Raw genomic sequence first — 72,089 nt, 5'->3', positions numbered from 1 at the left:
TATTACTCACAATAGTATAATGAAAATAAATAAATGGGAAATAGACTATCTTAGACAACATCTTACTCCAGAATTGTAGCTATTGAAGCACACGAGAACGCATAAATCGCATATAAGTCACATGAAATTGTAAATATCATGGAATGCATGTAGAGCGATTGGAATAAAAAAAAAATATTACCACCACGATGTAGAACAGACAATTTTTTTCATTCATTTTCAACATAACACCTTCCTACAGATCCCAGAAAGCTAATTAATATTAAAATAATCTTCTCCCAAACAGACTATTGAATGTAAAATTTTATTTCTTATTGCACATGTTCTATTCACACTACTGTTGAAGACTCCAATCTTGGAACTTGTGGTGTGAAGAAGCGAGGGTAAGAGGGGAATCAAAAACAACAGATAACGTACTGAAGCTTGTGTATCATCATTGAACGTGTTCAATATTACCTGCCGTTCTGAAAATAATTTCAGTCATCGTAGACTGGAGATCAGTATATCTGGTTCAAATAAATCAATTCTGTAGCAAGAGACATTCAGTTTTTTTATACGAGACCTGGGTAAATAGCAATATGACATATCGAAAATGTTGACAAAATGAGTGTATAAATGTCCACACGAATGTAAACTCTGATCAAAGATTGATCGTGGTGCATGTAATAAGAATTGATTACTTCCTTCCTAATGCAGAACTTATATATAAAGGCGGAAGTGCTGCAGGAGATTACCACGGTCAGATGAATGCCGAAAATTTTCAATGATGGTTAATACAAAAGTTGATATCCAATCTTGCTTCTCAGTCATTGTTCTCAACAACGCTCCGTATCACTGTCTCCAGATCGACAAACCGCCATGATCTCTTGGCTTCGCAAGAAAGAAATGAACTGTGATGAAAGTATGAGAAAGAACGACCTCTATAACATTATTCTATGTCTGAAGCCAAAGCAAAAATATTACAGAATTGACAACATTTTGGAACAACGTAACCACAAAGTTCTTAGATTGCCGCCTTACATGTGCGAGTCGATTCCATTTGAATTGGCTTAAACTAAAGTGAAACGTATTGTCAGCGGCAATAATTTCATGGGCGATTTAAATTTAAAGAAATTAATGCAAGTGACAAAAACTGCACTTTTTCTTGTGACAAATGAAGACTGAGTAGGATTCTGTAGATACATTGAAAATACAGAAAAACAATACTGGGAAAAAGATGGACTATGATATGTGATTAAAGAAATTATTATTAGGCTTTGTAAAATTGGCTAGGGGAGAAAATGTCCCTACTCTACCTCAAGAACTGAGGCGGCAGGTCCGGATGCCAGATGGCAGCCCCTTCACCGGAATCGTAAGCTATAGGCCGATAACCCGCACTTTCTAAACCTCTTCTATCAAAGAAACCAAGTTGAAAGAACGCCGGAATGCTCTATAGCAGCGTTTCTCAAACTTTTTTGAAGTGGGGACCACTTTCTTAAGTCAGAACAGTTCCGCGGACCACCTTACTCTTGTTCCCTTCGAAAGCAAATTTATCATTTTTGTAGCATATTTTAATACCAGTATACTTATATTTTAAAATATAATTAACTAATTAAATTTGTTTACTGCAATTAATTTTATATTAGTATTAACTAATTAAGTTAAAGTTAATAGAAGAAAATTCATTTTCGTTTTTTTTTTAATATTCAAGGCTATAAGAGTTTGGATACTCTTTAACTTATTAATGACCTAAAAAAAATAAATAAATGTTGGTAGTCAAATTAATAATTCGACAGGTTTACTTTTTACACTTGCGTTTCTTCTCCAAGTGCCGTTTCAATTTCGCGGGTTTCTTACACTCGTTTCAAAATACTCCGTAACAAACAATGCACCGAGGTTTTGGTTCACCCTCATTGCCACACAGAGTAAATCCAAGTTCCAAATGAAAGGTGATTGCCATGTGTCATTTCCAAACTCTGAGATTTTCAGCTATAGTGTGATACGAAATTTGTTTGAATTTTATTTTTTCTTCTGTATTTTTTGAAGGACCACATGGGCAGACCTCGAGGACCACAGGTGGTCCGCAGACCATAGTTTGAGACACCCTGCTCTATAGAGTACGATGGCGTGCTTTCATCAAGGCCCTATGCTTCCCTGCGAAGTGACCAGGACTACTACTACTTGTAAAATTGGGGACCGATTATACAAATTGACTGCAGCATGGTACATGATATGTGCTAGTACGAGGACATTGACTTGGTTCTGCGATCGATTACACGAATAACAAGAAGCATATAAACAAATCTGGACAGGTCTAAAAGTAAATATACGCTACATAGCATTACAAACATATATTTTTACGCACTTTTCGTTACGAGCATAAGAACTATCATACTGTAGAATTATTCGTGGGTTTAAGATTCCTCCTTGATTTTCTTGTGCTACAATATCTCTGTATGTAATATTGCTTGTAACCTCATACATTTGCATTACATAATTTACGTTTAATATTCCCGTTACTCACCTCAAAACATTTACCAAATTCTGCTGCAAAAATATGCGCCTGAAAACCTTCAAATTTGGGCATTATTATTCAGCAGGTACACTGTTTATGCATGCTAGAGTACTGACTGGCGAACTGATAGCCAACTTGAAATCACCGTAACGCATCCCATCGGTGCCCAACATTACAAGCCTAATTATTATAAATTTAATGGGGCTTACGACAGTGGTAGTGATAGTGATAACATTAGTAATACTGATGACGGTGATGGCAGTAGGGGTAGTGAAAACAGTGACACCGCATCTGAATGTAACGCTGACATGGGACTTGCTTAACAGCTTCCGCTATGAGTAGTAAGGAAATGAAGCTGACGTCACAGGATCCCCAGGCTCCCATGGGCGTGGCCCAAGGAGGGGTGGGGGAAGGGGGCGTGACCAAATGAGGGATAGGGGAAACGGGGTGTGGCCAAAAGAGGGATAGGGGAAAGGGGGCGTGGTCAAAGGAGGGATAAGGGGAGCTGGTTTGTGATTGGTGAATGGGTATTTGCAAGCGAGTGGTGTGGGAAAGCGATTGACGAATAAGCATGGAGAGAATGTTGAAATGAAGTGAAAGCTGTGTTACATAAGTTTCAAGGTCCATTGTTTGTTAAGTTGAAAATGAAAGCTCTTGTTACGTAAGTGCCAAGGTAAATCACTCGATATGCGTGGATGTTTTCAATACACATGTTCCTATAGGTCTTATTTGACACTTTTATTATTTTTTTCGACCACCGCCTGTTCCCTGGCCAGTTGAAAATAATTTTCTGTTGTGAAATATGTATGAGTATGTATTACGCAGTCGGTTTAGCCATCTGTGTGAGAGGTGAATCCCGCACGTGGAAGTGAAAGTGAGTCCTCGACTATATGACATTGACTGGACGCAGCTGTCTGAAGCAGCACCCAACCAGTTCACCGTAGTTGAAAGAGAAATTGTATCACCTTGGTGGAAGTAAAACAATGCATCAAATCGAATTCAAAAAGATGAAATAGCGGAATGGTGAGTAGAAATAAATAAAATTACTCAAATATGTGGAGAAAACTCAATTCTCACTTCAGAAATTACGTATGATTACTAGAAGTGAATAAAATGTACAGCATAATAACAATGAAGAAAACTCACTTCAACAGTCACCTGGTTGCTGTATTTAAAGAGGCATAAATACATAAAGTTAACATGATTTATACTCTATCTATGGCAGGAAGTAAAATCTTTTGAGCTAACTCCCAACAGGGAATGATTACTAGAAGTGAATAAAATGTATAACATAATAACAATGGAGAAAACTCACTTCAACAGTCACCTGGTTGCTGTATTTAAAGAGGCATAAATAGCATGATTTATACTCTATATATGGCTGGAAGTAAACATCTTTTACCTGATTCCAGACATTCGCGGAGCGGACTCTAATTTCTCACATCAGTTGTTAAAGTACAAAGGGATATACATAAAAAGACTTGGACTTTTGAAGATAGATTGACGCATAACCAGTCAGAGGAAGTAAAATCTTTCACCTTACTCCTTCCTCAGAAAATTTAATAATAATAATAAAAATAAAAATAATAATAATGATAATAATAATAAATCCTTTTCCAAAAATAAATGGTGTTTACATTTATAATTACACGTCGTGATGCATAGATCTAACGCATGATTCTTATCAAAATGTACATCATTAATTACATTAATCAGTGCATCACATTCAGTTTTTTTTTAAAACGTGACATTCATTTTTTAATATTTTTTTTATGATCCGCGGTTGCTCTTGCTCTAACAAATGTTACTTTACTGTTATTATTTCATTGTTGTGATTATCACGATAGCGTTATTAATAATGTGATGCATAGGCCTAAATCTAACCATGATTCTTATCAAAGTGCACATCATTAATTACATTAATCAGTGCATCACATTCAGTTTTTCAATCATTTAACTAGATTGTGGGCTTATTTTCATTTAATTGTTGTAATTACATGACGTTCCTGCACTCATAATTTACCCATACTATTCGTTTCCCATGTTTCTTAAAATAATATTTATGTACCTAATTTCATCTTAATTTATTTTATTTACATAAACAGTGATGCAGAATCGAGAGAGTTTGAGACTCGCATTGAGGTCATGGGTTCAAATTCTGTGGCCGACCAAAAAGACAACTGCCAAATTGGAAATTTACATGTCATGATTCATCACCACCTCAATTGTCAATACGATAAACATTAATCAAAATCTATAATTAGTTACATGAACACAAGCCATCTATGCAAAAGGATGAGACAGGTTGACTTTCATGATAACAGTTCCAGAGATTCAAAGAATGCTGTTTAACATGTCTGTTTCGTGTGCTCATTTAATAACTGAGGGAGTAGCTCAATTGGTAGAGCGTTCGCAGTGCATCACATTCAGTTTTTTTAATCATTTAACTAGATTGTGGGCTTATTTTAATTTAATTGTTGTAATTACATGACGTTCCTGCGCTCATAATTTTCCCATACTATTCGTTTCCCATATCGCTGTAAAAACAACTCATTACGAAAATGACTCCATCTATTCAATGTGGCCTTGCACAACAAACAGGGAATATTATCCATTTAACACTATTGATATAATTAGTACAATAATTAATGCAAGGTTTCATTAAATGGATCATTGAATAAATATACGCACTTAAAGAGGAAGTGCTAGTTTCCTCCCCCGAAGGAGATGAATTGTGTAACGTCATCACATCGATTGTTAAAAGTACAATACAATAATTAATGCAAGGTTTCATTAAATGGAAAATACTATCACTATTAATGATTAATTAATACAATTTGTTAAAACTACAATACAATAATTAATGCAAGGTTTCATTAAATGGAAAATACTATCAGCATTAATGATTAATTAATACAATAAAACTAATGCCAGGTTTCATTAAGGATCTACCTGCCGCGAGTCAACAACCTACAGTGCATGCAAGTAAACTTATTGTATCGGGTCCAAAGTCTCGAAGCCTGCTTATAAGTGAATCTAACATTGCAACATACGATTAGCTGTGTGTCTTTTAATGTTGCAATACTCTATCAGTCATCTCACGTTACAATAAGCTCAGTGATAGTATGTGAAAACTACATCACAATAATTCTCGTTATATTTAATATGGTATTTGAGTTAAATATAAAAAAGAAGAGGATCAAATTCTCCCTGTTGGCTTAAAATATAAGTCTTTAAATGGAAATTATTGAATTATAAATAGATTATGATACACAACCGAGAGAGTTTGAGATTCGCTTCCGGGAGATCATGGGTTCAAAGTTTGTGGCCAACCAATCTGACTGAACTTTTTCATGGTTTCCTTAGATGTATATTACTATTGAGCTCACAGGAGCGGAGTTATTTTACAAAGGACTAATGTTATCTATATGAGTCGGGTAGAAGTGAAGATTGAATTTACAGTACGTAAGGTACTCTTTTATAGAGTGGAATTATTTCAACCTGAGTTACTAGTACGAAGGACGAAACTGGTAATTGGAATTAGATGCAATAGTCTGTAGTGCGATAATATGCACAAAAGAACTGAAGACTGTATCGAAATGAAAGTTCACAATTTCCAAAAATTTGTTTAAATACCTGTAACCATATAATGATTATTTTTCAATTTAACTTCATATCTGTCTATCGGGATGTTTGTTACCTTTTACACACAATAATGGCCGAACCGATAAATTAACGTTGGAATATTATTTCGTTTTTTGCACTGTCTTTGTTGATTACTCCGAGTACACATATAACAGATTAATGACTGCTGATTAGATGTAATGAACTTACATTAGCCTACTGCATAATCATGTTGAAGCTCACATCCCAGCCACTCGACTGTGAAAGAGACACGTGTGAGAGTACCACATAACCCATGACCTTCCTTTAGATTTCTCAGTATGGTATTGAGTTCTCAAGGTCCATGTGTGCGTTGACTTTTACTTTCACCGCGCTAACCATGATTGAGAAATGGATAGAGAAAGTAAAATAACGAACTGTTGCATTAGCGACAATTTTGAATGCTATCGTTAAATATAAAAAAGAAGTGGATCCAATGCAACAAGTTGTCTATAGCAAAGAATAGTTGGTTTGATGAGGATGATGTATTGAAATAAAAACAAGTTTATGCACAAGTACTGTAAGTTTATTATGAGTAAATAAAAAGTATATAAAATATACTATTATTATTTAAAGATCTCTTGCACACGTCTTCTTTTACATGGGGGTTCATAAAATCCATGTGGCACTCTATTAACACCATATTGTAATACAACACAATCACATATCCAACTACCACAATTTAAATCTGATTATTGTTTCATGAAAATAAAGTCCCCACCTCTGTTTGGGGATTTTTTGTTAAGACTAAAGTACTTTAAGTAATTACAGTCACATTTCCAGCTATCACAACCACAATTTATCACAGTTCTGGAATTTGACGTTTCTTCTTTCTCATCCTCCTCCACATTCCAAGTACGTATAATCATATTACCCTTTCCTACATTCCAGGTATCTGATACAACATTCGCTTTTCCTTTCAATGCTTCTGGTTGACACCGACTGTATCTAACGCTACTGAAAACACTGTGGTAGCTCCTTTATTTATTGCTCAGGTGTTTCCTCAGATGCATACGATAATATATATGTACCTAATTTCATTTTAATTTATTTTATTTACATAAAAATGATGCAGAACCGAGAGAGTATGAGACCCGCATCGAGGAGGTCACGGGTTCAAATTCTGTGGCCGAGTATAAAGACAACTGCCCTTCCGCTCCACTCCTAAGATGTTAATTCCAACATTATCGAATACAACCATCATCTACACCTTATTACCTATGTTAAAATAAAACATGTCTGACACCGATTGTATCTAACTCTACTGAATATGTACCTAATTTCATTTTAATTTATTTTATTTACATAAACAATGATGCAGAACCGAGAGAGTATGAGACTCACATTAAGGAGGTCACGGGTTCAAATTCTGTGGTCGAGTATAAAGACAACTGCCCTTCCGCTCCACTCCTAAGATGTTAATTCCAACATTATAGAATACAACCATCATCTACACCTTATTACCTATGTTAAAATAAAACATGTTTGACACCGATTGTATCTAACGCTATTGAAAACACTGTGGTAGCTCCTTTATTTATTGCTCTGGTGTTTCCTTAGATTCATATGAGTAATTTAGCATTGAGCTCACTATTTTAAAAAGTGTCACGAAATAACGTTCCTGCGCTTATAATTTACCCAAACTATTCGTTTCCCATGTTCTTAAAATAATATATATGTACCTAATTTCATTTTAATTCATTATATTTACATAAAAAATGATGGTTATTGCTCTGGTGTTTCCTTAGATGCATAAGAGTAATTCAGCATTGAGCTCACTATTTTAAAAAGTGTCACGAAATAACGTTCCTGCGCTCATAATTTACCCACACTATTCGTTTCCCATGTTCCTTGAAATAATATATATGTACCTAATTTCATTTTAATTCATTTTATTTACATAAAAAATGATGGTTATTGCTCTGGTATTTCCTTAGATGCATATGAGTAATTTAGCATTGAGCTCACTATTTTAAAAAGTGTCACGAAATAACGTTCCTGCGCTCATAATTTACCCACACTATTCGTTTCCCATGTTCCTTAAAATAATATATATGTACCTAATTTCATCTTAATTTATTTTATTTACATAAACAATGATGCGCAACCGAGAGAGTATGAGACTCGCATTGAGGAGGTCACGGGTTCAAATTCTGTGGCCGAATATAAAGACAACTGCCAGATTGGAATTTACATGTCATGATTCATCACCACCTCAATTACCGATACGATAAACATTAATCAAAATCTATAATTAGTTATGGTTACGTCACCTTTCTCGGGGTTGGTTGCTATCCCAACATGAACATCTGGCATGGTTGCACAACCGACCTCTGGAGCGGATGCTGTCCCAATGGTGGCGCCAACATCCAGTCAAGTATGTTCTGGATCTGTGTTTGCGTTATCGGATAGAGCTTTCAAAAATCGTTTGAAGACTTATATTGCTCTAAATCTAACAAATCATGAGAGTGAATTAAAAGATATTTGAGACTGCATCACTGATGAAATCCGAGACATTTTAAAGAGACATTTAAGTGAGTACTCTGCTTTAAAATTTAACATATTTGTTGAGCAAAATATAAAAAAACGCAATGATATTTCAATAAATGTTTTTGCACTTGACGAGAATGATTATGTATTTCCTCTCAGGATGTGCGAAATGGAATTACCAAATCATAGGGCTTTGTTATACATTAGTGATGATAGAGAGTTTTGGATTTGAAATACACAAGTTCATTATATGTTTGTATGACGAAAGGTATAAAACCTGAGGATATGGAAGCATGATTGAAAGTCATGACTGTCACAATTGTGTGCATGTTAATGATTAAACTGAACCTAGTCATTGTGGATTGAGGATGGGGATGTGCTTGGTAAAAGAAAATAGTAACAAAATAACATTATGTGTATATATTGATTCATAAAAAAAATAATAACATGTAGTGAGTATTCAAATACATTTTCAGTTAGTGAATTCCAAGACAATCCATTTCTTCCAAATTATACACATAACTGGTGATAAATTGTTCCAAGAATTCTTTCTTTTCCACACCCTTTGTATAAATACACTGAATCAGCATCATTGTAATTAACATAACCAATACGATTAGTTTCACGGCGTCCAGTGACGGAGTGGTTTCAGCACAAAACAGCATCCTTGCTGTATATTCCGGTGGAGACGGCAAGTTCTTTTAAAATACAGTGTTGTTTATTCAAGCATCCTGGAAACCTTCTACGTCAGTTATCATAATGGACGTCCTGAAACAAAATAAAAGCGGCGTAGCATGATACCTATTGTAAATTGTATAATGTCACAGAAAAGAAAAACGCAAACACATATACTTACATTTTTAAACAAATATGATATGAGTAAAAGCACTTTATACATAATCCATTAAGACACTTTGAACATTGTGTTCGAACAATGCTCTTACACCCTTTTTGAGCACATCTCTTCCTCCCTTTCAATGGGATATATTGAACCCAATGATTTATACAATCATATCGAGATACTCCATCATATGTAATCGGGGAAGAAGTTAGTTGCACACCCAGTTTCTCTGTCCCCATCATTGCATATGATGCGAAAATGGAATTCTTGTTACATATAGGTCACATTTTCGGCAAGTTGTTGCAAACATGTCACATTTTCAACATATTGTTACATATAGGTCACATTTTCGACAAGTTGTTGCATACATGTCACATTTTCAACATATTGTTACATATAGGTCACATTTTCGACAAATTGTTGCATACATGTCACATTTTCAACATATTGTTACATATAGGTCACATTTTCGACAAGTTGTTGCATACATGTCACATTTTCAACATATTGTTACATATAGGTCACATTTTCGACAAGTTGTTGCATACATGTCACATTTTCAACATATTGTTACATATAGGTCACATTTTCGACAAGTTGTTACATATAGGTCACATTTTCAACATATTGTTACATATAGGTCACATTTTCGACAAGTTGTTGCATACATGTCACATTTTCAACATATTGTTACATATAGGTCACATTTTCGACAAGGTGTTGCATACATGTCACATTTTCAACATATTGTTACATATAGGTCACATTTTCAACAAGTTGTTGCATACATGTCACATTTTCAACATATTGTAAAATATAAGTCACATTTTCAACAAGTTGTTGTATATATGTAACAAGAATTCCATTTTCGCATCATTTGCAATGATGGGGACAGAGAAACTGGGTGTGCAACTAACTTCTTCCCCGATTACATATGATGGAGTATCTCGATATGATTGTATAAATCATTGGGTTCAATATATCCCATTGAAAGGGAGGAAGAGATGTGCTCAAAAAGGGTGTAAGAGCATTGTTCGAACACAATGTTCAAAGTGTCCTATTGGATTATGTATAAAGTGCTTTTACTCATATCATATGTTTAAAAATGTAAGTATATGTGTTTACTTTTTTCTTTTCTGTGACATTATACAATTTACAATAGGTATCATGCTACGTCGCTTTTATTTTGTTTCAGGACGTCCATTATGATAACTGACGTACAAGGTTTCCAAGAAGCTTGAATAAACAACACTGTATTTCAAAAGAACTTGCCATCTCCACGGGAATTTACAGCAAGGATGCTGTTTTGTGCTGAAACCACCCCGTCACTGGACGCCGTGAAACTAATCGTATTGGTTATGTTAATTACAATGATGCTGATTCAGTGTATTTATACAAAGGGTGTGGAAAAGAAAGAATTCTTGGAACAATTTATCACCAGTTATGTGTATAATTTGGAAGAAATGGATTGTCTTGGAATTCACTAACTGAAAATGTATTTGAATACTCACTACATATAATTTTTTTATGAATCAATATATACACATAATGTTATTTTGTTACTATTTTCTTTTACCAAGCACATCCCCATCCTCAATCCACAGTGACTAGGTTCAGTTTAATAATTAACATTCACACAATTGTGACATTCATGACTTTCAATCATGCTTCCATATCCTCAGGTTTTATACCTTTCGTCATACAAACATATAATGAACTTGTGTATTTCAAATCCAAAACTCTCTATCATTACTAATGTATAACAAAGCCCTATGATTTGGTAATTCCATTTCGCACATCCTGAGAGGAAATACATAATCATTCTCGTCAAGTGCAAAAACATTTATTGAAATATCATTGCGTTTTTTTATATTTTGCTCAACAAATATGTTAAATTTTAAAGCAGAGTACTCACTTAAATGTCTCTTTAAAATGTCTCGGATTTCATCAGTGATGCAGTCTCAAATATCTTTTAATTCACTCTCATGATTTGTTAGATTTAGAGCAATATAAGTCTTCAAACGATTTTTGAAAGCTCTATCCGATAACGCAAACACAGATCCAGAACATATTTGACTGGATGTTGGCGCCACCATTGGGACAGCATCCGCTCCAGAGGTCGGTTGTGCAACCATGCCAGATGTTCATGTTGGGATAGCAACCAACCCCGAGAAAGGTGACGTAACCATAACTAATTATAGATTTTGATTAATGTTTATCGTATCGGTAATTGAGGTGGTGATGAATCATGACATGTAAATTCCAATCTGGCAGTTGTCTTTATATTCGGCCACAGAATTTGAACCCGTGACCTCCTCAATGCGAGTCTCATACTCTCTCGGTTGCGCATCATTGTTTATGTAAATAAAATAAATTAAGATGAAATTAGGTACATATATATTATTTTAAGGAACATGGGAAACGAATAGTGTGGGTAAATTATGAGCGCAGGAACGTTATTTCGTGACACTTTTTAAAATAGTGAGCTCAATGCTAAATTACTCATATGCATCTAAGGAAATACCAGAGCAATAACCATCATTTTTTATGTAAATAAAATGAATTAAAATGAAATTAGGTACATATATATTATTTCAAGGAACATGGGAAACGAATAGTGTGGGTAAATTATGAGCGCAGGAACGTTATTTCGTGACACTTTTTAAAATAGTGAGCTCAATGCTGAATTACTCTTATGCATCTAAGGAAACACCAGAGCAATAACCATCATTTTTTATGTAAATATAATGAATTAAAATGAAATTAGGTACATATATATTATTTTAAGAACATGGGAAACGAATAGTTTGGGTAAATTATAAGCGCAGGAACGTTATTTCGTGACACTTTTTAAAATAGTGAGCTCAATGCTAAATTACTCATATGAATCTAAGGAAACACCAGAGCAATAAATAAAGGAGCTACCACAGTGTTTTCAATAGCGTTAGATACAATCGGTGTCAAACATGTTTTATTTTAACATAGGTAATAAGGTGTAGATGATGGTTGTATTCTATAATGTTGGAATTAACATCTTAGGAGTGGAGCGGAAGGGCAGTTGTCTTTATACTCGACCACAGAATTTGAACCCGTGACCTCCTTAATGTGAGTCTCATACTCTCTCGGTTCTGCATCATTGTTTATGTAAATAAAATAAATTAAAATGAAATTAGGTACATATTCAGTAGAGTTAGATACAATCGGTGTCAGACATGTTTTATTTTAACATAGGTAATAAGGTGTAGATGATGGTTGTATTCGATAATGTTGGAATTAACATCTTAGGAGTGGAGCGGAAGGGCAGTTGTCTTTATACTCGGCCACAGAATTTGAACCCGTGACCTCCTCGATGCGGGTCTCATACTCTCTCGGTTCTGCATCATTTTTATGTAAATAAAATAAATTAAAATGAAATTAGGTACATATATATTATCGTATGCATCTGAGGAAACACCTGAGCAATAAATAAAGGAGCTACCACAGTGTTTTCAGTAGCGTTAGATACAGTCGGTGTCAACCAGAAGCATTGAAAGGAAAAGCGAATGTTGTATCAGATACCTGGAATGTAGGAAAGGGTAATATGATTATACGTACTTGGAATGTGGAGGAGGATGAGAAAGAAGAAACGTCAAATTCCAGAACTGTGATAAATTGTGGTTGTGATAGCTGGAAATGTGACTGTAATTACTTAAAGTACTTTAGTCTTAACAAAAAATCCCCAAACAGAGGTGGGGACTTTATTTTCATGAAACAATAATCAGATTTAAATTGTGGTAGTTGGATATGTGATTGTGTTGTATTACAATATGGTGTTAATAGAGTGCCACATGGATTTTATGAACCCCCATGTAAAAGAAGACGTGTGCAAGAGATCTTTAAATAATAATAGTATATTTTATATACTTTTTATTTACTCATAATAAACTTACAGTACTTGTGCATAAACTTGTTTTTATTTCAATACATCATCCTCATCAAACCAACTATTCTTTGCTATAGACAACTTGTTGCATTGGATCCACTTCTTTTTTATATTTAACGATAGCATTCAAAATTGTCGCTAATGCAACAGTTCGTTATTTTACTTTCTCTATCCATTTCTCAATCATGGTTAGCGCGGTGAAAGTAAAAGTCAACGCACACATGGACCTTGAGAACTCAATACCATACTGAGAAATCTAAAGGAAGGTCATGGGTTATGTGGTACTCTCACACGTGTCTCTTTCACAGTCGAGTGGCTGGGATGTGAGCTTCAACATGATTATGCAGTAGGCTAATGTAAGTTCATTACATCTAATCAGCAGTCATTAATCTGTTATATGTGTACTCGGAGTAATCAACAAAGACAGTGCAAAAAACGAAATAATATTCCAACGTTAATTTATCGGTTCGGCCATTATTGTGTGTAAAAGGTAACAAACATCCCGATAGACAGATATGAAGTTAAATTGAAAAATAATCATTATATGGTTACCGGTATTTAAACAAATTTTTGGAAATTGTGACCTTTCATTTCGATACAGTCTTCAGTTCTTTTGTGCATATTATCGCACTACAGACTATTGCATCTAATTCCAATTACCAGTTTCGTCCTTCGTACTAGTAACTCAGGTTGAAATAATTCCACTCTATAAAAGAGTACCTTACGTACTGTAAATTCAATCTTCACTTCTACCCGACTCATATAGATAACATTAGTCCTTTGTAAAATAACTCCGCTCCTGTGAGCTCAATAGTAATATACATCTAAGGAAACCATGAAAAAGTTCAGTCAGATTGGTTGGCCACAAACTTTGAACCCATGATCTCCCGGAAGCGAATCTCAAACTCTCTCGGTTGTGTATCATAATCTATTTATAATTCAATAATTTCCATTTAAAGACTTATATTTTAAGCCAACAGGGAGAATTTGATCCTCTTCTTTTTTATATTTAACTCAAATACCATATTAAATATAACGAGAATTATTGTGATGTAGTTTTCACATACTATCACTGAGCTTATTGTAACGTGAGATGACTGATAGAGTATTGCAACATTAAAAGACACACAGCTAATCGTATGTTGCAATGTTAGATTCACTTATAAGCAGGCTTCGAGACTTTGGACCCGATACAATAAGTTTACTTGCATGCACTGTAGGTTGTTGACTCGCGGCAGGTAGATCCTTAATGAAACCTGGCATTAGTTTTATTGTATTAATTAATCATTAATGCTGATAGTATTTTCCATTTAATGAAACCTTGCATTAATTATTGTATTGTAGTTTTAACAAATTGTATTAATTAATCATTAATAGTGATAGTATTTTCCATTTAATGAAACCTTGCATTAATTATTGTATTGTACTTTTAACAATCGATGTGATGACGTTACACAATTCATCTCCTTCGGGGGAGGAAACTAGCACTTCCTCTTTAAGTGCGTATATTTATTCAATGATCCATTTAATGAAACCTTGCATTAATTATTGTACTAATTATATCAATAGTGTTAAATGGATAATATTCCCTGTTTGTTGTGCAAGGCCACATTGAATAGATGGAGTCATTTTCGTAATGAGTTGTTTTTACAGCGATATGGGAAACGAATAGTATGGGAAAATTATGAGCGCAGGAACGTCATGTAATTACAACAATTAAATTAAAATAAGCCCACAATCTAGTTAAATGATTAAAAAAAACTGAATGTGATGCACTGCGAACGCTCTACCAATTGAGCTACTCCCTCAGTTATTAAATGAGCACACGAAACAGACATGTTAAACAGCATTCTTTGAATCTCTGGAACTGTTATCATGAAAGTCAACCTGTCTCATCCTTTTGCATAGATGGCTTGTGTTCATGTAACTAATTATAGATTTTGATTAATGTTTATCGTATTGGTAATTGAGGTGGTGATGAATCATGACATGTAAATTTCCAATTTGGCAGTTTTCTTTATGGTCGGCCACAGAATTTGAACCCATGACCTCAATGCGAGTCTCAAACTCTCTCGATTCTGCATCACTGTTTATGTAAATAAAATAAATTAAGATGAAATTAGGTACATAAATATTATTTTAAGAAACATGGGAAACGAATAGTATGGGTAAATTATGAGTGCAGGAACGTCATGTAATTACAACAATTAAATGAAAATAAGCCCACAATCTAGTTAAATGATTGAAAAACTGAATGTGATGCACTGATTAATGTAATTAATGATGTGCACTTTGATAAGAATCATGGTTAGATTTAGGCCTATGCATCACATTATTAATAACGCTATCGTGATAATCACAACAATGAAATAATAACAGTAAAGTAACATTTGTTAGAGCAAGAGCAACCGCGGATCATAAAAAAAATATTAAAAAATGAATGTCACGTTTTAAAAAAAAACTGAATGTGATGCACTGATTAATGTAATTAATGATGTACATTTTGATAAGAATCATGCGTTAGATCTATGCATCACGACGTGTAATTATAAATGTAAACACCATTTATTTTTGGAAAAGGATTTATTATTATTATCATTATTATTATTTTTATTTTTATTATTATTATTAAATTTTCTGAGGAAGGAGTAAGGTGAAAGATTTTACTTCCTCTGACTGGTTATGCGTCAATCTATCTTCAAAAGTCCAAGTCTTTTTATGTATATCCCTTTGTACTTTAACAACTGATGTGAGAAATTAGAGTCCGCTCCGCGAATGTCTGGAATCAGGTAAAAGATGTTTACTTCCAGCCATAGATAGAGTATAAATCATGCTATTTATGCCACTTTAAATACAGCAACCAGGTGACTGTTGAAGTGAGTTTTCTCCATTGTTATTATGTTATACATTTTATTCACTTCTAGTAATCATTCCCTGTTGGGAGTTAGCTCAAAAGATTTTACTTCCTGCCATAGATAGAGTATAAATCATGTTAACTTTATGTATTTATGCCTCTTTAAATACAGCAACCAGGTGACTGTTGAAGTGAGTTTTCTTCATTGTTATTATGCTGTACATTTTATTCACTTCTAGTAATCATACGTAATTTCTGAAGTGAGAATTGAGTTTTCTCCACATATTTGAGTAATTTTATTTATTTCTACTCACCATTCCGCTATTTCATCTTTTTGAATTCGATTTGATGCATTGTTTTACTTCCACCAAGGTGATACAATTTCTCTTTCAACTACGGTGAACTGGTTGGGTGCTGCTTCAGACAGCTGCGTCCAGTCAATGTCATATAGTCGAGGACTCACTTTCACTTCCACGTGCGGGATTCACCTCTCACACAGATGGCTAAACCGACTGCGTAATACGTACTCATACATATTTCACAACAGAAAATTATTTTCAACTGGCCAGGGAACAGGCGGTGGTCGAAAAAAATAATAAAAGTGTCAAATAAGACCTATAGGAACATGTGTATTGAAAACATCCACGCATATCGAGTGATTTACCTTGGCACTTACGTAACAAGAGCTTTCATTTTCAACTTAACAAACAATGGACCTTGAAACTTATGTAACACAGCTTTCACTTCATTTCAACATTCTCTCCATGCTCATTCGTCAATCGCTTTCCCACACCACTCGCTTGCAAATACCCATTCACCAATCACAAACCAGCTCCCCTTATCCCTCCTTTGACCACGCCCCCTTTCCCCTATCCCTCTTTTGGCCACACCCCGTTTCCCCTATCCCTCATTTGGTCACGCCCCCTTCCCCCATCCCTCCTTGGGCCACGCCCATGGGAGCCTGGGGATCCTGTGACGTCAGCTTCATTTCCTTACTACTGCTATGAGTACGTAACATAGTTTTTAGACACCTGGTAGTACGCTATCATTACTAATTGGGGTCATTATCGCCAACTGTAGGGTCGCGCCGCATTCCTTTCAGGTTGCAAGATTAGTTTTCAACAGTACGTAATAAAGCATTTTCAAATGCAGGATCACCAGTAGATTTGTAGTACAGTCTCATCGTTGATATTCTTTCTAGAAAGACAGCGTAAATCAAGCGTCCAACACGAATGTTATGTTACGTACTGTCCACTTAATTTCCGTCGCCTGCCCATGATGTCTCACAATATCGCTTAATAATTGTTTTCGCTGACATTCAGACAAAATGCTCCAATTTTGATTAAAAAAAAACAGAATTTATGTACCATTGGTCGAGTTTATTTGACTTCTTTCTTGCATTCAATTCTCTTCAAACCAGGAGAGTACTATCCTTCAACACATCATGGCGGACAGTGAGTAGCAACGCTAGTTTGAGCTCGTGCATTCGCATATTTTTTTCTGGAGGTGTACCCGCATTTCGTCTATTATTTTTTGTATTTATTGTTCTACCAGTGTTTGATAATTTCTGCTATCATGGTTCGTGGAAAAAACAGGCACCAGGATGAAAGCATTCAAGATTGTGTGACGAGTGTGTTTGAGGAGTCTTGGCGCGATCCCACCATATTGGCGGGTCTTGCCAACCTCATCAAAACTCGATAGTGTCGGAGCTAAAGTCTGCTCTCGCGCGCAACATGGAGGTGATCAAAAAACTGGAGGTGTCTCCGTATATCTGGGATCCCGGAAAGAAACAACGAGGACACAGACCAGATCGCCATCGAAGTCGCGGCAAAAGTCGGGGTCAACCTGGTGGTGAGCGACATCGATAGGAGTCACCGGGTTGGGAGGCAAGGAGACCGATCTCGGCCGGTGATCGTCAAATTTGTAAGTTACCGAAAAAGAAGAGAAGTGTTCACTAATAAAAAAATGTTAAAAAAAACTCAGGTGTAATGTTGACAGAAGACTTAACTCAATCCCGGCATGCACTATTGAAAGACTGCATCACGAGATATGGACTGACTAATGTCTGGGCCACAGACGGCATTATTTTTGTTAAAATTGGGAATGTAAAACATAAAATTGTAAAAGCTTCTGATCTGCCGTAGTTAATATGCAAGCACTAATTCATGATATCATACACTACCACATTTTCTTAGTTCTTAATTCAATTTTTAGTGGTAGGCTTGCAATATTCACTATTACTGTTATTTAATAACAATATCATTATTAACCTCTGTCATTATTTCATTACTATGCGCCATCATCAAATTTATCATGATTTCAAAGGGGAGTACGTTACATGGCGACAAAAATGTTCAACAGTCTTCCTGAAGACATTAAGAATCATAGCCAAAACCCTGCATTATATAAGGTAAAACTAAAAAGTTACTCAATATCTCACACTTTCTATTCTGTAGATGAATTCTTGACATTTCACAGTAGGCCTACTGTGTAAATATTATAATACTATTAAATGGTAAACATATTACATTGTATAAAATATTATTGTTATTAAGGTATTAATTCTGTACATATTTCATATTTGCATTTTATATGTATTGCATTTTATTGCTAAACGTAAGAATTGGACATGTTATTTATTCTATGCTATAAAGCAAATGTAAGAATATTATGGAACGAATAAATCTATCTATCTATCTATCTATCTATCTATCTATCTATCTATCTATCTATCTATCTATCTATCTATCTATCTATCTATCTATCTATCTATCTATCTATCTATCTATCTATCTATCTATCTATCTAGCTACCTACCTATCTATCTATCTATCTATCTATCTATCTATCTATCTATCTATCTATCTATCTATCTATCTATCTATCTATCTATCTATCTATCTATCTATCTATCTATCTGTCTATCTATCTGTCTGTCTGTCTGTCTGTCTATCTATCTGTCTATCTGTCTATCTATCTATCTATCTATCTATCTATCTATCTATCTATCTATCTATCTATCTATCTATCTATCTATCTATCTATCTTATATTAATTTAGTTTCTCTAAGTTGTCAGTATTGACTGCATCGAGGTGAATGACTCGCTGTCTGCAGCCCCTCACACAAACGACTTTCACTTTTCTGGACTCCCTTCCACAGCCACACTCACATCCACCCCAGTCACTCCTAACCACTACCTGCACCTTCGACCAGTGCCCTGTTAAAATCGTCTTTCAGCTCGCATCCTAACACTTTAAAAGTAGCTCAAATAAATTCCCAAAGCCTTCTCTGTCATTTCAATGAAGTTCAATCCATTTTCTTCCCTTTGTCTCTTCACGCTATTCTTATCTCTGAAACGTGGTTGAAGCCTTCCTTATCATCTTCTCTTGTAAGTTTAGATAATTACATCCTCTGTAGAAATGACCGAATCGGTAAACGCGGAGGTGATGTTGCGATATATGTGCGATCGGACTTACCGTTTAAAATTGTCCACCAGTCCTCGAATGAAGTCTTAGAACATCTGAATATCTATTCATCGAAGTCGGTGCAAGCAACAAAAAGTGCCTTCTTGGAGTTCTATACAAACCTCCTAAATCAGGTTTCTTAAGTGATCTTGAAACACCTTTGCTTAATCTTGTGCCTCACTATGACCATACTGTTATTTTCGGTGATTTCAATACGAACTTATTAAATTCAAGTAATTACGCTACAGTTCAATTTAAGAACATGTTTGCGTCTTACAATATATCCATCCTTCCTTCCGCAGCTACCCACAACACCCAAGAATCGGAGACACTTCTTAACATTATTGCCACGACTAATCCTCAACTAGTATTAACGAATGGACAACTACCAGCGCCGGGTATCTCAGCTCACGACATAATCTTTCTAGAATATTCCTTGTATTGTCCAAAATATAAACCTCACATCACATCATATCGTGACTTGAAGCATATTGAGCATGATGAATTAATCAATGACGCACTTAGCTTACCTTGGACTGAAGTGTGGAGTTTGCCAGACATTGAAGACAAAAATCGAAAAATTTAACGACTTAGTATTTCAGTTATACGATAAACATGCACCCTTGAAAACCAGACGAGTTGGTAAACGCCCTGCGCCTTGGATGTGCGATGCCATAAAATTACTTACGACAGACAGAGACACTGCTTATCGTAAATACAGACGAAGTAAGGACGAATTAGATTTTAATAATTACAAAGTTTTAAGAAATAAATGTAATCAAGCAGGAAGAAATTCTAAATTACGCCATGCACATTCCCTTATTCTACCTTCGGTCAGTGTGAAAGAATTGTGGCGTAACCTTAATAACGTGGGTCTAACAAAAGCAAAGCCTCTTGTAGATAACATCAACTTGTCACTCAATAGTCTAAATGAACATTTCGTCACTGCTCCACCTGAACCACTACATAAACAAGAGACTCTTGAATTTCTCAGTTCTTACTCCCAACCTGCGTGGGATAAATTCTTCTTTAAATACATTAGCCCGACTGACGTAATGAAGACGCTGCGACGTATGAAATCTCAAGCCCAAGGTATAGACAATATAAATATCACTCTCCTGTATAAAATAATAGATGTGATCCTGCCGACCGTCACTCATATATTCAATGAATCTATTATGACTGGGTCCTACCCCTCACTCTGGAAAATGGCATTAGTGAAACCTTTACCTAAATTTAACATACCTTCCACGGTAAACCAATACAGACCGATATCAATTCTTGCCACTCTTTCAAAAGCATTAGAACATATTGTACACAGACAACTTACGAACTATCTCGACGAACACAAACTCCTTGATGACTATCAATCGGGTTTTAGGCCTGGATACAGCACTACTACAGCCCTAGTTAAAGTGACTGAGGACATCCGTGAAGCTATGGATAGGGGTGAAGTAACGGCACTAACTCTTCTCGATTTCAGCAATGCCTTTAGTTCTGTTGATATCGACTTGCTTCTTGCAAAGATGAAGGCTTTGCACCTGTCAGACAATACCTTGAGCTGGATGGACTCCTACCTACGTGACCGCCAACAGTGTGTTTCACTTGGTAATCAGTTCTCCCAATTGCGATGCACAAAGGCGGGAGTGCCGCAGGGCACAGTATTAGGACCACTACCCTTCTCTATCTACATTAATGACGTATCAAAGAACTTATAATATTGCCGATATCACCTCTATGCCGACAACCTACAACTTTACATACATTCCAGACCCAATACGATCAATGAATCAATTGACAAGTTGAATTGTGACCTAGCCACTGTCTCCACTTGGGCGGCCAATTTCGGACAAGCACTTAATCCAAGTAAGACTCAAGCTATAATTATTGGCCATAAGCGTTTAGTTAACTCTCTTAATAACAGTAATCTTTCAGTTGTTACCCTTAACAACACGCTAATCCCTTATTCATCTGTCGTAAAAAATCTTGGCTTCTTTTTCGATAATAATCTAAATTGGATTTTTCAAGTTAAAGAAAGTATAAAAAATCTGTTCTTCCATTCACCGTTTGAGTCGCTTAAGAAACTTCTTGCCCCAGCAACTAAAACTTACCCTAGCACAAACCCTAGTAATTCCGCATTTCGATTATTGTGACGTTTTGTAAAGTGACCTAAGTTCTGAACTGTCAGTCAAGTTACAGGAGTTCAGAATATGTGTGTCAGGTACGTATGCAACATCCGACGATACGATCACATATCACCGTCCTTCGCAAGTCTTTCGCGGCTCCGACTTAAAGAACGTAGAAATTTACACTCCTTGGCATTGCTCTTTCGAATTCTTCACACTTCAACACCAAATTACCTTTCGTCTCGTTTCTCTTATCTATACTCTAACCACGACGTAAATACCAGATCACATATCTGTGGCGCGTTAAGTATACCTCTTCATAGAACATCTCGTTATTCATCATCTTTTACAGTATCCACCTCGCGACAATGGAATTCCCTGTCATAATATATTAGGGGCTGTAAGACAATAAACACTTTTAAAAACAGCTTAAAAGATAACATTCTTAGCATTTCACTCCAATCATACTGACAAACTATCACTATCTACATTGTTACTCCTTCCTTTAGACATGCATCCTGATAGTGCTGTATTTTCAAAATTGTCTCATAATAATCTCTTTCTATTATCTAACATTATTTGAAATATATTAACATTCTATGTATTTTAGCTTAATTCTGCTACATAATTTGTATTTCAGTCTTTAATTAGTAGTTCATAGTATTTTGTTTAATTCGTAAATAACTCTTGTATACATGTAGCTCTTATCTAAATCAAATTGTTGAATTCTTTGTAAGTTGATACATATGTATGTATACCTTTTGCTGGTTGAGTGGAAGAGAAGGACTTACGGCCTTAACTCTGCCAGCTAAAATATATTATTATTATTATTATTAACGGAAAAATACTCCATAAGATAATATTTCAGAAAGAGGTAATTTCATAGACTTACATAAACAATATATCTACACGCTTTAAACACAGATATATGGACGTTAAAAATCCATGAATTTCACCAGAAAAATAGCACTATACATACAAACTTGACTTTTCCTCTGCAGAGGCAATGAAAATTAAAAGCTTCAAACCAACTATATATTGCGTAATTTACTTTTAATCCCTGTCGCCCATCAGAGCACTCTCAATTAAAATTAGTTTATTACATTTTGTCTCAAAATAAAGTCTCATATACATTCACATTCTGAACAATACTTCAAATTACAATCGAAATTCCGAAATTAATACCGCAAACACATATTGAATTGCTTCCTCTGCTGCACGCAATACACTTGCCACAACACCAATGGTATTACATAATACTTGTGAACAGAAAGGAACGGGAAACCATTGCATCCTAATAGATTTTTAAAGAGCTCAAAAATTTCATCTAATGCGAAAACTTCCTCCTTAAATATAGCTATTACAGCACACGACAACGTATATATCGTACACATGTTACTTGAATTTGAAAATCTCGTGGAATCTTTGCAGAATAAATGATATTTGAAATGTATTCACCGTGACGTGTAATACACAAGTGAATTTGGGTGATTCATAGCTACGCTGCACCTTGCAACAGACCGCATAATTCCAGATTATATCAAAATGTTTATCTTCCAAATTGGCTAATGACGGTAAACTTTCTCTTCTTACTGCACATGAGCTATTTATTCTACATACAATAGTTACGCAGTCTCAAATACAGGGTCATAGTCATAAAAAGCATACATTTCAACAATAATTTGAAGTATTCATCGTCGATATTTCATCTGGAAAGACGACGGAAATCAAGTGTACCATACGAATTATATACCTATTACGCGTTCTCTACTTAATTCCCGTCGCCTGCCCGAGGAATTTGTGTAAAACTTCCTTTGTTTCTTGATGTCTCGTAATAAGGATTTAGATTTATTTTCGCTTACATTCAGTCAGAATGCTCGAATTTTAGTGACAGAACACAAATTACGAAAGAAACTTCAGGTTGATTTCAGTTTCTTGTAGCATTTATTTTTCCTGTCAGTAGAATAATGTCCTTTAACACACTATCATAATATGACCAGAAAGGACCAGGAAAACATTGCATAACGAAATATTTCACAAAGATGTAAATTCATAGATTTGTAATGCGAAATCTTCCTATAAAATTTGTTCCATTAAACAAACAACAACGCATAATTCATACACATTTGCCACCTTTTCCTAATTGTAAATATTATAGAGAATGCATAGTAAATTGTTTTAATAAGATTTGTCTGTATCGTGAAGCAAAACAGACAACTAATATTGTGTCATATTCATGCTATGCAACGCCTTCAATCGGGAATAATGAAGTTCATACAAATTAACCCATTAGAGCCCAAATTATTTTTATTTAAAAAAAACGAAAATAATGTATCTATTTCATAAATTTAATCTGTAAGATGCCAAGAATATGTTTTGTTTCTTCTACCGTACACCAAGTAGCTGAAAATCACCCGGTCTATAAATAGACCGCTGGAAACTTATGATATCTGCGCATTCATTTGCAATAAAGTAAGTATATTTCTTTGAGTAATTAATATATTATAACCAGAAACATTTACACCAATATAAATAAATTTATTTATGACAGTTTTAGTATTTAATGCAACAATACAATGCTGCAGCAATAATGAAACACAATTATTTTAGTAATGTATGTCTTTACCGTGTGTGGTAAGGCTCAAAGCATCTTTGACAGAGGATTACATCACACTTCTAGTGGGATGTTACTGGTCTGCATTTACGGGAGGTCGGGGCAAGTTCAGCACGTTAAGTTAACATTCACAAAAGTACAACAAAAATGCAATTTATCTTTAAAAAATTTAATGATAAATCCACTTGTATATTTATATTATGTATATGGATTAGAATTTACAAAAAGTGAAGCATTTAATTAAACACAAAAATAAATTAAAGATGTTATATTTGCCGAAGTTTCCCCAGTATTTGTATCCTGAACAAAAAAAGTATTTCCAAGTTCAGATTTGATTTACAATATTAACAAACTATCATAAGACTAAATTTAACAGCTGCTCATATCACAAATGAAGTGTCCAAATACATTTTCCATATCTGTACCTATTCGTGCGCCCGTAATTCATTCTTCCTGTGTAAGTTCATATTGTTCGCTGAAATATATGCAAAATGTTTCTTCGTTTTCAGTGTTATGTTTTATTCTGTGTGGCTAATCTTGTATTCTTTGTTTAGACAATTTTCTGACTTCTTGAAAGCCTCAAGTCAGGCAAATCCAGCCATCTTCTTGTTTGTGTTGAAACGATACTCTATTTCAGGGTTGCAGAACTGAGAAAGAGAGGGGCGGAAGCATGAAGAAAAAGTTTTTCCCCCGTCCACAAGTACCATATATTGACTCGAGGGTTGAAGGGAAGGGATGAGTTATGTGTTCCGGCTTGTGACGTCTGCTATAATTGTAGCACAGTTTTGCAACCCTTCTCTATATAATTTTATTCTGCGAATTCGAAGGCTAATCTTCGAAATTTCACTCCAGACTTTCCGAAAAAACATTTTCTGCAGATTGGTTGAATGCTGCTTCAAATTGTCAGCCATATCTGAAGCAAACACTCTTTTAAATCTGAATTTATTTAGTACACCTGGTCCAGGAAGATCTACTTTCAGCCAATATTGAAGTGTAGTTCGGGGCATTCTATTTTTTTTTCTACAGATGACAGGCTTATCTTCCTTTCTTTATGCTCACGTAGAGCTTTCTTGAGTGCGTCCTGGTCATGTTTGTTTTCAGGTTTCTTCTTGTAATTTCGAACCATTTTACAGGTAATAAATAGGCAACTGAAATAAATAATTGCTTTAAATTACTTTAAATGCCATAATTAGTTACTTTTTATAGTTAACAAATAATACAGAAACCATATATTCTTCTTTCTTTCCATGAGGCAACATCGGCAGCTTACTGCCGAAGTTACCCTAAGTGGCAGGAAACAAATTATTAATCAGCACCCCCTTTAAAAGCTTTCAATCGCCTTTCCAGGCTCATATTTTGATACAGATTTAGTCATTCTAAATAAATATGCCACTCACTAATATCATCAATATTCTCATTACGGGTTCTTAAGACATTCAATATCATAACGATAATAAGCCACGAGTTAAGAAAATATATTTACCTGTCAGAACTGCAAATATCTCTCCATACCACACAAGCGTTATTCACAGCAAGCGGCCATGTTTTCTCAACACGCTAGCCTCTAAACAAGCCCCTATTTGCTCAGATCTTCGAAACAAATGCTATGACGAAGTTGCCCCTAATGCCGAAGTTCCCCCGATCTCCCCTACACCGTTCCATCCGGCAGTGTTTCGGAGAGGATTGTTCTGTCATGAAATGATCTCTACTATCAAACCTCGTATCAATTTTCACTCCTCGAAGTGATGAAATAGGGCGCCCTATTCCCTTGCAGTTTAAAGACATCTTGAGATATTGAACAGCCAAGCATCCTCGGAATTCAAGTAGGCCCAGGGAGTCTCGTCCATGTATTTCTCTGTAGGTAATCCAACCATTTACTATAGCCATATGTAGCATTCCTAGAAAGAGATCCCAGTAATACTTTTTTCCACGGGTTGAAGTGACATATATTTCTGCTAATCAATCATGATGGTCCATTCCACCGATGTACTTACTATAGTTATTTATGACCTGTGAAGTAACGGTTAGCGCGTCTGGCCGCGAAACCAGGTGGCCCGGGTTCGATTCCCGATCGGGGCAAGTTACCTGGTTCGGAATTTTCCGGAGCTTTCCCTCAACCCAGTATAAGCAAATGCTGGGTAACTTCCGGAGCTGGATCCCGGACTCATTTCTCTGGCATTATCACCTTCATCTGATTCAGACGCTAAATAATCTAAGATGTTGATAAAGCGTCGCAAATAATCTACTAAAAAAATATGACCTATGGTTGCTGCACCCTTACCTTCTGTCTTACATTTCTGTCCCACCTGTTTGCAGAAGCCCCTATATCAAAGTTTGATCCTACAGGTACACATGCCTTGTCATCCCACTTCACGAACAGAATTTCACCATTAGCATCAAATGTTTAATCGTAGGACTCACGTACTGAATTCTGCAGTAATTTCGTATCCTGAAGAGTACAGGCGTCCATTCTGTTTTCTCTCATAGATTCTGCAGCCCAGAAACCAAGATCCTGGAGGTGGAGCAAAAGGTCTCTAATTCTAAAACAAATTATCAAATCATGTGTTGTGAGCCTGAGGATGTACAATGCAATCGAGCACATTCAGCACAACTCTGCTGCCTAAGACTAAGTCAGGCCTATTACTGACGTCATTTCCGCTGTGTCCTTACCAGATATTTTTTTACACAGGGAATAGAAAACTTTAATGTGATGTTGGAAACAGAAGAAATTAGCCAAAGTGATATATTGCGACATAATATTGCGAAAGAAAATGAAGCAATATATATATATATATATATATATATATATATATATATATATATATATATATATACACAGAGTGTTTCAAAAATACGGGGCATAATTACAGGTATGTATTTCTCACATGTAGACAATCAAAATAGTTCATTACAACATGTGTCCGGAAATGCTTCATTTCCGAGTTATGGCCTTCACAACATTGAAATTCACCGGAACGTTTTTCTTTCCGCAGGTCGTTGTCATTACAGAAGAAGTTCAAAATGTCCACCTCCTGCTTGAATACAGACCTCACATCGATGTCTCATTGACCTGCGAACACGATCCCAAACTCCAGGAGTTTTGCATATGTTCTCAGAACATGACACAATTCGATTCCGAAGGGATTCCAAATCAGGCACCGGAGAAGAATAAACCAATGATTTTAAATGGCCCCACAAGTAGAAATCGAGAGGGTTCAGATCAGGTGAGCGTGGAGGCCAAGCAAATGGGCCACCTCTACCTATCCATCGATCAGGAAACCTTCGATCCAAGTACCGGAGAGCCGTACGACTGAAGTGTGCAGGAGCGCCATCATGCAAGAAGTGAATGTGTTGACGATTGATCAGTGGAGTGTCTTCTAAAACATGAGGTACGGTATATATTATTTTATATAGTATTTTAATGTACCGAAGTACATATGATATTTCCATGCAGATATTCTGCGTCATCCGGTGTGGCTTAGTGGATAAAGCATCAGCACGTAGAGCTGAAAACCCGGGTTCAAATCCCGGCGCCGGAGAGAATTTTTCTCCGTTCCCTTACTCTTTCATCGTATGATGTATGGTGTTTTCCAGGAAGTTTGTGTACGCCTGCCCAGTAAGCCTGATTACAAGTACATCGGGTCCAACTAATCGATCACCAATGATACCGGCCCACATGTTGAGGGAGAACCGCACCTGGTGATGAGATGGAATAGTTGCATGTGGGTTTTCATACACCCATACATGCTGACTGTGGCAATTTGTTATGCCATCTCTTGTGAACTGTGCTTCATCTGTAAATAATACTAAGGCAGGAAAGTTCGGATTTACACCACACTGCTGCAAGAACCACTGACAGAACCTAACTCGTGCAGGGTAATCTGCTGGTGACAGGGCCTGTACACGTTGCAAATGATAAGGATACAATTGATACTTTTTCAACAGTTTCCAGACAGTCGTATGAGGAACATTGACTTGCAATGCTACCCTTCGTGTGCTGATAGAAGGAGTCATGTTCACAGCCTCCAGAATCTCCTCATGTACTTCTGGAGTTGTAGATCTTGGTCGTCCCCTTCCCAAACCAGGAGAGTTAAATTTTCCATACTCGCACAGACGGTAATGGAGACGTACAAATGTCTTCCGATCTGGACATTGTCGCTGTGGGTACCTCTCCTGGTACAAACGACGAGCCAGCGCAGCATTGCCGTCCGCCTTACCGTACATGAAGTGCATCTCTGCCAGCTCTTGATTTGAATACATGTCGCACAGCCTAACGCCTACACAACACTGAATGTAACCTTCGCCTCGGAATGAACTGTCAGAGTGCCCTCTTAATGTCTCCTTTGACGGCAACGACCTGCGGAAAGAAAAACGTTCCGGTGAATTTCAATGTTGTGAAGGCCATAACTCGGAAATGAAGCATTTCCGGACACATGTTGTAATGAACTATTTTGATTGTCTACATGTGGGAAATACATACCTGAAATTATGCCCCGTATTTTTTATACATCCTGTATATATATATATATATATATATATATATATATATATATATATATATAGTAAATCCTTGACGCTACAGCCCATGAAGGGCCAAGATCGACCAGTCGGCTGCTGACCTCAAGTCCACGTGCCGAAGCAGAAGTGGACGATCACCCAACCAGAACGGAGGTATCGTGTGGTTAGTACGATGATTCCCCCAGTCGTTATAGCTGGTTTGCGAAAAAGGATTTTCTCTACCCATCGTAGCTCACCAAGTGCATCACGATGCTGGGTGGGCACCGATCCCATACACTGGCCGAAATTTTATGAGAAAATTTCTTCGCCCATGAGGATTTGAACCACCGTGCATTCCGTAACGAGAGTCCTAGGCATGATGCGTTAGATGACAACGCCACGGCGCTGGACAGCAACATATCGTACCATTACAATATTGAATATTTTCTTGTTTACTGTTGTAATATGTTGGTGAAAATGGGATACGTGGTTTTCATTATTGGTCGAGAAATATTTTGCGTATTTTATAGACAACTGTACTTAGAAGTAACAAGGAATAAATCCATTGTTCAAAAATGTACAGTATACACTGCAGACGTACACCATATCATATTTATTTCCAACTTAGGGTATACAATAACACGTTCTGGGAATCGAATAGATGCTAATAAGTAGACTTCGTGGAATTGCCACAAGAATCGCAAGGTTTACTATGCACGCGGTATAGACTGTATGAGAAGGGGCCGTGCAACGGATGGAGTATGCCTCTGATGTAAACACTGAGCAGTATACTGAGGTTACAATAAAACCTGTATCCTGTATTCAAGAAATACAATGAATGATCATTTAAGTAAGAAACGTCTAAACATGTAAATACACAATTATTTTGTAGTGAGATATATTAAGTCTTAAAATTTAATGTAATATACTCACATCATCCTTGAATATTAGCATTGCAGTGAAGAGTTACGCACATTTTGAGCGACTGCAAAGTGACCCTCCTCCGACGGTCACTCAAAGAGTTTTTATATTTGGAAAATATACGTTCAACATCACACGATGTAATAGGTGCATATTTGAAGAACGGAAAGTCACTACTTTTTAGTACACCAACTTCAGATGTCTTGTCGCGACCTGATAGTACATAATTTATAATACGATGTTGTGAATAGGTAGAATTTTTAGAAATAATGTTCCTCAACTTACATTTCACTTTTTCTGAAATTATGAAATTGTTATTTTAAATAACTGTTTGTGATACTTTATCCATTATATTAAGGGCTTCTGGGAGTTGTAGTTTAGAAGATTCTAACAGGGTGATGCTTTTGGACAAGATTTTAAAATTAGAATCAATGAACAGAATATCTTCCAATAGCTGTTTGGAAGGCAATGATTTTAAAGCTGCAACAGCAGAACTGTCTGTGCTATCCAATGCGTCAGTTACCTCCATTATTTTGCCGGAATATTCTGCATAATAATTAACAGCATCCAACCACAAGATTTTAAAATTAGAATCAATGAACAGAATATCTTCCAATAGCTGTTCAGAAGGCAATGATTTTAAAGCTGCAACAGCGGAACTGTCTGTGCTATCCAATGCATCAGTTACCTCCATTATTTTGCCGGAATATTCTGCATAATAATTAACAGCATCCAACCACGTTTTCCAACGGGTCAAGACTGGCTGCGGGGGTAGGGGTATTCCAGGGGCAATTGTTTGAAACAGCAACACACTCATTGTAGTATGTTTGATTGAATTCTTGTCTGCACTGAACAAATGTTAAGCTTTGACTATTCCAACCACAGTAATGCAAAGCAAGTGGTTACATAGGTATACATTAGCTGTAGTTGCTCTATCTATTTGGACCGGTCACAACTCTTAACATGAACTGGTTATACTACGAGACCGGGGGGTCGCTCACCTCTTCTATACTAAAGTACGTCGGCAACCTGATTGCATGCTGCGTGTGGCAATTCAACAAAGTCTACTAATAAGCTTTCAGATGCTAATCTACTTGCAATAGCACAGTACCACTGCCGACAGTCACTTGCTATTATCAACTCTTGCGGTACAGAGTGCAATGTCACACCTCTTTCTACTGTTATTTTCACATGATATCATAAGCGCCCAGCGATCCATTTACAGACCGCATTCCTTTCAGTTCGTATTGCTCCAATAATTTTACATAAATCTGTGTTTTCCCTGTGCGATGCAATAGCAGTAACCTTGACACTACTAAATCACAAATCAATAACAATATCGAGACATTATGACACGGAAAAATAATTTTGTTCTTTACACAGTGCAACATCATTTTACACCTAACTAATTCGAACTAAGATACTTTAATGAATTCTTATTTTTGAAGGAAGATAAAATGTTGCTGAGTTTAGTTAACATCTTACATGATATATTTATGCTGATCATTAATATTGAATCAATGTGGCGCCAATAAAGTCATCTAATGTAATAGAGTATACACTTTTCTATAAGTAGACCACTGGGCGTTAATGAGGTTACTTCTTCCGAAATAGGCAAATAGAATAAATTTCCATTGCTTACTTCACAAACGCTTGTTTAACAATAGCCTATATCTAAACAGTCTCAAAAGCAGGAGTAGGGACTTTTAAAAGCATTAAATTCACCAGTATAGTCGACCTGGTTGGCGAGTTGGTATATCGCTGGCCTTCTATGACCAAGGTTGCGGGTTCGATCCCGGGCCAGATCGATGGCAGTGTGCTTAAATGCGACAGGCTCACGTCCGTAGATTTACTGGCATGTAAAAGAACTCCTGCGGGACAAAATTCCGGCACATCCGGCGACACTGATATAACCTCTGCAGTTGCGAGCGTCGTTAAATAAACCATAACATTAACATCACCAGTATATTTTCATTATTCGTTGCTGCCATTCCATTTGGAAATATAAACGAATTTAAGAGAGATTCACAAACTATTGTTAAGTACGTATTTGCATTTAATTCCATTCGTCGGTCTTAGATATCTCAGTTAAATTCGCAGTGGTAGAATCTCACAATATCACGTTATGTTTATATGTTCAGATTTAGTAGAATTCATAAAATTTAACATGAATAACTAAAATTATGACTCAAATTTCCTTGAGAAACCCGAATTTATTAACGGAAAGACATGTCCGTCTCCTTGGTCTTGAAGTAGCGTTCTGGACTCATGAACAAGGTGGACCGGGCTCTATTCCTGGTCGTAAAGGTACGGTGATTTATTTCGGACTAATTTACGGGGGCTGGTTGTGTGTCCATTATCCCAGTGTGTGTGGTGTCTCGCAGTGGCGCTCGGTTAAACTGACCCAGTTAACGGGGGAGTCCTGCAGTATTTGCATGTCTTCAGTAGAGTTGGGGGTCTAGACACAATAACCCTCAGGCTGCGGTGAAGAAATTAGTAAAAAAAACTATAAAGCCAGCATTTGCTATATTTTTCTGCCGCACACAACCTACTTGCCAACAAACCAACGCTATTCTATGAAGCTAATAATAATATGAACAGATAAAACGGGAAGCAATTCCATCCAATTTGTTTATAAAGTGCTCAAACAAATAGTTGGCCTAGGAGAAATCGATACCCAGATATGCAGCTATTAAACCACACGAAAACGCATATATAGGAAACATGTCACTTGGATTTCTAAATGACATAGAATGTGTGTAGTGTGACTGCAAAGAAAAATATCACAACTGTGATTTAAAACGCAATAGTCATTATGAACAAATCGGATAAAAGTAATTAATAATAAATTCATTTCTTCCAAGTACAGTATAGGAATGAAAATTTCATTTCTTACTGTATATGTGCTATTTAATTTACAGTACATAATTAGGCAGTTTCAAATTCAGGCAAATGGCTTTGCATTGCAAAATTCACCCAAATGTTTCCAGTATTGAAAGCTGATATTTCATCTGGAAAGGCAACAGAAATCATAATATATCTTATTGGTCATATCTAACGTGTAATAAGCCTACATTTAAATCCAGTTGCCTGTTCCAGGATTCTCAGTAAAACTTTATTTCATCCGCGTGGTGTTACATTACTTACCTAGCTTTCGTTTCGTTTAAATATTTCAGAAGCCCCGAATTTCGGTCAAACAACTGAAATTATAAACAGAAACACACTTGGATTTGATATGTTCTTCTGTTGCACTCACTTCTCATGTCAACTTTCCAGTAGGCCTACTATCCCTTCAGTCTTTATCATTATATCTACAGAAAGAAAAGTGCCCAAGACTGGAACAGAAATATGTGTGTAGCCAGTGCATAAAGGAATATTTTAAAAATATTCCTTTTCACAGAATTTTATAACGAAAATATATTCCTTTAGACAAACAGTTATTAAAACCCACGATAACGATTAGATTGCACTATCCAGCGCCACATGAACTACTAAATATCATAGCAATCCATAGTCGATTTCATTTTTTACATATTGTTTAGAAATTCATGTTTTAGTCATATGTTCACATTCAGCAGAATGCATCAAAATTCAGAGAAGAAACACTATATTTTTAATGGAAGACATGTTTATTCGGGTTTTTCTTCTGTACTCAGTTCACTAGCCTACAAACCAACACTATTCTATAACCCACAATAGTCTAATGAAAATAAAGAAACGAGAAATATACTGAGACAACATCTTACTCTAGAACTGCAACTATTGAAGCACACGAGAACGCATAAATCGCATACAGGTCACATGAAATTGTAAATATCATGGGATGCATTAAGAGCGATTGGAATAAAAAAAATATTACCACCAAGATGTAGAATAGACAAATTTGTCATTCATTTCCAACGTAATATCACCATACAGACCGCAAAACGGTAATAAATATTAAAATAGAATTCTTCTAAACAAACTATTGGATGTTAATTTTTTTTCTTACTGCACAATATATAATAAAACATTTTGAAATACAGGTTTCCGACTTACAGTGCCTGACGTCCACCAGTAGATTTACAGTACTCATCGTTGATATTCCTTCCAGAAAGACAGCGTGAATCAAGCGTCCAACACGAAAGATATGTTACGTGCTGTCCACTTAATTCACGTCGCCTGCCCGAGATATCTCTGAACAAAACTGTGTGTTCCATGATGTCTCACAACATCACTTAATTTTTCTCGCTGTTGTTCAGACATGTCTCCAATTTTGATTAAAAAACTGAATTTGTGTACTAATGGTCACGTTTATTTGACTTTCATTTTGCATTCTATTCTCTTGAAATCAGTAGAGTTCTTTCCTTCAAGACATCATAAAATGAACATAATTAAACGCAAAAGCACTCTATAAGATAATATTTCACAAAGTGGTAATTTCATAGATTTACATAAACAATATAACTACAGAGTTCAAACACACATATATGGACGTTAAATATCCACGAATTTCATCAGAATAATTGCACTATACATACAATTTTTACTTTTCAACTGCAGAGACAATGAAAATTAGAAGCTTCAAACGAACTGTATATTGCGTAATTTACATTTAATTCCTGTCGCCCACCAGAGCATTAGCAAATATATTTCGTTTGTTACATGTGTCTCAGAATAATGATAAAGTCACATATACATTCACATTCAGAAGAATTCTTCAAATTTCAGTCGATATATTAAAATTAGTACCAGAAACACGTATTGAATTGGTTCTTCTGCTGCACTCAATACACTTTTCCAACAAACAAGTGCTATTACATAATACTTATGAACAGAAAGGAACGGGAAACCATCGCATCCTAACAGATTTCTAAACAGCTCAAACATTTGGTCTAAGACGAAATCTTCGTCCTTAAATGTAGCTATTACTGCACACGATAACAAATATATCGTACACATGTTACTTAATTTTGAAAATTTCGTAGAATCTTTGCAGAATAAATGGTATTAAATTCCCGTCGCTCTTATTTCCGCCAGCAAATCACGTTTCAGTTCGGCTACATTTAAACGTGTGCGACTTGTCATTCCCTGCTGATGATGTAATTCACATTCTAGGCATCTATAAATACTTATTATAATCGCCCGCCAATTTGGCTCTTTCGTCCGCGTACGCAGAAAAGAAACGAGGACGTTATTTGCCACCCATTTATTTGCTCAATTACAGTGTGTTTGATTTATTATCATAGGAGCTACAACGTGATAATGATTAACAGTGCGTCAGGTAGATTCCTCGTTTTTTAGCTCGGCAACGAGAGAACAAAAATGGCGAGCGATACTACCTACCTAGACTTTCTAGAGCTTTCACTTTCTAAGACGTAAGCAAAGAGAAGGAGTAACGACGGAAATAACAGCGACACGACTATAGAAATATAATCACCGCCACGTGTAATACACAAGTGAATTTGGGTCATTCATAGCTACGCTACACCGTTCAACAGACCGCATAATTCCAAATTATATCAACATTGATATCCTCCAAATAGGTTAATGTGTAAATTTTCCCTTCTTACTGCAGATGACCTACTTATTGTGCATACAATAATTACGCAGTCTCAAATGCAGGGTTTTGGTCCAAAAATTTATGCATTTCACTAGTAATTTGAAGTATTCATAGTCGATATTTCATCCGGAAATACGACGCAAATCACGTGTACCACGTGTTGTCTACGTAATTCCCGTCGTCTGCCCAAGTAATTTCCGTAAAACTTCATTGGTTTCATGATTTAATCTTCTTTCGCTTACATTTAGTCAGAAGGCTCGAATTTTAGTGATAGATCACAAATTACGAACGAAACGTCACGTTGATTCGAGATTCTCGTTGCATTTAGTTCTCCTGTTACAGTAGAATAATGTCTTTTAATACATTATCATAATGACCAGAAAGGAGCAGGAAAACATTGCATAACGTAATATTTCACAAAGATGTCAATTGATAGATTCCTACGACGAAATCTTCCTCATAAATGTAACCATTAAACCATAAGGCAACGCATAATACATACACATCTCTCACCTGTTCCCGCTTGTAAATATTATAGAGATAAGATAAGATAAAGATAGCCTATTGTGTCCCATTAAGGGCAAAGGCCTCCCTAAATAAGGGAAAGCTCAATTTGCCTAACATGATGAGCTAGCTCACGTTAGACGTGATATTTAAGTCTAGGAACTTGAATTTCTTTAACAATAAATCTCTCACTGCCTTTCACAACTGAATGCATAGTAAATTATTTTAATAAGACTTGTCTATATCGTAAGCAAAACAGACAATTAATCAGTGGCGACTCGTGAATTTGTGGATTGGGGGAGCTGCAGTAGGTTTTGGTACATACAAATTTTACTTCTTGATATCATTACTAATAAGTACAGGACAAAAATAAATGCACTACTTATCGAAAAATAAAAACTTCCTGACTTAGTTGGGCGATGTCGGTGGCATCATTTGCCATAGTCGCTAAAAAAACTATTACCATCGATTTCAGTCTGAATTTCAGATCGACAGACACTCAACATCCAATCTACCGGTTCATTCCGAATTGTTTTAGAACTACCTTTAAACAGTGGCATGTTCGAAATGTTTTCGAGAAGCTCGTTTTGATTACTCACGAACTGTAGCAACCCACGAAATACACCAGGGTTCTTCGAATCGTTTTTTCATCATGTCCCCTAAGGTGAAGTTCATATTGGCCACAAAATCAATATTTTAAAAATAATTTCACGATTTTTTCTCATTTCTTGATTATGTTTGACAATGTGTGTTCTGTTCGCTTCACTTAGTTGCGCAGCAATATTAGCTTTGCCTAACATTGCCAATGAAACAACATTTTTCAGGTGAGCCAGCGAAGATTCGTGATTTTTAATTTTTAGGAGCAAATGTCCTAAATCTGTCACACCACTCCTAGCCTATGCAGTATCACCACCGAAGAGGAGGCAAGGGAAACAAAATACAGAATTTTTTTTGTTCACCTCCACGTAACCACAAATGCTTAGCGTAAATTTCATTGTTATACTTCCTTACATATATGCACTATTTCGGCTGGATGAAGCTTGAGTAAGATTTAGGTCGGGTAAAGGACGACCATTTAATTTCACTTCTTTACATCAATCTTCTCCGCTAGGGAAAGTTGAGAAAAATAAAATTAATATTCTGTAATTCACACACACTCATGCTTGCACATTTGCACTGGTTAAATTACGGTACTAAGACGTCACACCAAAGCAACACACAGATATACTGATGGTCAACAATGTTCTAAAAGTGGAAAAGAAATCTCTTTCGTATTTTACGTGCTTTATTAAAAGGAGTCTAATCGTGCAATCATTTTGAGTTAAGGCAAATATTAGGTTCTGCTGGAGGCTGGGTATATATGTAATAATAAGGCAAAAGAGAATATTAATTTCGTTATATTAACTCGATAAAATTCTACAACACTAAGTATGTGAAGAGAAAATAAAAATGTTGTCATTAAGTTTCAAGGGAATAGAGAATCCATTTAACGTAGCATTACAATAGCTGTGTGCGAGTGGAGGAAAGATCTTCTTCCCTTGTGGCCTGGCTCTGCAAGCCACTGCAGCGAAATATGGGTTTTAAACACCGAAAGTTTCCCTCTGCTTCCCTTCAACTCTCTTCCCCCTGACCAAACAAGACATACTCTCTATGAGCTGTCCCACCCTGCAGATCCCAGGACGACTTTGAATGCAGTGTCAATTCCAATACAGTCGACTTGCAAAACGATTATGCATAAGATGATATTACATATTCCCGTCCAGATGAAATATAAAGCAATTTACCAATAAAAGCTGTAAAAATTATTCTACAAATTAAAATAAATATTATTTTTATTTTCCTGCCAAAGCAGGGACTACTGCAGCTCCGCAGCTCTTATGGACGGGCCGTCCCTGCAATTAATATTGTGTCATATTTTATGCTATGCAACCTTTTTCATTACGAAGCATAAAGTTCATACAAATTAAGATTACTTCTTCCAAAATAGGCAAATTTCATAAAATTCCATTGCTAACTGCACAAAAACTACTTTCTGAATATATCTAAGCAGTTTCAAATGCAAAAGTAGGGACTTAAAAGGCATTACATTCACCAGTATATTTGCAATATTCGTTGCTGCCATTCCATCTGGGAATATAACGAAAATTACAAGGGCTTTACAAACTATTGATAGGTAGTTATTTTGCATTTCATTTCATCCGTCAGCCTTAGAAATCTCAGTTAAATTCGAAGTGGTAGAGGCTCATAATATGACGTTTTATTCATATAATATATATTCTCATTGAGTAGAATTCATACAATTTAAATGGAATGAATATAATCATTCCTCAGATTTCCTTGAGAAAACTGAATTTATTGAGAGAAAACATGTACGCCTCCTTGGTCTTGAGGTAGCGTTCTGGAATCCTGATTAAGGTGACCCGGGTTCGATTCAAAGTCGTGAAGTCAGGGGGAATTATTTTGGATCGTCTTGCTGGGACTGCTTGTCTGTCCATTGTATCAGTGTATGTGATGTCTCGCAATGGCCCTCGGGTAAATTAACCCAGTAAACGGGGGAGTCCAGCAAAGTGTACTTTTGTTCAGTAGAGTTGTGGGTCTAGACACAATAAGCCTCAGGCTGCGGCGACGAAATTAGTAACAAAAGAAACGGAAAGACAGGATTGATATTTTTTTTCTGCCGCACTCAAACCTACTTGCCAACAAACAAGTGCTATTCTATAACCCACAAAGATAATATGAATGGAAAGAAACGGAAAACAATTCCATCGCAATTTATAAAGTGCTTAAACAAAGAGTTGGCCTAAGAGAAATCGATACCCAGATATGTAGTCATTAAAGCACACGAAAACGCATATATAGCAAATATGTCACTTTGATTTCTAAATGACATAGAATTTGTGTAGTGTGATTGGAATGAAAAATGTTACCACTCTGATGTAATAGGTTCATTCCATGTCAAATCAACACAAAAAAGTGGACTTTTCAACCCGACCACCTCAGATTTTCATTAAATTTGGTGGAATGGTAAAGAACCTTAAGTTAATTAATTATGTAAAATTTTAGCCCTCAATAATGGACGATATCCATACAGCAATTCTGTCAATACGAGAAAAAATGTAAAAATGTCGCATACTATGTCAACAAAAATAATTCATAACTTCTCTTCTAATTGAGGTAGAATCTTAAACTTGGGCTTATTTTAAAGGTAAGGGAGCATACGTTTCAATAAAAATAGTTTTGCATCAAAGTAATGAATTCTTTATTGAATGGTCACGTGAAACACAATTTAGCATTGAATATCTATAAATGCGGGACATAAATTATTTCGCGAAAAATGTATGTTATAGAGGTAAGAGCATTCTCCCCTTGGTGTAAGTTTCATTTTGGAAACGTTTCAGGAATATCAGTAAAAAATATATCAATGTATTGGTTTGTAGCACTTAAACCCATCTTACACCAACACTGCATGCGCGCGAGTTAGTACTTGTCTCATAATCTGCGTCGTCGATCTGTCAGGCCGTCATGAGTGGCAGTTTATACAGTCTTCAATTTATACAAAACGTGCAATCTGTTTCAAGTGCAGTGTCGTTAGTTTTTGTAGTATGTGGTAGTTTTATGCGATGTAATGGAGTCGCGTTTTAAGTTATAGGCCTATGTTTGCTGCAATAACTTCGAGAAATCAGGGCATTGTAATTAGAGGAAACATTTAAGAAGTGTTATATCGTAGATGCTTAATGTATTTCCTGATTTTAAAAAGGAACAAAAGGTGTGCGCTATGTGTCGCAAAGAAATAAAAATATAATATGATGCTATTACGCAGAATCCTGAGAATCACTCTAGTAATGAAGAATACGTCGATTCTACAGCAAATGTAAATTCATCAAATACAAGTCTTTTTGAGCAAGGTGTGTTCCTTATTAAACAAAAAAGGCTACAACAAGAGCAATTAATATAAGAGACAGAAATTTGAAAATATTGTAAAAGATAAAGTCTTCGATATTAAAGACGCCGAGGAACCAGGACCTTTCTGATTCTGAAATTTGGTCTCAGTTGCAGGAAAATTTTCAAAATTCAGGTAAAAGTGAGAAAATCACCATTTTAACACTACTACCTAAAAGCTGGAGCGTAAATAATATAAAAAAGAGTTTCTTTCAGCTTTCGAATACATAATTCGGAAAGCCAAATTCCTGGCAAAGGGAAAGGGAATTTTGTGTTCACCAAATCCGTAACCTGGAAAACCCTTGCTCGCGGCTGTTGCCGGTAAAGTTAAAGAATTCTGTTGTTCTGACGAGATAAGCAGAATGATGCCTGGTAAGAAATATTTGTTGTGATTCAAGAATCAGGGAGTAAATAACATGAGCAGAAATGAATTATATGCAGCGTTTAAGAATTCTAATTAACCCTGAAATGAAGGTAATATTCTCCAAATTTTCAGCTCTTAGACCAAGATATTGTATTCTAGCTGGAGTTAGTGGACTATACTGTCTGTGTTTGTGTCCTTATCAGAATGTAAAACTTATGCTGGAAGCAATTTATTAAAGTTTCAGGTCTACGTGGATTTCTAGAAAATTTTCCTTTATACCTTCCTACTTACCAACATTTCTTGGCTACTATGGTATGCAATCGTCCTCATATAAATTGCTTGTTCAGGAAATGTACAGAATGTCCTGAACCATTCAAAATTAGAGAGGGTTTAGAGAAATGTTCCGAATAAAACTTCAGTGAATCAGTGACCTACAAGCAGTGGATGACGACTGACCGATCAACGCTTGAGACCATAATGAAACCCACAGACAAATTTTTCGACTTTCTCTTGGAGAAACTTGGTGATTTACTGACTCACTCATTTATATCATCTGAACAAAGTAAGTTTCTACGTGATATGAAATCATTTCTACAGCCATGCCAGCTTGTTGTGTTATGCGACTTCGCTGAAAACTATTATTTCGTAATCCAAGATCAAATTCAGTCATATCACAGGACTAATGTGCAAACAACCATTCGTACTTTCGTAATATATTATAACGAATCGTCATCAGATACAGTCTCTATTAAAAATCTGGTAATAATTTCACACTGCCCGAAATATGACACTGCAGCTGTACATCTGTTTCAAATGGGGTCATTAAAACAAACATCTGTAATTCAACACAAAATTATGTTTTTCTCCGATGGATTCTCTGCTCAGTATAAAAATAGGAAAAAATTTCCTGAACCTCACATTACATGAAGAAGATTTTGGATTTCCAAAAGAATTGCATTATTTTTGCATATCCCATGGCAAAAGGGCATGCGACGTTGTAGGTTGGACACTTAAAAGGTTAGCGGCTTGTGCTAGTTTGCAGAGACCATCCGATAAACAAATAACTACACCTAGGGAATTGTACGACTGGACAAGGGATCATCTCCCAAACATTAATACCGTTTATGTGACTGAAAAAAGCTATACTGAAGAGGAAAAAATGCTTGCTCTTCGATTTGCAAAATCCACCGCAATGCCTGGAACACAAGTTTCATACAGTCCTGCTGTTTAGGATGGGTATTATACTTGCTAAGCAGTTTTAAAATGCAGCTGAAATAACGCAGCATCCTGTCTGGAAAGATGATCAGGCTATTTCATCTCAGCAATGAAAGGTAAGCATTTCTTACAGAACTTCAGGTTTAACAAAATCCATGTGAAAATAATTCATTTGAGGTAATAATTAAAAAAATTCGAATTATGTACTACATGTTAAATTACATAGTGACATTCAAGAATATGATCAAATATAATTAAATACAACGAATGTGTGGGACATAACTATCGCGACTTATACGGTTAGCTTACGCTTGCAGTGACATAATAATTTTTATCTTTGTAACCTATGATGGTTCCAAGTTGAAACTTATCGGTTCATTATATCACTAATTGGGGCGTACTATATATTTTTTTTCCTTAAAATAGATCCCCTGCATTTTTAACCCTAGCACTGCTAAGGGGGGGCAAAAATTGCCCGCACTATTTGTTTTATTTGTGTAGAATATGTAATTGTTGACCTGAAGAAACAAGATTGTAGGTAGTTGTAGATTAATATCTCAAGTATATAATGACATGGACTTATAATTTTTATGATTTATTTAAATCTGCCTACCATCTTCATTTATAGTGCGGGCAATTTTTGCCCCCCCTTAGACATGGGTGTGACAATTTTTCTGTCTGAAAATATTGATCAATAATCAGATTAATATACATTGTTTGATTGTTGGTACCACTTGATATACAAATTTAATTCAAATTATGTTGTCATTGTTGCTTTTAAAGTAATAACTGTCTTGTTATTCAAACTGGAACAGTTGGAAATTAGTTGTGTGAAATGTCTCGTAATAATCAGAGTGTCAAAATGTCTCGGAGTTTTCTCACAGAAAAAGTGGTGACAGCTATGGTAAATGAAGATAATATAGATGATGCAAGTGATCCAGAAGAAGATGATAATGTTGTGACATACGATAGTGACACTGAATATCACAGAGAAATTGAAAGTGACTCAAGTTCGCGAAGTTCATCCCGTGATCAGCAGCACGCTTCTACTTCTAACATCGCTGTTATAGCAAGAAGTGGTAGGGAATATACTACTGCACCTCCAAGGCACGTCCGCAGGTCAGTACAGAATATAGTGAGTTTCCATGAAGGTTTGACAAATGAAGGTTTGACCTCTAATGCGTCAGAATCTTTCAAAAAGTTTATAACTCCTGAAATAGTGAACACTATTGTGCATCATACTAACGAAGAAGCTAGTATTAGGAATCTAAAATTTACAAACACAGAAGAATTATATGCCTTCATTGGTATTTTGATACTCATGGGTGCAAATAATGACAGTGAACTGCCAATTGATGATTTATGGGGAAAAGTACTGGGCAAGAACATCTACACAGCTACAATGAGTCGTATTCGATTTGGAGAACTTCTGTCCTTGATTGGATTTGATGATAAGCAAACAAGAACTGAAAGACGAAAGCAAGATAAGTTTTGCCCCATTCGTGAAGTTTTCTATAAAATTGACGAATTGTTTGTAAAATACTACATACCTAGTGCACATCTAACAATCGACGAAATGCTCTCGCTCTTTCGAGGAAGATGTCCATTTAAAGTCTTTATGAAAGACAAGCCAGGCAAATATGGCATATTGATTAGGATGTTATCGGATGCGCACACCCAGTACATTCTGAAAATGGACGTCTATGCAGGAAAGGACGAGCGACCCGCCGAGTAACGGAGTGCAAATCAGTTGTTAGACGCCTAGTGAAGCCGCTGGAAGGAACCGGAAGAAATGTAACAACGGATCGTTATTATACATCCATCGAGCTAGCGGAGAAACTTTACAATGATGACAAGCTGACTTTGGTGGGGACATTGAAGAGTAACAGAAAGCACATACGGAAGAGCTAAAGAAGACGCAGGGTCGAGAGCTATATTCCTCTAGATTCTTATTCACAGACCCGAAAACAGGCAAGGCACCAGTTACCTTGGTTTCATACATCACCAGACTCAAGCCCACTAAGAATCTCCTACTTCTATCCACACAACATAATGATAGAAAAGTGGATGAGTCGACAGAGAAAAAGAAAACAGATGTTAATCTCTACTATAATGAAACAAAAGGCGGTATAGACAGCATTGATCAAATGACGCGACATCACTCTGTGAAGCGGGAGACTAGAAGGTGGCCACTATCTATATTTTTCACCTTGATAGATATTACATGTCTCAATGGTGGAACAATTTTCATGAAAAACAACCCCGACTGGAATAAGAAGAAGGATAATGTAAGAAGGCTCTATATGCTAGAGTTGGGCCAACAACTAGTTAGGCCAGTTGTGGAAGAGAGAGCCAAGAATATTATAGGTTTGCAAAAGCCTATCATCTCTGCAATAGAAAGTGTTCTAGGGAAAACGCTTCCCAGTACTAGTGTAGTTGTTCCTTCTGGTGCATCGTATTCACGGGGAAGATGTCATCTCTGCTTGAAGACAAAAAGCTCTAAAAGGGAAAAAGACAAAATGACAAAAGTGTCTATAGTTTGCTGCAGGTGCTGTAAATATGTTTGTTCCACTCATTCTGCAAAAACAATCATATGCACCAATTGTGAAAATGAAAGTGAAAGTGAGTGAAAAAAAAGCTATTGACAATTGAGCAATTTGTGACTTTGATTTTTAGTTTTGTTATTTGTGGTCTACAATAGTTTTGTTGATTACTTAGTACAGAAAAGCCTGAAGTTTAAAAAGTCAAAGCATTAGCCTATATGAGAAATATACGTTTTTATAAGACTATTTTCAAAAACTCATACACTGTATGTGTCTTTTAGGATGTTCCTGATATAGACAATTGTGTAGTAGGCTAAATATTAAAATAATGTTTTATTCATTACTTAGTACAGAAAAGTCTGAAGTTTAAATATCCAAAGCATTAGCCTATGTGAGAAATATACGTTTTTTTCAAACTATTTTCATAAATACTTATATGTGTGTCTTTTTTTAATGTTCCTGATATAGAAAATCGTGTAGTAACATAGTAAAGTAATTCTTAGTCTATTAAAAAATCAAAACAAAGCGCGGGCAATTTTTGCCCCCCTTAGCCATCCACGTGACAGATCGAAGCTTAGTAGTGCTAGGGTTAATTAGTTTTTACAGGCGGGTCCCGAATACATGATTGTATTGGTTGTTCCTTTGTTGAAAATATACAGATAACTAAGTTTAAATTCCCGACATTCGATCAAACAACTAAAATTATAAACAGGAACAAACTTGGATTTGATATTTTCTTCTGTTCCACTCACTTCTCATGTCAACTTTCCAGTAGGCCTACTATCCCTTCAATCATTATCATTATATTAATAGAACGAAAAGTGACCGTGACTGGAACAGAAAGAAGTGTGTAAATTTTGCATAATGGAATATTTTAAAAAGATTTCTAGTCACAGAATTCTATAACGGAAATATATTCCTACAGAAGAAACGTTATTAGAACCCACGATAACGGTTAGATTGCACTATCCATCGCCACACGAACTAGTAAATGTCATAGAGAATCCATAGTCGATTTAATTTTTTAGATGTTGTTTAGAAATTCATGTATTAGTCTTATATTTACATTCACTAGAATGCATCAAAATCCAGAGAAGAAACACTATGTTTTTAATGGAAGACATGATTTTTCGGGTATTTCTTCAGCACTCAATTCACTAACCTACAAACCTACACTATTCTATAACCCACAATAGTACAATAAAAGAAAGAAACGAGAAATAGACTGAGACAACATCTTACACCACAATTGTAGCTATTGAAGCACACGAGAACGCATAAATCGCATACAGGTCACATGAAATTGTGAATAACTTGAGATACATGTAGAGCGATTGGAATAAAAGAACATATTACCACCAAAACGTAGAACAGACAAATTTCTCATTCATTTCCACCGTAACACCTCCCTAAAGACCGTAAAAAGCTAATTAATATTAAAATAGGCTTCTTCCAAACAGGCTATTGAATGTAATATTATATTTCTTACTGCACATGTTCTATTCTCACTACATAATAAAGCATTTTAAAATGCAGGTTTTCGACTTACAATGCACGAAGTTCACCTGTAGAATTTTAGTACTCATCGTTGATATTCCTTCTAGAAAGACAGCATTAATCAAGCGTCCAACACGAATGATATGTTACGTGCTGTCCACTAAATTCACGTCGCCCGCCTGAGGGATCTCTGAACGTAACTGTGTTTTCCACGATGTCTCGCAACAGCGATTAATATTTCTTTTCGCTGATATTCAGAAAAGGCTTCAATTTTTATTTAAAAAAACTGCATTTATATACCCATAGTCACTTTTATTTGACTTCTTCGTTGCATTAAGTTCCCTTCAAATCAGAAGAGTACTTTCCTTCAACACATCATAAAATGAACAGAATTAATCGGAAAAGCACTCCATAAGATAACTTATCACAAAGTAGTATTTTCATAGACTTACATAAAGAAGATATCTTCACAGATTCAACACAAATATATGGACGTTAAAAATCCATTAATTTCACCAGAACAATTGGACTATACATATATTATTGACTTTTCATCAGCAGAGACAACGATATTTAAAAGTTTCAAACGGACTGTACAGTGCGTAATTTACATTTTATTCCTGTCGCCTACAAGAGCATTTGCAATTACAATTCGTTTGTTACATGTTGTCTCAAAATAATTGTAAAATCACATATACATCATATTCAGAAGAATTCTTCACATTTCAGTCGATATAATAAAAAGAGTACCAGAAACAACATATTGAATTCGATTTTCTACTTCACTCAATTCACTTTTCCAAAAACAAGTGCTATTACATAATACTTATGAACAGAAAGGAACGGGAAACCATTGCATCCTAACAGATTTCTAAAGAGCTCAAACATATGGTGTAAGACGAAATCTTCGTCCTTAAATATAGCTATTACTGCATACGACAACAAATGAGGAGCTTAGAACAAAAAGCAGGTAAGTGACTGAAACCTAGTTTTGAGGAAATTACAGTTAAAATTCTACATGCAATGAAATATTATACACCAGTTTTGTGAAATAATGCCCATATAGCAGCACTGCACATTGTGATCACTTATCTGAATTTATCCCAAAGAAATATACTTTCAGGATATTACAACACGCACTTAACTCATTTTTTTAATAACTTCACTTACTTGCTTTTTGTTCTAACCCGCTCAAATATATCTTACCCATGTTACATGATTTTGAATATCTCGTAGAATCTTTGCAGAATAAATGGTATTAAAGTCCCGTTGATCTTATTTCCGCCAGCCAAGCACGTTTCAGGTCGGCTACATTTAAACGAGTGAGTCTTGTCACTCGCTGCTGATCGATAAGTACTTATTATAATCGCCCGCCAATTTGGCTCTTTCGTCCGCGTTCGCAGACAAGAAACGACGACGTTATTTGCCACTCAATTATTTGATCAATTACAGTGTGTTTGATTTATTATCATAGGAGCTACGACATGATAATATTTAACAGTGTGTCAGGTAGTTTCCTCGTCTGGTAGCTCGGCAACGAAAGAACAAAAATGGCGAGCGATACTACCTACCTAGACTTTATAGAGCTTTCACTTCCTAAGACGTAAGCAAAGAGAAGGAGTCACGCCGGACATAACAGCGACACGACTATAGGAATATAATCACCGCGACGTGTAATACACAAGTGAATTTGGGTCATTCATCATTACGCTACACCGTTCAATAGGCCGCATAATTCCAAAATATCAACATTGATATCCCCCAAATAGGTTAATGTATAAATTTTCTGGTCTTACTGCACAAGACCTAATTATTGTACAGCTGTCAAAAAAAAAGTGGCCGCATTCGTGAACAGCGAATATTTTCAAAGTTCACTTCGGGTCGCGGCGATGTTACACGATGCATGTTCTTGTACAAGCAATTCCGGAACTATGGAAGTATTCCATATCTGCTCCTCGCAGAGCAGCGGTAGAGTGCTTGTTTAATGATTCAAAGGTTGTGGATTCGCGCCTTCTTCAAGTTTTCATTTTATTTTTAATCGTTCTTTAGCAATGTAAATGATATGCAAATTATCATTTATATCCAGTTATCGTTCTTGATGGATATCACGTTATTTATATTTTGTTATCGTTCTTTAGGGATATGAATAAAATTCAAGTCATCATTTGTATTGTGTTATCGTTTTATAACGATATGAATAATAATAATAATAATTATTATTATTATTATTATTATTATTATTATTATTATTATTATTGTATCTCCAGTGGGGGTTAGCCCTATTTTACATATGTATGTTAGGGCTACAGTTTTATACACAAAACAGATAAGCATAAAGAGAAATGGAAAAGAAAATTAAATTAGCTTACGCGATGTAAACAAAACATAAACAATCCGTAAATTAGGCATTGCGATTGCAAATCAAATATCAGTTATCAATTTGAAACATACCAAAACATTAACAACACGCGTACGTAACACTTCTATAACACAAATATGCAGCTTTCCATACCATACATAATAAATTAATACACAATAGTCACACAAACGCAATCAAACTATAATTACGACATTGCGACGACATCAAGCATCACATAACTGACTCACATACATAACAAATCAAGCATCCGTTGCAACACATACACTTCAACATAGTAACCACACTTTTAAAAGTTACAAATTTGGCTCCAAGAAGAATAAATAGGACACTGTTACTAATTACTATTCTTCTACAATTTCTTAAATACATCTGTAATAAATCTGTGAAATTCCGATATGAATAATATTCACGTTTTTTATATTGTTATCGTTCTTTAGCGATATAAATAATATTCAAGTTATCATTTACCCCATATTCTGTTTTCTTTCATTAGCATTATAAAATCATATTCAAGTTATTTATATTGTTATTGTTCTTTCGCAATACAAATAATCTGTATTTTATGTAGGTAATTATTATAACACAAATAAAAATTTACTTTGTAAAATAGGTTACTTTATTTAGATAATTAAACACGTATTATATAATATATTATATTAATTAAACAAACCGATATTTATCATTTATATTGTGTTATCGTTCTTTAGTGATACTGTATAAATAATATTCAAGTTATTTATATTGTAATCGTTCTTTAGCGATATAAATAACATAAATTTAATATTAGGTTAGGAAAAATCCAGTTGCATAATACTGCTATTAGTTTTTCTTTTTGTATTATTACATTACACTATCTTGAACCACAATAAAATGAAAAGGAGTAACGAGGAATTGAACCTGAGACGTTGACATCTAAATTCCGACGTTCGTCCGCTGAGCTACGAGGGCAAAAGTGTGGAAACATTTTCGGAAAAATTGGCCCAATCACACTCTAAGATTTTCTGATGATTCGTAGAAGCTAGTCCAGGATGCGGGGGGCAAAGGCTAATTGAAATTTCCCGATCTTTGAAAGGGTCAAACATCCTGATAGAATTAATATTTAACCCTTGCCGTGACTTTCGGTGAAGTCCGGAGGGCCCAATTAGTCAAATCCACTCTCCCCATCTCCACGCTTGGGTCCCCTGGAATTTAATAAGATGCGAAAGATATAGTGGTGTGCGGAAAGCAATGGAATGTTACCGCATTTAGGCCTATCCTTCCCAAGAAAAACTGCAAACATGAACAAAGGAAACTTTAAATAGAAGAAGCATCTTCTGCGGACCTCTGGAAAAAGAACTAAGGAAGAGACTAGTGAAGTGCTTTGTGTGGAGTGTGGCATTGTATGGCGAAGGAACATGGACATTACGACGAAATGAAGAGAAACCAATCGAAGCATTTGAAATGTGGATGTGGAGAAGAACGGTGCGTGTGAAGTGGACAGATAGAATAAGAAATAACATTGTGTTTGAAAAAGTGAGTGAAGAAAGAATGATGCTGAAACTGATTAGAAAGATAAAAAGTAACTGGTTGGGTCTCTAGTTGAAAAGAATAATAGACGACATTAGGATATGTGGATCATATGCGGAGACTAAGAGGAAGGCAGAAAATAGGAAAGATTGGAGATTGCCGGGTTTGCAATGAAAGACCTGCCCATGGACAGAACACTTATGTATGTATGTTCAGAATGCCTGGAATTTCGTGTCTAAAAACAGTCCCTATTTGCATAGACTAGTAAATTCCATGCCCACTCGACTGCAAGATGATCGAGATAAGAGGAAGATAGACTAAATATTGAATTATGGATTTTTGTTTTTTTTTTTTGAACGCTTAATTGTTTGAATGTTTTAAGGCCGACGCCAGTAAATTTGTTTTGTTTATGCCACGAAAGATATTTTTATTGAGAATAAAATATTTTTTCTTTCCATTTGCAGCCACAATATCATAATGATAAAGTCATGGCATAATATGTTAATGAACCTGATGTTAATTACTAAAATAATCGTAAAAAAAGGAGCCATTATGTACAGTTTGTCTCTCTCAAAAACAGAACAAAAAAGAACATAAAAAGCACGTGGTTGTATTCGAGTAGTATACAAAGTGGCCTGACGTCAAGGGTTTGAGGGTATGGAGGGCCTGGAGGGGCGTGGCCAAAGGAGGGGTGGGGAAAGTAGGCGTGGCGTTGGTTCGTCATTGGTTGAAACAGAAGTGGGGGAACTCAATTTTGATTGGTGCATGGGTGGAGAGTCTCAAATGCGATTGGTCAATGGGGTTGGAAGGGGATTGTGATTAGCGAATGAGAATGGATACCTCATGTATGTGAGTGGTCGTGAACGGTGGTTGGGTGGGGTGATCCGCGTGTGCAATTGGATAATGGGAGAGAGATAATTTTGGGGGGGGATGGGAGTGTTGAATTTCGATTAATTGTTGGTATTACAACATTTGATTGATAGTGAGGAGAGGGGAGGAGTTGTGGTTGCCCCTGCGTGATAGTAATTCACCTTGAAAGAACTAGGTCACACGTGTCAAAAGGAAGGCGATGTTTCGAATACGCATGTTCCTGTGGGTCTTATTTGACACTTGTATTATTTTTTGTTCGACCACCGCCTGTTCGCTGGCCAGTTGAAAATAATTTTCTGTTGTGAAATATGTATGAGTATGTATTACGCAGTCGGTTTAGCCATCTGTGTGAGAGGTGAATCCCGCACGTGGAAGTGAAAGTGAGTCCTCGACTATATGACATTGACTGGACGCGGCTGTCTGAAGCACGCAAACAGTAATTGAAAGAGAAAGTATATCACCTTGGTGGAAGTAAAACAATGCATCAAATCGAATTTAAAAAGATGAAATAGCGGAAAGGTTAGTAGAAATGAATAAAATTACTCAAATATGTGAAGAAAACTCAATTCTCACTTCAAAAATGACCTATGATTATTAGAAGTGAATAAAATGTATAACATAATAACAATGGAGAAAACTCACTTCAACAGTCACCTGGTTGCTGTATTTAAAGAGGCATAAATACATAAAGTTAGCATGATTTATACTCTATCTATGGCTGGAAGTAAAATCTTTTACCTGATTCCAGACATTCGCGGAGAAGACAGTAATTTCTCACAGCAGTTGTTAAAAGTACAAAGGGATATACATAAAAAGACTTGGACTTTTCACGATAGATTGACGCATAACCACAGTCAGAGAAAGGTTTCAGTAAGGCAGAAAAATCTTTCACCTTACTCCTTCCGCAGAAAATTTAATAATAATAATAATAATAATAATAATAATAATGATCAATCTTTTTCCAAAAATAAATGGTGTTTACATTTATAATTACACATCGTAACGCATAAATCTAACGCATGAGTCTTATCAAAGTGCAAAATGCTCCATGCACCATATTGTAAGAAACTTTTAATATTTCTTTTTAATTATATGTTCGGAGAAGGTATATAAATAATTATAAGTATTAGTTTATTATGGGGATTTTTCAAATTTTGCTCAACAAATATGTTAAATTCTAAAGCCGAGTACTCACTTAAATGTATCTTTAAAATGTCTTGCATTTCATCAGTGATGCATTCTCAAATATCTTTTAATTCACTCTCATGATTTGTTAGATTTGGAGCACATTCACGGAGCAGACTGGTAATTCTCACATCAGTTGTTAAAAGTACAAAGAGATATACAGAACATGTATAATTAACCATCCTGAGACCACAAATCGTATTTTTGACATTTTTGTTTGTTTGTATGTCTGTCTATGTTACCTTTTCACACAATAATGGCCGAACCAATTCGCATCGAAACTAAAAACAAGTTTATGCACAAGCACTGTAAGTTTATTATGAGTAAATAAAAGTATATAAAATATACTATTCTTATTATTTAAAGACGCTCATGCACACATCTTCTTTTACATGGAGGTTCATAAAATCCAAGTAAATGCTCACTTGAATAATTACCTATAATTACTAGTCAATTTCCAGAATTAATAATAATAATAATAATAATAATAATAATAATAATAATAATAATAATAATAATAATAATAATAATAATAATAATAATAATGGTGTTTTTATAGGTGCATCTAACATTGAAACATACGATTAGCTGTGTCCGTTTTAATGTCACAATGAATAATATTCCCTGTTTGTTGTGCAAGACCGCCTTAAATAGATGGAATCATTTTCGTAATACGCTGGATGGGTACAAACAGACATACCCCATTTCTTTATTTTACTTCCGTATTCAGACTACGAAGAGTGATACAAATGTGTTTCTTATAAGTGAACCTAACATTGAAACATACGATTAGCTGTGTGTCTTTTAATGTTGCAATACTCTATCAGTCATCTCACGTTACAATAAGCTCAGTGATAGTATGTGAAAACTACATCACAATAATTCTCGTTATGTTTAATATAGTATTTTAGTTAAATATAAAAAGAAGTGGATCAAATTCTCCCTGTTGGCTTAAAATATAAGTCTTTAAGTGGAAATTATTAATTTATAAATATATTATGATACACAACCGAGAGAGTTTGAGATTCGTTTCTGGGAGATCATGGGTTCAAAGTATCTGACTGAACTTTTTCATGGTTTCCTTAGATGCATATTACTATTGGCTCACTAGAGCGGAGTTATTTTACAAAGGAGCAATTTTATCTATATGAGTCGGATAGAAGTGAAGATTGAATTTACAGTACGTAAGGTACTCTTTTATAGAGTAGAATTATTTCAACCTGAGTTAATAGTACGAAGGACGAAACTGGTAATTAGAATTAGATGTAATAGTCTATAGTGCGATAATATGCACATGATTTATAAATAGATTATGATACACAACCGAGAGAGTTTGAGATTCGCTTCCGGGAGATCATGGGTTCAAAGTATCTGACTGAACTTTTTCATGATTTCCTTAGATGCATATTACTATTGGCTCACTGGAGCGGAGTTATTTTATCTATATGAGTCGGGTAGAAGTGAAGACTGAGTTTACGGTACGTAAGGTACTCTTTTATAGAGTAGAATTATTTCAACCTGAGTTACTAGTACGAAGGACGAAACTGGTAATTGGAATTAGATGCAATAGTCTTTAGTGCGATAATATGCACAAAAGAACTGAAGACTGTATCGAAATGAAAGGTCACAATTTTTTAAAATTTGTTTAAATACCGGTATACATATAATGATTACTTTTCAATTTAACTTCATATCTGTCTATCGGGATGTTTGTTACCTTTTACACACAGTAATGGCGGAACCGATTTCTATTAACATTGGAATATTATTTCGTTTTTTGCACTGTCTTTGTTGATTACTCCGAGTACACATATAACATATTAATGACTGCTGATTAGATGTAATGAACTTACATTAGCCTACTGCATAATCATGTTGAAGCTCACATCCCAGCCACTCGACTGTGAAAGAGACACGTGTGAGAGTACCACATAACTCATGAACTTTCTTTAGATTTCTCAGTATGGTTTTGAGTTCTCAAGGTCCATGTGTGCGTTGACTTTTACTTTCACCGCGCTAACCATGATTGAGAAATGGATAGAGAAAGTAAAATAACGAACTGTTGCATTAGCGACAATTTTGAATGCTATCGTTAAATATAAAAAAGAAGTGGATCCAATGCAACAAGTTGTCTATAGCAAAGAATAGTTGGTTTGATGAGGATGATGTATTGAAATAAAAACAAGTTTATGCACAAGTCCTGTAAGTTTATTATGAGTAAATAAAAAGTATATAAAATATACTATTATTATTTAAAGATCTCTTGCACACGTCTTCTTTTACATGGGGGTTCATAAAATCCATGTGGCACTCTATTAACACCATATTGTAATACAACACAATCACATATCCAACTACCACAATTTAAATCTGATTATTGTTTCATGAAAATAAAGTCCCCACCTCTGTTTGGGGATTTTTTGTTAAGACTAAAGTACTTTAAGTAATTACAGTCACATTTCCAGCTATCACAACCACAATTTATCACAGTTCTGGAATTTGACGTTTCTTCTTTCTCATCCTCCTCCACATTCCAAGTACGTATAATCATATTACCCTTTCCTACATTCCAGGTATCTGATACAACATTCGCTTTTCCTTTCAATGCTTCTGGTTGACACCGACTGTATCTAACGCTACTGAAAACACTGTGGTAGCTCCTTTATTTATTGCTCAGGTGTTTCCTTAGATGCATACGATAATATATATGTACCTAATTTCATTTTAATTTATTTTATTTACATAAAAATGATGCAGAACCGAGAGAGTATGAGACCCGCATCGAGGAGGTCACGGGTTCAAATTCTGTGGCCGAGTATAAAGACAACTGCCCTTCCGCTCCACTCCTAAGATGTTAATTCCAACATTATCGAATACAACCATCATCTACACCTTATTACCTATTTTAAAATAAAACATGTCTGACACCGATTGTATCTAACGCTACTGAATATGTACCTAATTTCATTTTAATTTATTTTATTTACATAAACAATGATGCAGAACCGAGAGAGTATGAGACTCACATTGAGGAGGTCACGGGTTCAAATTCTGTGGTCGAGTATAAAGACAACTGCCCTTCCGCTCCACTCCTAAGATGTTAATTCCAACATTATCGAATACAACCATCATCTTCACCTTATTACCTATGTTAAAATGAAACATGTTTGACACCGATTGTATCTAACGCTATTGAAAACACTGTGGTAGCTCCTTTATTTATTGCTCTGGTGTTTCCTTAGATTCATATGAGTAATTTAGCATTGAGCTCACTATTTTAAAAAGTGTCACGAAATAACGTTCCTGCGCTTATAATTTACCCATACTATTCGTTTCCCATGTTCCTTAAAATAATATATATGTACCTAATTTCATTTTAATTCATTTTATTTACATAAAAAATGATGGTTATTGCTCTGGTGTTTCCTTAGATGCATAAGAGTAATTTAGCATTGAGCTCACTATTTTAAAAAGTGTCAAAATAATAACGTTCCTGCGCTCATAATTTACCCACACTATTCGTTTCCCATGTTCCTTGAAATAATATATATGTACCTAATTTCATTTTAATTCATTTTATTTACATAAAAAATGATGGTTATTGCTCTGGTGTTTCCTTAGATGCATATGAGTAATTTAGCATTGAGCTCACTATTTTAAAAAGTGTCACGAAATAACGTTCCTGCGCTCATAATTTACCCACACTATTCGTTTCCCATGTTCCTTAAAATAATATATATGTACCTAATTTCATCTTAATTTATTTTATTTACATAAACAATGATGCGCAACCGAGAGAGTATGAGACTCGCATTGAGGAGGTCACGGGTTCAAATTCTGTGGCCGAGTATAAAGACAACTGCCAGATTGGAATTTACATGTCATGATTCATCACCACCTCAATTACCAATACGATAAACAATAATCAAAATCTATAATTAGTTATGGTTACGTCACCTTTCTCGGGGTTGATTGCTATCCCAACACGAACATCTGGCATGGTTGCACAACCGACCTCTGGAGCGGATGCTGTCCCAGTGGTGGCGCCAACATCCAGTCAAGTATGTTCCGGATCTGTGTTTGCGTTATCGGATAGAGCTTTCAAAAATCGTTTGAAGACTTATATTGCTCTAAATCTAACAAATCATGAGAGTGAATTAAAAGATATTTGAGAATGCATCACTGATGAAATCCGAGACATTTTAAAGAGGCATTTAAGTGAGTACTCTGCTTTAAAACTTAACATATTTGTTGAGCAAAATATAAAAAAAAACCCAATGATATTTCAATAAATGTTTTTGCACTTGACGAGAATGATTATGTATTTCCTCTCACGATGTGCGAAATGGAATTACCAAATCATAGGGCTTTGTTATACATTAGTAATGATAGAGAGTTTTGGATTTGAAATACACAAGTTCATTATATGTTTGTATGAAGAATGGTATAAAACCTGAGGATATGGAAGCATGATTGAGAGTCATGAATGTCACAATTGTGTGAATGTTAATGATAAAACTGAACCTAGTCATTGTGGATTGAGGATGGGGATGTGCTTGGTAAAAGAAAATAGTAACAAAATAACATTATATTTATATATTGATTCATAAAAAAATAATAACATGTAGTGAGAATTCAAATACTTTTTGAGTTAGTGAATTCCAAGACAATCCATTTCTTCCAAATTATACACATAACTGGTGATAAATTGTTCCAAGAATTCTTTCTTTTCCACACCCTTTGTATAAATACACTGAATCAGCATCATTGTAATTAACATAACCAATACGATTAGTTTCACGGCGTCCAGTGACGGGGTGGTTTCAGCATAAAACAGCATCCTTGCTGTAAATTCCCGTGGAGACGGCAAGTTCTTTTCAAATACAGTGTTGTTTATTCAAGCTTCTTGGAAACCTTGTACGTCAGTTATCATAATGGACGTCCTGAAACAAAATAAAAGCGGCGTAGCATGATACCTATTGTAAATTCTATAATGTCAGAGAAAAGAAAAACGCAAACACATATACTTACATTTTTAAACATATGATATGAGTAAAAGCACTTTATACATAATCCAATAAGACACTTTGAACATTGTGTTCGAACAATGCTCTTACACCCTTTTTGAGCACATCTCTTCCTCCCTTTCAATGGGATATATTGAACCCAATGATTTATACAATCATATCGAGATACTCCATCATATGTAATCGGGGAAGAAGTTAGTTGCACACCCAGTTTCTCTGTCCCCATCATTGCAAATGATGCGAAAATGGAATTCTTGTTACATATATACAACAACTTGTCGAAAATGTGACCTATATTTTACAATATGTTGAAAATGTGACATGTATGCAACAACTTGTTGAAAATGTGACCTATATGTAACAATATGTTGAAAATGTTGACATGTATGCAACACCTTGTCGAAAATGTGACCTATATGTAACAATATTTTGAAAATGTGACATGTATGCAACAACTTGTCGAAAATGTGACCTATATGTAACAATATATTGAAAATGTGACCTATATGTAACAACTTGTCGAAAATGTGACCTATATGTAACACTATGTTGAAAATGTGACATGTATGCAACAACTTGTCGAAAATGTGACCTATATGTAACAATATGTTGAAAATGTGACATGTATGCAACAACTTGTCGAAAATGTGACCCATATGTAACAATATGTTGAAAATGTGACATGTATGCAACAACTTGTCGAAAATGTGACCTATATGTAACATTATGTTGAAAATGTGACATGTATGCAACAACTTGTAGAAAATGTGACGTACATGTAACAATATGTTGAAAATGTAACATGTATGGAACAACTTGTAGAAAATGTGACCTATATGTAACAAAATGTTGAAAATGTGACCTATATGTAACAACTTGTCGAAAATGTGACCTATATGTAACAATATGTTGAAAATGTGACATGTTTGCAACAACTTGTCGAAAATGTGACCTATATGTAACAAGAATTCCATTTTCCCATCAATTGCAATGATGGGGACAGAGAAACTGGGTGTGCAACTAACTTCTTCCCCGATTACATATGATGGAGTATCTCGATATGATTGTATAAATCATTGGGTTCAATATATCCCATTGAAAGGGAGGAAGAGATGTGCTCAAAAAGGGTGTAAGAACATTGTTCGAACACAATGTTCAAAGTGTCTTATTGGATTATGTATAAAGTGCTTTTACTCATATCATATGTTTAAAAATGTAAGTATATGTGTTTGCGTTTTTCTTTTCTGTGACATTATACAATTTACAATAGGTATCATGCTACGCCGCTTTTATTTTGTTTCAGGACGTCCATTATGATAACTGACGTACAAGGTTTCCAAGAAGCTTGAATAAACAACACTGTATTTGAAAAGAACTTGCCGTCTCCACGGGAATTTACAGCAAGGATGCTGTTTTGTGCTGAAACCACCCCGTCACTGGACGCCGTGAAACTAATCGTATTGGTTATGTTAATTACAATGATGCTGATTCAGTGTATTTATACAAAGGGTGTGGAAAAGAAAGAATTCTTGGAACAATTTATCACCAGTTATGTGTATAATTTGGAAGAAATGGATTGTCTTGGAATTCACTAACTGAAAAAGTATTTGAATTCTCACTACATGTTATTATTTTTTTATGAATCAATATATAAATATAATGTTATTTTGTTACTATTTTCTTTTACCAAGCACATCCCCATCCTCAATCCACAATGACTAGGTTCAGTTTTATCATTAACATTCACACAATTGTGACATTCATGACTCTCAATCATGCTTCCATATCCTCAGGTTTTATACCATTCTTCATACAAACATATAATGAACTTGTGTATTTCAAATCCAAAACTCTCTATCATTACTATTGTATAACAAAGCCCTATGATTTGGTAATTCCATTTCGCACATCGTGAGAGGAAATACATAATCATTCTCGTCAAGTGCAAAAACATTTATTGAAATATCATTGGGTTTTTTTTTTTATATTTTGCTCAACAAATATGTTAAGTTTTAAAGCAGAGTACTCACTTAAATGTCTCTTTAAAATGTCTCGGATTTCATCAGTGATGCATTCTCAAATATCTTTTAATTCACTCTCATGATTTGTTAGATTTAGAGCAATATAAGTCTTCAAACGATTTTTGAAAGCTCTATCCGATAACGCAAACACAGATCCGGAACATACTTGACTGGATGTTGGCGCCACCACTGGGACAGCATCCGCTCCAGAGGTCGGTTGTGCAACCATGCCAGATGTTCGTGTTGGGATAGCAATCAACCCCGAGAAAGGTGACGTAACCATAACTAATTATAGATTTTGATTATTGTTTATCGTATTGGTAATTGAGGTGGTGATGAATCATGACATGTAAATTCCAATCTGGCAGTTGTCTTTATACTCGGCCACAGAATTTGAACCCGTGACCTCCTCAATGCGAGTCTCATACTCTCTCGGTTGCGCATCATTGTTTATGTAAATAAAATAAATTAAGATGAAATTAGGTACATATATATTATTTTAAGGAACATGGGAAACGAATAGTGTGGGTAAATTATGAGCGCAGGAACGTTATTTCGTGACACTTTTTAAAATAGTGAGCTCAATGCTAAATTACTCATATGCATCTAAGGAAACACCAGAGCAATAACCATCATTTTTTATGTAAATAAAATGAATTAAAATGAAATTAGGTACATATATATTATTTCAAGGAACATGGGAAACGAATAGTGTGGGTAAATTATGAGCACAGGAACGTTATTATTTTGACACTTTTTAAAATAGTGAGCTCAATGCTAAATTACTCTTATGCATCTAAGGAAACACCAGAGCAATAACCATCATTTTTTATGTAAATAAAATGAATTAAAATGAAATTAGGTACATATATATTATTTTAAGGAACATGGGAAACGAATAGTATGGGTAAATTATAAGCGCAGGAACGTTATTTCGTGACACTTTTTAAAATAGTGAGCTCAATGCTAAATTACTCATATGAATCTAAGGAAACACCAGAGCAATAAATAAAGGAGCTACCACAGTGTTTTCAATAGCGTTAGATACAATCGGTGTCAAACATGTTTTATTTTAACATAGGTAATAAGGTGAAGATGATGGTTGTATTCGATAATGTTGGAATTAACATCTTAGGAGTGGAGCGGAAGGGCCGTTGTCTTTATACTCGACCACAGAATTTGAACCCGTGACCTCCTCAATGTGAGTCTCATACTCTCTCGGTTCTGCATCATTGTTTATGTAAATAAAATAAATTAAAATGAAATTAGGTACATATTCAGTAGCGTTAGATACAATCGGTGTCAGACATGTTTTATTTTAAAATAGGTAATAAGGTGTAGATGATGGTTGTATTCGATAATGTTGGAATTAACATCTTAGGAGTGGAGCGGAAGGGCAGTTGTCTTTATACTCGGCCACAGAATTTGAACCCGTGACCTCCTCGATGCGGGTCTCATACTCTCTCGGTTCTGCATCATTTTTATGTAAATAAAATAAATTAAAATGAAATTAGGTACATATATATTATCGTATGCATCTAAGGAAACACCTGAGCAATAAATAAAGGAGCTACCACAGTGTTTTCAGTAGCGTTAGATACAGTCGGTGTCAACCAGAAGCATTGAAAGGAAAAGCGAATGTTGTATCAGATACCTGGAATGTAGGAAAGGGTAATATGATTATACGTACTTGGAATGTGGAGGAGGATGAGAAAGAAGAAACGTCAAATTCCAGAACTGTGATAAATTGTGGTTGTGATAGCTGGAAATGTGACTGTAATTACTTAAAGTACTTTAGTCTTAACAAAAAATCCCCAAACAGAGGTGGGGACTTTATTTTCATGAAACAATAATCAGATTTAAATTGTGGTAGTTGGATATGTGATTGTGTTGTATTACAATATGGTGTTAATAGAGTGCCACATGGATTTTATGAACCCCCATGTAAAAGAAGACGTGTGCAAGAGATCTTTAAATAATAATAGTATATTTTATATACTTTTTATTTACTCATAATAAACTTACAGGACTTGTGCATAAACTTGTTTTTATTTCAATACATCATCCTCATCAAACCAACTATTCTTTGCTATAGACAACTTGTTGCATTGGATCCACTTCTTTTTTATATTTAACGATAGCATTCAAAATTGTCGCTAATGCAACAGTTCGTTATTTTACTTTCTCTATCCATTTCTCAATCATGGTTAGCGCGGTGAAAGTAAAAGTCAACGCACACATGGACCTTGAGAACTCAAAACCATACTGAGAAATCTAAAGAAAGTTCATGAGTTATGTGGTACTCTCACACGTGTCTCTTTCACAGTCGAGTGGCTGGGATGTGAGCTTCAACATGATTATGCAGTAGGCTAATGTAAGTTCATTACATCTAATCAGCAGTCATTAATATGTTATATGTGTACTCGGAGTAATCAACAAAGACAGTGCAAAAAACGAAATAATATTCCAATGTTAATAGAAATCGGTTCCGCCATTACTGTGTGTAAAAGGTAACAAACATCCCGATAGACAGATATGAAGTTAAATTGAAAAGTAATCATTATATGTATACCGGTATTTAAACAAATTTTAAAAAATTGTGACCTTTCATTTCGATACAGTCTTCAGTTCTTTTGTGCATATTATCGCACTAAAGACTATTGCATCTAATTCCAATTACCAGTTTCGTCCTTCGTACTAGTAACTCAGGTTGAAATAATTCTACTCTATAAAAGAGTACCTTACGTACCGTAAACTCAGTCTTCACTTCTACCCGACTCATATAGATAAAATAACTCCGCTCCAGTGAGCCAATAGTAATATGCATCTAAGGAAATCATGAAAAAGTTCAGTCAGATACTTTGAACCCCTGATCTCCCAGAAGCGAATCTCAAACTCTCTCGGTTGTGTATCATAATCTATTTATAAATCATGTGCATATTATCGCACTATAGACTATTGCATCTAATTCTAATTACCAGTTTCGTCCTTCGTACTATTAACTCAGGTTGAAATAATTCTACTCTATAAAAGAGTACCTTACGTACTGTAAATTCAATCTTCACTTCTATCCGACTCATATAGATAAAATTGCTCCTTTGTAAAATAACTCCGCTCCAGTGAGCCAATAGTAATATGCATCTAAGGAAACCATGAAAAAGTTCAGTCAGATACTTTGAACCCATGATCTCCCAGAAACGAATCTCAAACTCTCTCGGTTGTGTATCATAATATATTTATAAATCAATAATTTCCACTTAAAGACTTATATTTTAAGCCAACAGGGAGAATTTGATCCACTTCTTTTTATATTTAACTAAAATACTATATTAAATATAACGAGAATTATTGTGATGTACTTTTCACATACTATCACTGAGCTTATTGTAACGTGAGATGACTGATAGAGTATTGCAACATTAAAAGACACACAGCTAATCGTATGTTTCAATGTTAGGTTCACTTATAAGAAACACATTTGTATCACTCTTCGTAGTCTGAATACGGAAGTAAAATAAAGAAATGGGGTATGTCTGTTTGTACCCATCCAGCGTATTACGAAAATGATTCCATCTATTTAAGGCGGTCTTGCACAACAAACAGGGAATATTATTCATTGTGACATTAAAACAGACACAGCTAATCGTATGTTTCAATGTTAGATGCACCTATAAAAACACCATTATTATTATTATTATTATTATTATTATTAATATTATTATTATTATTAATTCTGGAAATTGACTAGTAATTATAGGTAATTATTCAAGTGAGCATTTACTTGGATTTTATGAACCTCCATGTAAAAGAAGATGTGTGCATGAGCGTCTTTAAATAATAAGAATAGTATATTTTATATACTTTTATTTACTCATAATAAACTTACAGTGCTTGTGCATAAACTTGTTTTTAGTTTCGATGCGAATTGGTTCGGCCATTATTGTGTGAAAAGGTAACATAGACAGACATACAAACAAACAAAAATGTCAAAAATACGATTTGTGGTCTCAGGATGGTTAATTATACATGTTCTGTATATCTCTTTGTACTTTTAACAACTGATGTGAGAATTACCAGTCTGCTCCGTGAATGTGCTCTAAATCTAACAAATCATGAGAGTGAATTAAAAGATATTTGAGAATGCATCACTGATGAAATGCAAGACATTTTAAAGATACATTTAAGTGAGTACTCTGCTTTAGAATTTAACATATTTGTTGAGCAAAATTTGAAAAATCCCCATAATAAACTAATACTTATAATTATTTATATACCTTCTCCGAACATATAATTAAAAAGAAATATTAAAAGTTTCTTACAATATGGTGCATGGAGCATTTTGCACTTTGATAAGACTCATGCGTTAGATTTATGCGTTACGATGTGTAATTATAAATGTAAACACCATTTATTTTTGGAAAAAGATTGATCATTATTATTATTATTATTATTATTATTATTATTATTATTATTATTATTATTATTATTATTATTATTAAATTTTCTGCGGAAGGAATAAGGTGAAAGATTTTTCTGCCTTACTGAAACCTTTCTCTGACTATGGTTATGCGTCAATCTATCGTGAAAAGTCCAAGTCTTTTTATGTATATCCCTTTGTACTTTTAACAACTGCTGTGAGAAATTACTGTCTTCTCCGCGAATGTCTGGAATCAGGTAAAAGATTTTACTTCCAGCCATAGATAGAGTATAAATCATGCTAACTTTATGTATTTATGCCTCTTTAAATACAGCAACCAGGTGACTGTTGAAGTGAGTTTTCTCCATTGTTATTATGTTATACATTTTATTCACTTCTAATAATCATAGGTCATTTTTGAAGTGAGAATTGAGTTTTCTTCACATATTTGAGTAATTTTATTCATTTCTACTAACCTTTCCGCTATTTCATCTTTTTAAATTCGATTTGATGCATTGTTTTACTTCCACCAAGGTGATATACTTTCTCTTTCAATTACTGTTTGCGTGCTTCAGACAGCCGCGTCCAGTCAATGTCATATAGTCGAGGACTCACTTTCACTTCCACGTGCGGGATTCACCTCTCACACAGATGGCTAAACCGACTGCGTAATACATACTCATACATATTTCACAACAGAAAATTATTTTCAACTGGCCAGCGAACAGGCGGTGGTCGAACAAAAAATAATACAAGTGTCAAATAAGACCCACAGGAACATGCGTATTCGAAACATCGCCTTCCTTTTGACACGTGTGACCTAGTTCTTTCAAGGTGAATTACTATCACGCAGGGGCAACCACAACTCCTCCCCTCTCCTCACTATCAATCAAATGTTGTAATACCAACAATTAATCGAAATTCAACACTCCCATCCCCCCCCCAAAATTATCTCTCTCCCATTATCCAATTGCACACGCGGATCACCCCACCCAACCACCGTTTACGACCACTCACATACATGAGGTATCCATTCTCATTCGCTAATCACAATCCCCTTCCAACCCCATTGACCAATCGCATTTGAGACTCTCCACCCATGCACCAATCAAAATTGAGTTCCCCCACTTCTGTTTCAACCAATGACGAACCAACGCCACGCCTACTTCCCCCACCCCTCCTTTGGCCACGCCCCTCCAGGCCCTCCATACCCTCAAACCCTTGACGTCAGTCCACTTTGTATACTACTTATTCGAACGCAGGACCTCATGAATAAGAAGCCTGAACGCTACCATTATGCTATCGATAACACACAGAATATTTCAATTATAACTGTAGATATCAGGCAACGTGGTCCAACAATATGTAACATCGCCTGTCTCCGAATTATAGCGAAGATACCCGAATGGAACTTTGTTCCAGGAGAGCGGCCACTTTTTCTTTTGACAGCTGTACATACAATATTTAAGCAGTCTCAAATGCACGGTTATGGTCATAAAATTCATGCACTTCACCAGTAATTTAAAGTATTCATCGTCGATACTTCATCCGGAAAGACGAAAAAATCATGTGTACCAAACGAATTATATATTACGTGTTGTCTACCTAATTCCCGTCGCCTTCCCGAGCAATTTTCGTAAAACTTCATTGGTTTCATGATGTCTCGTAATACTGATTTAGTCTTCTTTCGCTTACATTTAGTTAGAAGGCTCGAATTTTACTGACAGAACACACATTACGAACGAAACGTCACGTTGATTCGGGATTCCCGTTGCATTTACTTCTCCTGTTACAGTAGAATAATGTCTTTTAACATATCAAAACATGACCAGAAGGGAGCAGGAAAACATTGCACAACGTAATATTTCACAAAGATGTCAATTGATAGATTCCTACGATGAAATCTTCCTACATAAATGTAACCAATAAACCATAATGCAACGGATAATACATACACACCTCTCACGTGTTTCCGCTTGTAAATATTATAGAGATAAGCAAAGATAAAGATAGCCTATTGTGTCCCATGGAGGGCAAAGGCCTCCCTAAATAAGGGAAAGCTCAATTTGCCAACGTGATGAGCTAGTTCCCGTTAGACGTGATATTTAAATCTAGGAAATTGAATTTCTTTAAGGGGAGAATGTACGTCCTATACAAGCAATGTTAAATCAGCATAGTTTAGGTACAATTTTCTCAGAAACTATTTGTGATATGTTAACCAAATTATCTGCAATGTATTTTACAACCTTCCTGAATATATTGCCATTTTTTTACTCATTTAAACATAAATTGTATTTTTTATGAATTTTTCTCCAAGAGACAAATATTTTCAACATTTTTACCCAAAATCAAAATTGAGTTATGACTGTTATGGGTTCAAGGGCTTCCAAAAAATGACAAAACATTGTCAGATGATACACAAACATGCTCTAAAAATTTCATGGCTCTATGACCTATAGCTCCTTAGAAAATTGTTCCTTAATGTCACAAAAATAAATTTGCGGAAAAAGTTGATTCAATTTTCAACATCTTATGACTGACCTCAAAACATTCCTGCTCCGTATGCTGGGTCATCCTCATTTTCTTCTTCTTCTCTTGCCCTTTTTAGACCTCTGGAGTGTTGTCTTATCTTTTTCCTAATCAATTCCACCTCGTAGTCACCCTTCTTCACCCTCAGTTTGTCTAATTTTGAACAGATTCTAACCACATATTTACTCCTGGCTTCATTCCTAACAATCTAATAACCTCTAGCTTTCCAGTGTTACCTTCATTATAAGCTAGGACTGCCTCATACACTCCAAATGACAAAGTTTCATGACCTACAAACACATTTTTTGGCAATTTGGTCCATATCACATTGTTGAAGGACTCGTTAGGATTTTGTGTTCGTCCATGGAGAAATTTGCGAAGAAGACTTCGGTCTGCTAGAGATCGGAAAATTGGCTTGATGGTGAAACATACTGCTTCAGGTAGTGAATATTGGTGCTTATACTGTTCTCCTGTTACCAGAGCACGGTTGTATTTGCACCAAGATGTTGATCCCGATGGACAGAGTTGATGAAATGGTGAAGCGTCTGTGGAAAGTTTGTGGAAATATATTGCCCAGATGTCTTGCTGCATTTTCTTTTCACTATCTATGTTTCTTCTTATTGCCTGCCCATAATAATTTTGTATGTTGTCAATTTCTTTGTCAGTCAGTCTTCCCCTACCAGAAATGAGTTTACCATCTTCCAATGGCTCTTTCTTGAGTTGTTGTCTTAGTTTTCGAAGACGTGTCCCCATTCTCTTCTGCACGTGCCCAATACATTCAAGTTTTTCTGGCACAACATCACCATAGGGCTTAGATTGCACAACACAAAGGAACCCTTTGCTGTTTCCATCCCCCAAGTATTTAGTATATCTAACACCATTAAGATCCAAAGAACGAGAAAAAATAGCATTTGCTCCTTTCATCTTCATACCGCCACTGCTACCTTTGTAATTCATTTTGCATTCCTCACTTCCTTGGTGTTGTTTCAGTTTCTCTTCATTTGTTTCAATGGTACATTTATGACAGTATTTTGAAAGAATTTCTATGTCTATCACCTTCCCATTATCTACACTGGTGGCAGACACCACACTATTTAGACTTGTATGTCCTCTATGCTGCCAGCTCCCATCGATGGCCACAGCAATGTCTGTGCATCCATTCATTCATTCATTCATTTTATTCCATAGATCTTACATGAGCAATGAAGCTTTAAGATGTGGAACATGTCAACATTTTACAATATTACAATTACAATTTTTACACGTATTATAATTTTGCAATCTTGTAGGTCCTTGGGGTAGATTCATTACAGCGCACAGACTTTTCCCAGTTGTTTCCCCTTTCCCTATTGTTCTCAGCCCATATACAAATCTCAAATTATGTTCATAACAATTGTCAGTTCTTTTACTAGAATAAAATGAGAGTTTCTTCTTACAACATTTACATTCAAACACTAAATAACTTGCTAGTCCTAGTCTTGCATCAGAGTTTTCATAACAAAGTATTTCATCACAAGCATTACAATATTTACATTTCATAAAACTAGAAATAGCAGCTGACAACAGTTCAATATCCACTATCACATTCCCATTTGTAATTTTTGCATCACTTGTCTCTTCTATTTCACTTGTTGGGTTTTCATTCTGTCTTGTATCATCACTAACAAGCTTTTTCCGTGATGCACTACAATTATTTACAGAGCTGAATTGTGAATTTGGAGTGGAACTACCTGATGTCTCTAACCTAACCTCATCACTGTTCTCATTAATTTCAATAACTGCACTATTTACAATATTACTAGTATTATCTACATTATTTACATCACTTTTTTTCTTCCTTCCACACCCTCCTCTTCTTTTCAAGAAAATTTTCCTAGGGCGAGGCATTTTTCTTCCCTTACAAGAAAAACACACAACACTAACAATAAACTGGCGGGAAACAGCTGAAAGGAGCATGGTGAAACAGACTGAGCAACAAAACAAGACAAAATTTCTTTCTAAAACCTCAGGAAACAGGAAAAGTAATGCTATAGAGATGGAGAACTTGAAGGGGGCGTGGCATGTCATGCAGAGGAAATTTAAATTGCCCTTTAAAGTGCTTTTAGGTCTATTTTCAGACAAAAATACATAACATCTTGATAAAACGGACCCTAAACTATCAGAAAATTAAAAAAAAAAAATGATTTTGACCCTAACTCACCTACAGTCTCCCCTCAATAATAAATCTCTCACTGCTTTTCAAAAGTGAATGCATAGTAAATTATTTTAATAAATCGTGTCTGTATCGTAAGCAAAACGGACAATTAACCTTCAGACTACCAAGCTCTAAGACCAACACCAACTACCAAGCGGGGTCAGCCAAGACCCCGAGAAGAAATTGCTTTATAAAGAACAATGAAAACAATTTATAATAAAATACTTAAAAGAAAATTATTAATATAGTGCATTTTGAAAATACAACATATTTAAACAATGAGTTCGGAAACAATAGAAGTCCAATTTTACCTTAACCTAACTGAAATTTTCTTCTCTAGTACCTTTTTCATATTTCGAATTCATGCATTCAAGTCTTTCACAATTTCTATCTTGAGTTCAAATTAAAAGTTCAAACTAATTTGGGGCAGGTATATTTTTGACAATAAGAGCAAAAATATTCACGAAAAATAAATAGGGTGTACAACTGAACAGAAGAAATGTATGTAACAAATTTCACATCTGAAGTTCACTTCACAGTTTCACTGCATGGCAGACACACTGTTTTGGTTATTTTCTTGATATGGCTTTCGCACATGCATTGTTTTTACACATTTCACAGGATTCACTAGTATTCCTGACAGTTTTTCTAGGGCACAACTGACATCAGATTGTTTATGTAGCTTGATTAGAGGTTCACTATCTTCTCTTCCCATAGGCTCTCGCTCAGGAACAAGATATCTCATTGCAGTTATTGCTGGTTTGTGAAATCCTGTGTTATGCTGAAGTCGTCGTTTCACTTTCGGAATGATCGACTCCTTTCCAAATTGGAGCAGAAAGTTCATTCTTCTGTGCGTAGAACTTGACTGAAGATGTGGATTCTTTGCCTTCCATACTATATAAGCATTGAGACACCCAATGTCGACAATGTTCAGGAATAAGACACAAGATCATCGTCTTGTTGTTTTCACAGAATATTCATTTAACATTTTGTCCATAGACTGCGCTTGTTTGAGAGCAACGTATAATCAGTTCTTCTCTCTGGCAGCGAGGCATGGAAAGTGACAAAACGCCTCACTCATGAACTGCAAACATTTGTCAATCGTTGTTTACAAAACATATTGGGGGTATGGTGGCCGAACGTCATTTTCAATACATTACTTTGGAAGAAGATGCAACAGAAGCCCATTCATCTGGAGATGAAAAGAAGAAAATGGCGCTGGATTGGACACGCCCTGAGACGCACAGAAGGAAACATTGCTAAAGAAGCACTCGAATGGAATCCTCAGGGGAGTAAGAGAACAGGAAGACCCAGGATAACGTGGCGGCGGTCTGTTCAAGAAGAAGCTCAAAATCTAGGGAAGAGCTGGAGAGAAGTGAAGGCCTTGGCCGCAAATAGGTCAGAATGGCGCTTTTCTTTTGTGGCCCTATGCTCCCCATAGGGAGACACAGGACAATGAATATATGTATGTTTTTTGTCCATAGTATCGACACCCCATTTTAGGGCTAGGCAACAATACCTTGGGTATTCCATGCCTATTCTTTCTCATAGTTCCACACAGTGTCAAATATTTCTTGTAAAGTTCATTTGCAAGTGGAATAGATGTAAGAAAGAATATCTGTCGTAATGCCGTACCCTCCTTATAGGCGGCCGGTTAGATCAAACACTACTCTTTGACATTGATTTTTACAGGAGCAGCCCCTTCTTTTCCAATGTACACCTGTAAGTTTATTGCGTAACTTGTTTCTACATCAACCAGGACCCACATTTTCACTTCATACTTAGCAGCTTTTGACTTCATATAAACAATGAAAGGGCAGCGTCCTCGGAAAGAAACAAGTTGTTCAGCTACAATTCTAATACACATCTTACAATAGATGGATTTACAGTGGTCGACAAACAAACTGAAGACATCTCTGATAGCAGCCAGTTTATCATTTCGTCTCTTTTCATCTCTTGTACTAGTGTCATCAAATCTGATGAATGTCAATAAATGCTGAAATAGAGTTCGAGATATTGCAGCAAGAAATATGTCTCTTTTGTACATGGGCTCTGTAGTTCATAAAAACTCTAAGACTCCCAGTTAGCTTTCAAAACAGTCATGGTTATCAAAAATGCATGCATTTCATTGACATCTGTTGGCAGCCATTGTCTCTGTTTTTCTGGATTTTTTTGTATTCCATTCTTCATGAAAAGCCTGTGCCTTTTTATTAGTACAGTCTACAATAATTTTTCAAATACTATCACCAACTATATCTTGAAAACATCATTCATTGTCTACAATAATTTTTCAAATACTATCACCAACTATATCTTGAAAACATCATTCATTGTCTGAAGTCTCTAAGATGCACATGTAAGCACCGGAGGCACTCTAACAATATTTTGAACTGTTCGTCGCGTGGTTTTTGGTGGACTTTTAGACCGAGACATTCCATTTTTACTCGTATAATTTTCATCAATCTCCATGTCATCATTTTCATCTGCACCAACATCAACATCAGTATCACTATTTTCTATTTCTTCTGCTACTTCTTCAACCTCTTCCATTAGTCTCTTCTAATTCTGACAGAGTGAAAATAAAGAAGTAGTTGTACTTCTTCATTTTCACTCTCACTCTATATCATATGAGTCACTTCACCAACATGTTCCTGCTTATGTATGTCATATATTTTCCTCTCCCACGCCGTGGTGTCGTGGTCTGAGGCATCCTGCCTAAGACTCAAGTTACGGAACGCGCGCTGGTTCGAGTCCTCATGGGGAAAAAATTATCTCATAAAATTTCGGCCAGTGTATGAGACCGGTGCCCACAGAGCAACGTGACGCACTTCGGGAGCTACGATGGGTAGCGAAAATCCGGTTTCGCAAACCATCTGTAAAGCTACTGGGATCATCGTGCTAACCACACGATACATTTATTCTGGTTGGATGATCGTCCACCTCTGCTTCGGCATGTCGACGTGAGGCCAGCAGCCGGCTGGTCGGTCTTGGCCCTACAAAGGGCTGTAGCGCGATGGATTTAAATATTTTCCTTCCTGACATTTTTATGTATCAAGAAGAGTAATTGTGTACAACTCAATCTAAACCAGTAATCTACTGAAATAAAAGTGTAGACAGATTCCCAACAACAATGCACAAACAATTTGAGATACCTGAAAGGCTTACCAACAACAACAATGGGCAAAGAAAATAAACTAGTGACAAAAGTTTTGTACAACACAATCTACCAAGAGGGGTCAACAGAGACCCCACTGAATAAAAATAAATATAATTTTCTTAGGGATGGAACACTTATGTAACCAACACGACAGACATGACGCGATAAACAAATCTGACAATAACAAGAAGTATCAATGCGCACAGATACCGTTTTCACATGAAAATAATTAAACATTTTGCGTCGGGGTATCTTCTGACCCCGCTTGGTAGTCTGAAGGTTAATATTGTGTCATATTTTATGCTATGCATCATCTTTCATCACGAAGCATAAAGTTCATACAAATTAAGCTTACTTCCTCCAAAATAGGCAAATTTCATAAAATTCCATTGCTTACAGCACAAAAACAAGTTCCTGAATATATCTATGCAGTTTCAAATACAGCAGTAGGGACTTAAAAAGAATTAAATTCACCATTATATACGCAATATTCGTTGCTGCCAATCCATCTGGGAATATAACGAAAATTACAAGCGCTATGCAAAATATTCATAGGTACGTATTTTGCATTTCATTCCATTCGTCGGCCTTAGAAATCTCAGTTAAATTCGAAGTGGTAGATGCTCATAATATGACGTTTTATTGCTATAACATGTATTCCCATTGAGTAGAATTCATACAATTTAAATGGTTGGACTATAATAATTCCTCAAATTTCCATGAGAAAAACGAATTTATTAACAGAACAACATGTACGCTTCCTTGGTCTTAAGGTAGCTTTCTAGACTCCTGATCAAGGTGACCCGAGTTAGATTACAAGTCGTCAAGTCAGGGAGATTTATTTTGGATCGTCTTGCTGGGACTGCTTGTCCGTCCATTCTATCAGTGTGTGTGGTGTCCCGCAATGGCCCTCGGGTAAACTAACCCAATAAACGGGGGAGTCCAGCAAAGTGTGCTTTTGTTCAGCAGCGTTGTGGGTCTAGACACAATAAGCCTCAGGTTGCGGCGACGAAATTAGTAAAAAAAAAAGAAACGGAAAGACAGGATTTGGTATTTTTTTCTGCCGCACTCCAACCTACTTGCCAACAGACAAGTGCTATTCTATAACCCACAATGATAATATGAATAGAAAGAAACGGAAAACAATTCCATCGCAATATATATATATATATATATATATATATATATATATATATATATATATATATATAGTGCTTAAACAAATAGTTGGCATAAGAGAAATCGATACTCAGATATGTAGCAATTAAAGCACACGAAAACTCATATAAAGCAAATATACCACTGTGATTTC

The sequence above is a fragment of the Periplaneta americana genome, unplaced genomic scaffold (assembly GCF_040183065.1).
Source record: "Periplaneta americana isolate PAMFEO1 unplaced genomic scaffold, P.americana_PAMFEO1_priV1 scaffold_84, whole genome shotgun sequence".
In the NCBI taxonomy this organism is placed as follows: Eukaryota; Metazoa; Arthropoda; class Insecta; order Blattodea; family Blattidae; genus Periplaneta; species Periplaneta americana.
Note: the sequence above shows the minus strand (reverse complement) of the source record.